General features: G+C 40.8%; 3 pseudogenes; all 3 read left to right on the forward strand.

Moving 5' to 3' along the window:
* The first annotated feature begins 15,596 nt into the window (after nt 1-15,596).
* On the forward strand, nt 15,597-17,404 carry LOC127095570 (sodium/calcium exchanger NCL-like; annotated as a pseudogene).
* A 7,328-nt stretch (nt 17,405-24,732) lies between these two features.
* LOC127095571 (sodium/calcium exchanger NCL-like) lies at nt 24,733-32,747 on the forward strand (annotated as a pseudogene).
* A 980-nt stretch (nt 32,748-33,727) lies between these two features.
* On the forward strand, nt 33,728-48,880 carry LOC127095572 (sodium/calcium exchanger NCL-like; annotated as a pseudogene).
* The last annotated feature ends 23,209 nt before the right edge of the window (nt 48,881-72,089 follow it).

The raw sequence follows: 72,089 nt of genomic DNA on the forward strand, positions 1-72,089 counted from the left end.
ATTTCCTAATTGTTTGGGAATTTCTCCCCTGTTTGGTCTTATGTTGACTTTTTGTGACACATGTTCCCATTTCATTTGTGAAATTCTCATACTTTATTAGATGGACATGAAATTTTACATGAGATAACTAGACATCCTCATCTTTGCCATGGTTTTAGTCCCATTCATTTATCATACACCATCCCTGACTTATGAATTTTTGAAGTTGATACATGTTTGGTTGACTTCTTTGAGCATGCTTAAACTTGCTTTGACTTTCTGATTTTCATTGACTGCCTTCCACTTGTCCAAATGAGATGAAATTTGACATGCTTACCATGCTGTGGGTTAGGATTGATCATGATTTATTTGGTAATTTTTGGAAATGTTTGAGTTGACTTTTGAGTTAAGTCTTGCTGTTGACTCCTATGAGCTTCTGTTTGCTATACCTTGACCTAATTTGTTCATGAAATGATGATGATGATTGATATGAATGTGAACCCAATTGGTTTTGGTTCTTGATTGTTTGAGCATGATTTTGGATACTTGCCCTTTGCTATTTTGACTTTTTCATTCTCTTTTGGACAAGTTAGGGTTAGTTTAGACTTGCTTCCTATGCAAGTTAGGTTTTGCTTGGCTTGCTTCCTGTGCAAGTTAAGTGTGTGCGTGGCTTGCTTCCTGTGCAAGTCATGACTAGGATAGGCTGGCTCCCTGTGCCAGTTAGCTAGAAACCTTAACTTAGGGATGATTTTGCATGATAACATCTAGGCTCGAGTCGTAGTCTCCCTAGTGTTGTGTCTCCCTCTGTTATCTGGTTAGGCTAGTCCCTCCGTAGGGGAACTACGTCGCCCTGATCCTCATACCAGATGAGGTACGTAGGCAGGAGATGAGCAGATCTCTCCGGGCGCCTGTGTCTTTGTTTTGTCTTGTTGTGTGCTTGGAAGTTGATGTAAGTCCATCGAGTGGCATTTGGGTTCCAGTGTGCGTGTGTTTTGGTTCGGATGCTGATGTAAGTCCAGTGATTGGCGTTCAGGCTCCATGTTTGCCTTCTTGTGTGTGTTCTGGTTCGGATGCTGATGTAAGTCCAGTGATTGGCATTCAGGCTCCACGTTTGCCTTTGCCTGTGTTTGTTTGTGTGCGTGTTAGCTGAGCTACGAATGCTCTGATTCTTCTCTCGTCTGAGAAGATACGTATGCATGGGATGCGATATCCTAGCGAGCATGTGTCGTTTCCCCAGTCCGAACTACTTCGACTTTGATGTCTATGCCTGATAGACTAAGTAGGCCCAGGATGCGACATCCTGCCGAGTCAGTTTCAGTCAGTTTCTTGTGTCTCTTTCAGCCAGTGTGTGTGTGTGAGCAGCGTTTCAGCAACCATTTTCCTTTCTATTGTGCGTGGATCCCGTAGAGTACGACGGATGCGTAGGGGTGCTAATACCTTCCCTTCGCATAACCGACTCCCGAACCCATCCTCTTTGGTCGCGAGACCATGTTCTTTCCAGGTTTACTCTGAGCGTTTCCTTTCCCTCTTTTGGGATAAATAACGCACGGTGGCGGCTCTGTTGTTCTTGTTTTCCCGCCGGTTTTTTGCGTGATGCGACAGTCCTCAGTCGTCCCTAGCATAGCCAAAAGGGTGAGGACTAGGAGAGAAAAGAAAATAGCGTCTCTAAGGTCCCCCAGAAAGAAGATTGATGTGCCAACCTCTTCCAATCCAAAGGTGGCAGTCGAGAGTTCCCTCAAGAGGAAAGTGCATGGTCCAACAAAATCTTGGAGCAAAGGGGTGCCCAAGAAAAAGAAGACCAAGTCTGTTATTGTTGAGTCTGACTCAGATGTTCCATGTGATGTCCCTGGCACTGCGTCAAAGAAGAAGCCAACCACTAGCAAGCTTGCAGCTAGTGTCCCTGAGGTACCAATTGACAACATATCGTTCCATTTTGCTTCAAGTGTAAACAGGTGGAAATATGTTTATCAGAAGAGGATGGCTTTGGAGAGGGAATTGGCTCAGAATGTCCTGGAATGTAAGGAGATTATGGACCTTATTCAAGAGGCTGGTTTAATGAAAACTGTGACTCAGTTCTCAAAGTGCTATGAGATGTTAGTGAAGGAAATTATGGTCAATGTGTCTGAAGAATGTGCTGATGGAAAGTATAAGGAATTCAGAAAAGTGTATGTGCGAGGCAAGTGTGTACATTTCTCTCCCTCAGTGATCAACATGTATTTGGGAAGGCCTGATGTAACTCAACCTGAACTTGAGGTGACTGACAACAAAATCTGTCAAGTCATCACTGCTAATCAAGTAAGGAAGTGGCCTCTCAAAGGTAAGTTGGTGGCCAGCAAACTGAGTGTTAAGTATGAAATGCTGCACAAAATTGGAGCTGCTAACTGGGTGCCCACCAATCATAAATCTACAGTTGCTGTAATGCTTGGAAAGTTCATATATGTTGTTGGAACCAAAGCCAATTTTGACTATGGATCCTATATTTTTGATCAAATTTTGAAGCATGCAGGAAGCTTCAGTGTGAAGGGGCCTATAGCCTTTCCTTCTCTCATCTGTGGTATTGTGTTGAATCAACTTCCAAACATCTTAACAGAGAATGACTCTATGGAGAGAAGAGATAGCCCTTTGTCCTTCAATCATAAACTGTTCCTAGGTACGCATGTTCCTGACATTGCCATGGCCACATGTGAGACATCAAGTGTATACAATCAACCAGGTAAAGCTGCTGTCATTGCAATGCTCAAAGAAACGTGCAAGGAGTTAGAGGCAAGGAAGCTCAATTTGGAAAAATTGATTAGCAACTTGGAGATGACTAAAGGTGATGTGCTTGGTGAAGCTGTTGCTGCTGTAGAAGGAGATGAAAGACAAGGTGAAGAGGGAGAAGCAGATGCCACTCCTGATGATGGCACAGACGATGATGCTGACTCTGAGTCAGATAACTAGATCATTGCCTATGTTTCTGAAAATTGTGTGTAATTTTATTTTGTTTTGGTCTGAAATATTAAGTGTTGCTTTGGCAACATTTTTGGCAAAATAGGGGAGTAACACCTGTTCCCCAAGACAACAGATTTGTTTGAACAGATTTGTTTGAGGTTGAAGGTCCTCTAAACCAGAGGTTATGCTGCTGTTTGAAGTGTTTAACTTCTGTGTGTGCTGAGTGTGTTGTTGTTCAACTTCTGTGTGTGCTGAGTGTGTTGCTGTTCAACTTCTATGTGTGCTGAGTGTATTAGCTAATTTAATTCTCTGCTTGAATGTGTGTTTTCCGCTGCTGAGTGTGTTTTCTGGTATAGTTCAGTATTTATCACAGGCTGCTGTTTCAGGAAACAAACAGCTGAGCTAGAATTAAAGATGTTTAGCATATGGCCTATGTTATGGACGTCAAACTGAATCTTATGACATTCATTCCTGACAGCATATGCTAAAGTGTAGGCTAGTCAGTTTTTCTGTTTCAGTATTTTTCTCAGGCTATTTTTCAAGAATCTAACAGCTGAGCTAAAATCCAGGAAACTAACAACTGAGCTATAATTAAGAGGCCTAGTATATAGCCTATTTGGTGGCACCCTAATATGTGGAAATTAGGGTAACTTGCTTAACCATAATTTTAGGAAATTCAAGTACAAGGCCCAAGTGCTGCATTATAAAAGGATGACAATCCTACTTTCAGCAACTCAGGGGTTTGAAGCGTGAAGAATTTATTGTACCATCATATTTCACTGCTGTACTTTATTTGTGTCTCGTATTAGGTTTAACTTGTGAGCCAAGCAATTATCACCTAGATGATTGCATTGGACTAGGGTGTTCATTGAGTTGTAACTGTTGTGTCACTCTAAGCTTTTAAGCGTGAGTGCTGTGTTTCTTGATTAAAGCTGTTAAGCACAATAAAGAGTTCTTTGAAGTATAACTTCGCCATTGACATTAAACAAATTAAAGGTTGTAATCACTGTGGTGATTGAGGGGGAGTGAGTAGGAACTCTGGTCTTAGTTTAGATTGAAATTGCATTGGGTAGGTATTAAGTGATAGGATTAAACAGTTGGTTTAAGGCCTGAATTAATACTACTTATAGTGGATTTCCTCCCTGACTTGGTAGCCCCCAGACGTAGGTGTGTTTGTCACCGAACTGGGTAAACAATTCTTTGTGTTATTTACTGTCCTTTACATTTACCTTCTGTATACTTTCCTGTCTACGCAGAATTGGATGTCATAACATCCAGTGTGACATCGATAGTCTGTTACTAGAATTTCACCAAGCATTCACAATCTTTTGCATCAAATGTTGGGGATCTTTACCCTCTTGATAGAAAAGACCTTCTAACAAAGTGTTATTAGGTTTTCCTCTCAAAAGGAACCCAAGTTGACGACGAGCCAAAGCAAGGTTGTCTTTAATTCCTCCTTGTGTACCAAAGAGAGGCACATTAGAGAGTTGACCACAACAATCAATAATCTCAAAACTACTTAATGAAGGATCATACCAAACTGTATCATCATTAGTGAGAGACATTAGTCTGTGAGACCACCGTAGACACTGTTTGTTCTCCACTAAAGCAGATGTATGACACAAGTGCGAAATAAACCACTTGTACAGAAGAGGAATGCAACAGACAATCGTTCCACCACCTTTATAATTCCTTAGATGCAAAGAGAACTACATATCTCCTAACAGAGTAGGCACAGGATTCCCAATCAAGAAGATTCTAATGGAATTAACATCAACAAAACTGTCAATGTTAGGGAACAAGGCTAGAACGTAGATGAGTAACTCAAATAAAGCTATAAAAGCATCCACACTATCGGCTTGAGTAAATGTAGTAGCTTCCTTGATGAGGAATTCAGAAATCAACCCAAATAATCCTTCTTTCTTCACCCAATGAGCTTCAGCAATAAGATGAGATCTAGGAATCTCTTCCAATCCACTAAAAGGCACTTTGCTAGAAACAGGCATTCCCAAGAGATGGGCATACTCCTCCAACGTAGGCACGAGCTGATAATCCGAAAAAGTGAAGCAACGGTAGAGAGGGTCATAAAACTGAACCAACACACTCAAGAGTCCTTCCACTACCTCAGGAGACAAGATAGACAAAAGTTTCCCATGGCGTTGTTTGAAGTCCAAGGGATCAAATGCAAAGGATGATAGATTCCTTAACTCTTTCTAGTCGGGACATCTAAAACTGTACTTCTTAGTGTTCCTGCATCCACAATCCATGGTCTGAAAATATTTGCAAATAACATCTCAGTTCTTTGAAATTTTCGTGTGATGAATGTTATGATGCGCATAAATGCATGAATGAAATAATCACAAATAAGGGATCACACACAAAGCAAACAAACAAAGGTCAAGGGATTAATCGAGTCATTGTCAAGATCAATCATCCATTTTGGTGGATTATGGTTTACACCTTATCAACACCCAAGCTCCATTGATATTGACAAGACTTGATTGGATCAACCAATAATCAAGGGTTTGTTGTGAGTCACGAGCATGGAGTCTGGGTAAGAACCATCCCATAGGAGTTAACTAAGGGTAAAAACATGTAGATCATGTTCTAAAAAGTTCCCAGAGTCTTAATTCCATCTATCGGATATTACAGGTTAGGATGACTGACTCATCAACCCATGAACAAGTGTTATCAAGTCTATACCTGTACAGTCTCCGCACTACATCCTAAATAGGCTAAGAGGGGTGAAATGTTCTACGGTCCTCAGCTTCTCGGACCCCAAATCAGAGATAGTAATGCCTAACCACAAATACTTGTATGACCTTCCTAACTCCAAAAGGGTCTCCACTTAGTAGATGGATCTCAAGCCAACTTCTTAAGGACTACTCCACACAAGTCAAACATGACTATACCATCCTCCTATCTTAATTGCACTGAAGTTCGGGTTAGAACTTATCTCACCACTCAGAGATCACCAAGCACAACAAGCAGATTATATCATACAAACAAATGTACATCTATCAAATATACAGTTATATACACACAAAAAAGTAGGCTAAACCCACTAGAGACCAATCCCCATTAGAGTCGCCACTTAATTTCTGTAGCGGTAAATCCATGATCATCAAGTTATGGATAAGCTAGACATCAATAAAATAAGATTCGCCACCGCGCTTTTATTATTTCCAAGGGAAAAGGGAAAAGTACGAACAAAACCCAAAAGATACGAAGTTTTCAAATCAAAACTGATAAAATGCCAGAGATTACAGGTAAGAGGGTTGGTTACACAAAGGGAAGGTGTTAGCACCCAAAGTGTCTTAGGTACTCCTAGGGAGCCCTTTTTTGTGTGTGAATGTGTTTTTTTACAAATGATATTTGCAACCAAATAGAATGGGGGGATGAGAAAAGAATTCATTAATTATATTTTTGTGTTTGACAAGACCTTCACACTTGTGCCTACGTACCAACATAAAAATGAGGGATAAAGACCTCGTAATTCGTTGTAACAATTTTAAAGTGGATGCATTGCTTTTAACAAAAATTTATGTCTGAAAGGCCCAAGGGCCTAAAAATGGTTTGAATGAGTGTTAGTTCTTTTTAGATTTTGAAAATTTAAGTCAAGTATGGTTAAGTTCATTTTCAAAGATTGATTTAATAAAATGAGTTTAAAAATGCAATGGCATAAGGCAAAAGTTTCTAATTTGCAATAATGGTCAAAGTTTAGAAAAACAAGCACAAGAAAAAAGATTTTTAAAAGGGGGGAGAGATTTTGAAATTAAAGAAATGGGGAGGATATGGAGAGGCTAATCCTAAGCATTAAATTAAAAGTTAAGAGTTGAAAAGATCTGACCAATGGGTTGCAACCCAATAGACAAGAATGTCATACAGAAACCCAAAATTCCTTTGGACTTTAGAATCACACAACAATCAATATACAAACAGAAAGTTAAATAGCAAGGCATCAAATAAAGATATCCACATCCAAGCTTGACAACTTCATGATATTCTACATGTTTTGCCCATGTAGCAGATGACTTCAAAGGAGGTTTAAAATAACAGCTTCATAAGATCATGCTGCATATGAACTCAAATGGACCTACAATTTTGTATCAGATGAAGTTTCAAACCCGAAGCATTTGTTTTTTTTTATGAAAATTGGCATTGGCCAAGTCCTTTGCCTAGGGAGTGTTTCCTAAATTCTAAGTCTAATTGTCTCAGGTCAAACCAACAGTCCACACAAGATATTTTTTAGGGTTTTTTGTTCTTATTATGTACATTAATGGTAAAAGACCACACAAACAATCACAATATACACAATCACAATATGTCACAAAATATGGTCCAAGTGGACAAAGTGAAAATGACATTAACATAAACAACTTGAATGGTATGAATAATGGCAAATGAATAAAGCTTTAAAAATTAAAGTGCATTAAAAGTAAATGACTTGAACTTAAATGTTAGTTGTTAATGAGTTAGAAGTTAGTATTGCTTTTGCTTTGCTTTTGTTTTAAGTTATTCTTTGGAGAACACCAAACCCACTTATCACAAGCATGGATCCTTGAACCAAGACATCTTCCAAAGGAAGGAAAAAAGGTCAAGTTTCCATACAATACCATGAAAGATGGGAGACTTACAATCTCTCTAACTAGAATGCTATGTCTTTTGTGTCAAAATTTAGCGCTATGTTAAGCAATCGTAATTGGACTTATGTAGAAGTCATAACTATTTAAGGTCGGGCAGTAGAATTTTGGTGTTAATGCATGTTAGAGACATAGTATAATGAACTATGCTCATGAGATATACCACACACAAAAAGAATATGCAAAGTGGGGGGGCCTAATCTCATCGATACTTATGTTGATTTTGCAATCAACTAGCCTTAGGATATAGAGATATTATAGGTCCATGACATGAAAGAGTAAAGAAGGGGAATGAGATGAAGAGGGGTTGGGAATGGATCAAGCACAAATTGGACAAAGGAAGACTTTTACCAATTTAAGATCATTAATTCATTTGGGAGATGGAATGTACATTTCATCAATCCCCTAAATCCAATGATGTTAATCTAGCAAAGTCAAATCCACCTTGACCAAGGCCCAACAACACAACTCAAACTCACAAAGTCAAACCAAATGGCTCTACACAATTAATTTTTCATTTAATCAATTAAATATAATAAAAATAATACATTAAATTAAATATGGTTGGTCAATTTCCTAAAACCTCATCAAAACACCAAAGAAATGGCCATGAGATTTATCATAGGTCAAACAAGGTCAAAGGACCTTGGAGAAAAAATTTCAGAATTTTTGGAAACCTAAAAGTATTTTTAAACAATTAGAATATTTACAAAAATCAATTAAATCATGAAAAATATTAATAATGATCCAAAAAATAATTTTAATTCAGAAAAAGAAAGAGGATTTTATTTTAAATTTTTTTGGGTGAAATCTCATATTTTTTCGATCAATATAAAATTTATTATGAACTAATGAAAATAAGAGAAATAAAAGGAAAATTCAGATAATCAAAAAAACATGGACCACTTGATCTCCTTCATTAATTGATGTGGCAGATCAAGTGGTGAGAAATGCGCGTTCCATGATACACGCTAGTCAGCGCTCCACACGGTGGGTAATCACAAGCAACATCCTTGATTAGAACATTCAGAATCAATCTAATGGCTCATAACACATCCAACACATCGTCGGAGCCAAGTGCCAGTCATCTTCTCATGACCCTTGCCGGATTGGTTCTTTCATCACCATAACATAAATGAAAAAGGAGGACATGATCTTAAAGAAAAAATTGCGTAGATCACGAATATCACCTCAAATTAACCTAACTCTAAATATATATAGAGATACATGGAGTTGAATTTTGAGGTATGTGAACTGAGTTGCTTTCGTTTGACCTCAAAGTAACTCAATCTTCTTGCCTACATTGGTAGGACTTCGGACAACCAAAGATCCAAGAGAATTGATGAGAATTGAGAGAGAATCGAAGAGAAGAAAAATCTGGAAAAATACCTTCAATGTTGTGTAGAACTGGATCTCTCTTGCTTCAATTCGGGCTTGATCTTGCTTATGGAGCTTGTTTAAGTGGATTAAGAATGGTGCAAGGCTTTGGATCCTGGAGTTTTTAAATCTCCAAACAGTGAGATTCAAACTCAAATTTCAATTGAAATTTATCAGGTTTTCCTTTGAATGGTGAGTGTTTCAATGGTTGGAGGCAAAGTTGGTGTGCAAGGTCCTTCAAACTGAAGAATTGGACCTCTATTTATAGCAAATGGTAAGTTTTATTTGCACACTTGAAATTGTTTCCAAAATTAGCAATGTGAATGGCACGCGTGAATGGGAATGTGCAGGCCCATGAAGCATCTCAATTAGATCCAAAATCAAATGAAATGAAGTATGAATGAAGATTGCAATGCAAGGCAAAGATGTTTGGATGTTTGAAGCATGATTCTTGCCAACTGATACATCCCTATTCAAGCTATGCGCAGACCCCTCATACTTTGTCCAAAATGCAAGAATTTGGATTCTTTGGAAAGGTTAGATCAAGAGGAACAACTCTCATGTTGAACACTTTTCAATTTGGAACTTGTATCATGATGAATTTTCAGGTGGAAGTTTGGAAATTTCATCATGTCAAAATATTTTCTAAGTGTCAAGCCATATGTTTAATTATTCCACCTTGGCTAACTTTTTATGTGAGCTTAAAATGATAAAAGTGTCTTCATCAAAAATATAGCTCTTTCAAAAACATTAGAAATGGTCACTAATTCAACATCATATGGATTCGAGATGAATGAGTTATGCATTTTTGAAGTTGAGGAAAATCACTTGTTCAATGGTGTTGGTCCAAAATTACCTATAATGTTTCCTCATATCACGTGCTCATAAAAGTTGAATTGTATCTCACTCTAGACATCAAATTTGAAGTAGACACCTTGAGTTTGATTTTTCAACTTGGAAATATTTCATCTCATGAAAATTGAGCAAGTTATGCCATTGGTAACTTGACTTTCAAATTAGGGTTTAGACAAAATGACCTATAATATTTCAACATAAAAAATGACTTTCCAGGCAAAATTAGCTCTAGACCTCAACATGAAAGTCGTTTGTAATCTCATTTAGATTAAAGTTTCTCTTGGAATCATTTTCATATGATGAAAGGTGTAGGAGATATGGTCTAGGGGGACCCATAATTTATCATGTGAATTCATCTGGTCAACCACCTTCGACCATCTTGATAACTTGCAATTATATTGACTTTTTAGACTTATGGGAGATCATATATGCATACGACGATGAAATTCGAAGTGTCCCTTGAGATATTTTATCAATTGGTGAAGAAGCTGGTTGAAGAAGTTTCTCAAGATACCCAGATGAACTAGGGTTTCCAAGAAAAACCAACTCCAAACTCTTGAAGAGATCTTGATCAAAATAATATGTAGAGATCATTAGGACGCATATATGATGCTTATAGCCATTGTGGATCATTCCTTGGTTCTGCTCTTAGCTATGAGGGTCTTAAACCCTAGATGTGAACTTGATAGATCAAAGGTGATCATGCCCTACCTACAAAAGAGTTAGACAAATGCAAAGACATATTTTTGGTATTTTTGGTATTCGACGTCCAATAGTCACAGATCAAACCAACCGTCCACACAAGATTTTTTTTAGAGTTTTTGTTTTTATTATGTACATTAAGGTCAAAAGACCACAAAAACAAACAACTATATACAAACACAATATGTCACAAAATATGGCCCAAGTAGGCAAAGTGTAAATGACATTAAAGTAAACAACTTGAATGGTATGAATAATGGCAAATGAATTCAAAACTTGAAATTAAAGTGCATAAAAGTAAATAGCTTGAAATTAAATGTTAGTTGTTAGTTGATTAGAAGTTAGTATTGATTTTGCTTTGTTTTGTCTAAGTCATTCTTTGGAGAACACTCAACCCACTTATCACAAGCATGCATCCTTGAACCAAGACATCTTCCAAAGGAAGGAAAAAAGGCCAAATTTCCATACAATACCATGAAAGAGGGGAGACTTACAATCTCACTAACTAGAATGCTATGCCTTTTTGTGTCAAAAGTTAGCGATATGTTAAGAAATCGTAATTGGACTTACGTAGAAGTCACAACTATTTGAGGTCGGGCAATAGAATTTTGGTGTTAATGCATATTAGAGACATAATATAATGGATTGTGCTCATGAAACATAGCACACACAAAAAGAATATGCAAAGTGGTAGACCTAATCTCATCCATACTTATGTTGATTTTGCAATCAACTAGCCTTATGATGTTGAGATATCATAGGTCCAATGACATGAGTGAATAAAGAAGGGAAATGAGATGAAGAGGAACGACGAATGGAATCAACATAAATTGGTCAAAGGAGGACTTTTACAAAATTAAGATCATTCACAAAGCAAAGTAAACTCAAGTCAACCATGACCAAGGCCAAGGCCCATGATCTTAACCTAGCAAAGTAACGTCAACCATGACCAAGGCGAAACAACACAAGTCAAACTCACAAAGTCAATTAAAATGGCTCTACACAGTTATTTGGCATTAAAACAATTAAAAAATAATAAAAATACACATTAAATTAAATTATGGTAGGTCAATTTCCTAAAAACTCATCAAAATACCAAAGAAATGACCATGAGATTTATCATAGGTCAAACAAGGTCAAAGGACGTTAGAGAAATTTTTTCATAATTTTTGGAAACTTAAAAGTATTCTTAAACAATTAAAAATATTCAAAAAATCAATTAAATAATGAAAAATATTAATAATGATTTAAAAAATAATTTTAATTCAGAAAATGAAAGAGGATTTTATTTAAATTTTTTTTGGTGAAACTCTCATATTTTTTAGATCAATATTAAATTTAATATGGATTAATAAAAATAACACAAATAAAATGAAATTCAAATATTCAGAAAAAACGTGGACCACTTGATCTCCCTCATTAATTGAGGTGGTAGATCAAGTGGATCCAAACGCGCATTCCACCATGTACACGAGTCAGCGCGCCACCCAAATGGTATTTAAAACTAACGCTCGTGATTAAAACAAAATGGAATGATCATGTGGCTCTGGACAATCCAGCTCATCACCGGATCAAAACACCGGTCATCTTCTCAGGCGACCTTGGCCGGACTGGTCCACTCATCACCATCAGAAAAATGAAAAAGATGGACATGATTTTAAAGTAAAAATGGCACTGATCACGCATCTGACCTTAATTCACCCTAACTTCAAGTATATTGAGAGATACATGGAGTTGAAATTTGAGGTACATGAACTAAGTTACTTATATTTGACCTCAAAGCCACTCAATCTTCTTCGCTACATTTATAGGACATCAGACAACCAAGGATCCAACAGAATTGACGAGAATTGAGCGAGAATCTAAGAAAAGAAAAAATCTAGAAAATACCTTCAATGTTGTGCAGAACTCGATTGATCTTGCTTTGATCCTTGCTTGATCTTACTCAGGAAGTGTGCAGAAGTGGATTAGGATTGAACAAAAACATTGGATCCCTGAAGATTTGAATCTCCAAACAGTAAGATTCAAACTCAATTTTCAAAGAAAATTCTCAGGTTTCTCCTTTCATGCGCAGACCATTAAAAGATTGTCCAAAATGGATGATATTGGACTCTTTATAAAGGCAAGATCAAGATAAACAACTCTTATGTTGAACACTTTTCCATTTGAAGCTTTTATCATGATGAATTTTGAAGTGGAAGTTTGGAAATTTTAACATGTCAAAAAAGTTTCTAAGTGTCAAGTCATATGTTCACTTATTCTACCTTGGACAACTTTTTATGTGGGCTTCAAATGCGAAACATGTCTTCATCAAAGTTGTAGTTCTTTACAAATCCTTCAAAATGGTCATAAATTTGACCTGATTTGGATTTAGGACGGATGAGTTATGCATTTTTGAAGTTTAGAAAATCATTTGTGCAATGGTATTGGTACAAAATGACCTATAATATAAACTCATATCACATGCTCATAAAAGTTGAATTAGCTTTTCCTACAAACATCAATGTTGAATAAGACACCTTGAATTTGATTTTGCAACTTGGAAATCTTTCACCTCATAAAAATTGAGCAAGTTATGGCCTTGGGAAGTTGATCTCCAAATTAGGGTTTAGACAAATGACCTATAATCTTTCACCATACAAAATGACTTTCCCAGCAAAACTATCTCTAGATTTAAACATGAAAATTGTTTGGAATGTCATTTAGAGTAACGTTTATCTTGGAATAATTTTCATATGATAAAAATTGTAGGAGATAGGATCTAGGGGACCCCAGTTTTGATGAGATGAATTCCTCTGGTCAACCACCATCAACCAACTTGCTAACTTGCAATTCTCTTGACTTTTTGGACTCATGGGAGATCATATATGCATAAGATGATGAAATTTGAAGTGCCCCTTGACGTATTTGATCAAATGTTGAACAGGCTTGTTGAAGAAGTTACACAAGATACCCAGATGAACTAGGGTATCCAAGGCAAACCAATTCCAAACACTTGAAGAATTCTTGACCAAAATGTCATGCAAAGTTCATAGGGACTCATATATGATACCTAGATCCATTATGGATCATTATTGATTAAGCTCATAGCAATGAGGGTCTTAAACCATTAGTAGAAATGCTTAAATAACAAAATTTAGAAACAAATTTTGGTCCCTAAGAGACCTCATGATTCATATGATATGAATGTTAAAATAAACTATTTGTGGGGAAATGTTGCCACAAAGGAAAAGAATTCAGAGAGACCGAAGATCCGCAGGAGCATAATGCATTCCGTAAGGAAAACTCACTAGGGAGACAGAGACTCTGGGGATAAAGGGTTATGCATAGGTCAGAATACGACTTAAAAACTGTTGGGGGAATAGAGGAATTCCACGAAAATGGAAAGACTCAGCCGGGGAAACAAACGGAACATCTGTATGGGAAAGCGACTTCACTAAGGAAAAGCGACTACACTAAGGAAATACTCACTCAGCTCAACTGGGGAAGAAAATATCTTCAGCACAGGAGGAGTAGAAATATTTTATCCACTATCTGTTACTGGGTAAGGAGATAAAAACATCTAACAGGGAGGACATTCATTACTAGTTAGAATACCACAAAGAGGATATCCGTCACCGGTTAAAGTGAACATATCAAGGATAAACTCTGCAAGGGGAGAGAAATCAGAATTTAAAACTATCGGTTACTAGGAAAAAGACCGCAAAGAGAAGGAAACCCGTCATCGGTTAGGATGAACATATGAAGGATTAATTCTCTAGGGAACAAAATAGGGATTACAACTACCTTTTTACTGGGTATAATACCAAAAAGAGAATATCCTTCACCGTTTAGGATGAACCTATCAAGGATAAACTCAAAGCATGGACAGAAAATATCCGTTATCGGTTAGGATGAACATATCAAGGATATACCTCTTGGGAAACGTGAAAACGAATCCGCTAGGGAGAAGGGGTTACTCTTGCCGAGTATTGGGCAAGAAGTAACAAACTACCAACTAAGAAGAATGCTACCAATTACTGGGAAATAGCCTCTTAGAGGACCAAAAGCATATATCTAGGTAAGATCTAGTAAAAACAGTCAATTAAGGACTCTACCTAATGTGGATATAACTAAAGGGGAGTGGTTTCATCCAAATGATCAACTGGAGAGGAAACTGAAATAATAATCATCCACGAGGAAATAACAAGGTGGGGATAGGAGAAAGGTTAAAGTTTTTCTGCTTGTGGGAGAATAAGAATGGAAGAAGTACCACCATAACAGAGAATAAGAATTACAAAATGAGTCAACAGGCGTAATGATGCAATAATGAGTGTATATGTATATGTATATGTATATATATGACGATTATGCTGACAAAATGGTCACAAAGGATACAAAAAAGTCACAAATTTGAATCATCGATACAAATCCTAGCCAATCCACTATAGAGGGAAACAAATGGCTAGAGAAAATATCAACATCTCAAAGGATCAACCCTAACTGGGAAGAAAGGAGGATACCTGCCGAGGAAACTGCTATCAACTCTATGGGGAATTTTAGGTCAACACCATATCAAATGGGAGACAACCCTATAGAGGAACAAACACAGATAACCGCTTAGAAACTAGGAGAGAACTCTGACTAATGACGACTTAAGGGGAATTAAAGTTCTGCTTGAACTGATGCGAACTGGTACAACAAAATGCCCGCACTCAGCTGGAAGACAAACACAAACTCACTTGGAGGACAATGACGAACTAACAGCTGGTGAAATCAACAAATACCGGGTGTGAAACATGCTGCCGAGGATGAAAGAGGAATCACACCTACTGCTTGGGGATAACCAATGATGCTCCGCACTTAGGGCTTACTGCTTTCAAACCATTATTAATATTCCTCTTAATGAAATCGATTGCTAAAAATTAATGCTTTTATATGTTTAAGAAAAATATGATTTTTGATTAAAAATTCAATTTCAAAAATGATCATAATAAAATTTAAATCTATAAGGCTGAATTAAATAAGAGTAGCAACAATTGGATAATAGCACAACTTTATTTAATAGAATGGTAGTCTATAATGGCAAGACTCCATAGATCTTTACAAACATTGAAAATGGTAATTTACATGAACAGGGCTACATTGAATACAGTGATCGCTAATCCTCCTACGAAATCTTGGTATCCACTTGTCATACCCCGATTTTGCTCCTGAATTTTTTATGTTTGTTTGGCATGCTTGGCCTAACCTAACTTTGGTTTTACATGAGGATTGGTTTTGATCCAAAGTTTTGGTGTTGTGATTGTGGATATTTCTATGGTCTGGGTCATCTAAACAACCAAGTTTCTTGTGTTTCTAACCACTTGCCAGTCATGTTATTGGTTCATGGATACTATAACCTTATGGTCTTATTTCATGGTTTTGTTCATACACATTATCAGTCAAGTTATTTTCTTCTCAAGAGTCAAACATTCAAGCCAATTGTGAAAACAATCTCCAATCATTTTTCAAACCATTCCAATCCCTTTCATCCATTTTAAACCATTACATGTGATTCCATATAAGAAAATACAAAATTTGGCATTTTTGGTCAACAATTGACTTTTTGGTCAACCTTGACCCAAGTCAACCCAAATTCATTAAACCCTAAAATAAACCCATGTCCATATCCAAATTACACCAAAGGTACTGTTACATGTGATAAAACAACAAAAACACAAATTTTTCTCATCCATTAGTACACACAACAACCATGTCTCTCTCTTTCACTTCCCCTCCACGTTCTCGTTCTCGCTCTCGCTCCACTTCCAACCACACACTCTTCCGCTTCCTGGAAGTGCAGAAGTTGCTCAAAGTCAAGTAGCTGTTGGAATGGGACTGCTAGCTGGATCAACGGTGCTGCTTCTTACTATAATATGGGGGACTTGTGTGATTGTAGGCAAGTGTGACATTGAGGATTCAATTGCACTAGATTCAACAGACACCAGAGGATTCAGTCAAACTGGTTCTGGTATTAGTACGGATATTTGGACAAGTTATGCTGCAAGGATTATGGTTATATCTGTCATTCCATTCGTGATTGTTCAACTACCACAAATGCTCAATTCAACTTCTGGAAGGCACTTGGCTGTTTTGATTGGTCTTGTTATTTCCGTCTGCTTATTGATATCGTATTGCCTTTACCAAATTTTCCAACCCTGGATACAAAAACGAAAATTGGAATATATCAAACATAAGCATGTTATTTTGGGGCTTCTGAGACATTTGAAGATGCGTTCATTGGGAAAGCTTCTGAAAGATAATGGCGAACCCGATACAGACGTAATTAGAAAGTTATTTGCAACAATTGATGAAAATAAAGATGGACATCTTACTCATGGTGAAATGACAGCACTGGTTGTTGGAATTCAGTTCGAGGAGATTGACCTGGACCATGACGACGCAGTAACAAGAATAATGGCGGATTTTGATACTTCTCGTAATCAACTTATTGGTGAAGCAGAGTTTGTTAATGGAGTCTCCAGATGGCTTCAAGGGGCCAAGCGTTCTAAAGATCAAGGTGGTGATGCTGGTGCACACACCGTAATTTTTTTTTAAGTGATTTTCACATAGAAACAAAGCGGGAACACGATCTTCTGGATGTTGGCAGTCAGGGTGATGAAGCCACTGAAGTTGTTGAGAATGCTACATGGATTTCCGTCAAAGCGGGACTGCTGCTGCTACTAGGCGCCCTTATCGCCGCCGCATTTGCCGACCCTCTGGTTGGTGCGGTCGATGACTTCTCTACTGCTACAAATATTCCAGCATTCTTCATTTCCTTCATTTTTCTACCTCTAGCAACCAATTCAAGTGAAGCTGTATCAGCAATAATTTTTGGTAGTCGTGATAAGAGGCAAACAACATCATTAACATTTTCCGAGATATACATGCAGTAGAACAAACCACATGTCAAACCTGCATTCAACCTGCATCAAGTGACCGACCATTAGCCTAACCAAGTCTAACTTGGCCTGTTACAATAAAAAGCTGCAGCAAACACCACAAACCATGGCCTAAATCAATGCAGCAAACAACAGAGTCATACCTGCATAAGCGATGGCAATGCTAACACGCTTAAACCACCTGGATGACCAACCTTTAGCCAAGTATCCATGCTAGCCCTGTTGCAACAATCCAGCCCAATCCTGCAGCACACTTGAGCCAAGCCTTGAGCAGCATACCATTAATTGGTCTACAATTCCAACACCACAACATGTAAATGACAAATAAAGCTGGGCACATCAATTAGCATTCAAAGGCTCACCATGGTGTGTACATACACTTGCTGCAACCTGCATTTTGCAAGGTCTGCTATAGCACACTGGATGTTCATTGTGCCAAACCAAGACAGTCCAACAATTATCCAAAAGTTCACCACAAGACGAACAAGGTCCTCAACTCAATCAGCGACCGACTGTCACTTCAACTGCCGGCCAAGGGTCTTCCTTAATTTTAAGCTATGGGAGATGGAATGTGTCATTTAGCCCACTGTCACGCCCAATGCACCTTACTGCTACCTGTGCTGCTAAACTCAGTTACAATCCCAAAACACAAGCCAACACAGTGTGAAACGGCAATAAGGCTTAGCAGCCAACACTTCCTGCTGCAACGAAACGCAGGTCCATAAGCCGCTTCCAACCTACAACAACGGAAGCCAATCAACAAAAACTGCAACTTAAAGCAGGCTTAATCCAGAACTGCAGTGCAAACAAGTATCCAAAACACAAGTCATGAGTACTGCAACACAAGAACCAACCTGCAATGCAAGAACAACTTCACACATTGAAGCATCAATCCATGCTGATCATGATGCTACCTTCCACGCCAGGGTGCATACAAGTTGAACCAAGCTAGTTGCCCTGCTGTAAAACCAAACAGAAATGAGAAAATGATAGAAAAATACTGAAAAATCGCTCACAATGGGAATTCCTCAAGCCATGGTTGCTCTCCGAGAAAGAGCATCGTTCGTGAAAGACTCTCTTCACAGAAGCCAAACCATCACCGATAACATAATTTCCAGTGGCTATTCTGCACAGAATGTTTTTTTTCCTTAATGGTAACAATAGTGGCAGGACCTTTGGCCCTGTTGCGGTTTCAAGTGGTTATGATCCTTGGTTACAAAATGGTTTGTTTCCACCTTTACCTGGCAGCCTTAAAACTCATGAGAGTGGTCAGAATGAAAGGATATATGGGAGTCCAAGTGGATCTGCTATCAGCAATGTGCTTGAGTGTCCTCCAGCTAACTGTTGGTCCAAAAATGAACGGCATGCTCATGGTTCTGAGGAAAGCATAGGGAAATCATCTGCGGCAAGGGCCCATATTAGTAGCCTACAACATTCCACACTGGTGCAGATTATCTAACATCATTCAATCTCCATGGCCAACTCAAGAGGTTTATGACAGCCTGGTTAGGGGACACAATGCAGTCCACCATCACCAGTTATTTGCAGTAGTTTGCAGCACAAGGTGCATCAACTATGGTATCATGGACAATGGCAGTAGGAGCAGGTCAGCAACACAATGTAGAACTAGACCACACATCTTGGTTCAGGTCCTAACCACTCTCAATCTAGCCTAGCTTAAACCTGCAACAAACCACAAAGTTAACAGCAGGCATAATATTCACAAATTGACTCCAATTTAAAACCAATAGCATGGAAAGCTAACCTTCAGTTCCAACCTTGACAGCATCAGCAACATCAAGTCAATAATGCATAATCACATGTCAAGGTCATGATGCAAGCATATACCCATCACATAACCATGACAACCACCTACCACTGACCTGCCATCATTCAAGGAACCTGCACCAAAACAACATCTTATTCCAAACCTACAACAAAACCATCTGCCACAATTTCATTCATCATTCTTCAACCACTAACTTTAGCCATAACAATTCAAAGAAAACCAAAGCACAAGCACACTTGCCTTTAACAATTACCATTTCAGCAGATTACTTTTGATCTAATAACCTCATCTCCTAATTCCAGTTTATCATGTCACCTACTGCAGCCAGTCTATGCATTAAAACCATTAACAATCACTCTTCAAAATATCCATTATCCCAAGTCAAACCAAGCTCACCATTTTTTACTGCGGTAAAAAGGGACACATTAATCAGTCAATTTGCAAAACCTAAAGTGCAAAACCATTAACCAACAGTCAGAGGGCAAAGTCCAAAAACATCCCAAATTGGTATGAGGTCAAAGCAGAGAAGAAAGTTTGTGAAGGATACCTTTTCTTGAATCTAACATGGATAGGGTAATTCTGTGTCTGAGCATCCAAAGTGCTTTGCAGAAACACTCCTTTTGAACAGCAAAGACCCCATTGGAAACCCTAATTCAGAGAATATAAAAGGAGAATGAATCAGTAAACAACAGAGACCTAGAGGCGGAAAAGAGACCAAAAGAAAACCCTAATCCAAGAAGAGAGAACAACAGAGAGCTAGAGGCGGAAAAACCCTAAAATCCCAAAATCAATTACCTGGAGGCCAGCTTCTTCGCGTCCTTCACCACCACCGCCGTGACGCTTTGTAAGTACTTCTCTTTCTTTCTTTTTATCTTTCTCATGTGCTTGCTGTTGAAAATATTGTGAGAGCTGAGAGTGATTGAGAGGGGTTCGTTGAGAGCGAGAGAGGGATTCGTGTGAGAGAGGAATGATGCGAGTGAGGTGCTGAGGTACGAGCGATTGTGAGATTGAGAGAAATGTGAGGTTTGGTGTAAGGGAGATTGTGAGAGTTGATGAGCGTTTTCGAGAGCGGAGAGAGATTTCATTGAGGTTCTTTGTGTGAAGCAGATGGGAAGGACGAGGACGATGAAGCTGCTTCTGTGTTCTCCGTTTCCATTTTCTTGTTTTTTCTTTTCTTTTTTTTATTTATTTAATTTATTTCATTTTTAACACAAAAATCAGAAAAATGTATATGTTCTTATTTTCTTTTATTATTATTATTTATTTTTTATTTAGCCTAATTTGTTTTTAACAGAGATAATATAAAACCATAAAAATGTTTGTTTTGTTTTTTTTATTTTAAATCTTTAGCCCGGTTCATATACTTAGCGTAGTATCTCAGTAGCAGCTGATGTTGAATGGTCTGGTGGAGAAGGGCAGTGTGTATATTCTTGAGTGGGGTGGGTTCAATACTCATGTGTGGCTTTTTTTGGCATTTTATTTGTTTTAGCTATATTATTTTTTCTTTTAGCATTTTAGTTTCTTTTTAGGTCTATGCCTTTATTACACTCATATGTTCATTTTGTTAATAATGTAAAGTTGTTGTATTGTAATTCAAAACCATTTTTAAACTATAAAAATCATGTTTTTTCTCGATTTAATATCGAGCCCATTTTTTACACCCTTGTAAGTCGATTGCTTTTTAAGCATCGCCATCGACCTCACATAGCTTACTCTTGGGCTTTCTTACAATGAGCCGGTTCCCTTACACTTACACTCATACATTGTTTATTGTTTCATTATTTCATTCTTTGATTATTTGATTCGATTATATACTTGTTTATATCTTACTTGTTTGATTAACTGTTGCCTACTTGTATGGTGTATGAGGCATATATTTATATTGCTTGATTACCATGTCAACCCCCATTCATAACAAATGTATCCCTCTCCCATGAAATGTATAATATTTATTCTTTCATTCTTTATTCATCTGTTAATACAAGAAATAAAATGAACATTCGATAACCATTTCAAAACAAGATCAAAACCTCGATCCAACGTCGAGTAATCATTTTTTTCAAAACCTAACAGAACCAGCACGTATTCATCCACCCTTTTGTAAGTCGATTGCTTTATGCATCGCCATCAACCTTGTAAGTCGATTGCTTCATGCATCGCCATCAACCTTGTAAGTCGATTGCTTCATGCATCGCCATCTACCCTTATCCCTAACCCTTCTCCTTGCTCCTTGCTCCATTCGTCAACTCTTGTTCCGATTAAGTAGCACCCATTAGATAGAACCCTTTGTATGATAACATAGGTAGGATTCCCATATTCTTTGCATGCCAACATTAGGTAGATATTCCCATTTGTAAATCCTAAACACTTAAGTACACATTGCATGACAACTCTAGGGCAGAGCTTCCCCATTTCTTCTAGACCTTTCCGAGCGTCTCCGATCTTGTGGCATGTAGTCCGTTCTATTGCAAAGAGGTAACTGCCTAAGACTCGATTCAGCGAGCTGCGACACCTACTGCTAGGACGTGAACACATTGCCCACTCTCCTTTGACACAACTGGTGTCTTCCTTTGTAAGTCCATGTTCAGATGGCAACCCCTATGAAGGGGAACTACGTCGCCCTGATTCTCATACCAGATAAGGTACGTAGGCAGGAGATCGTGCGAGATCTCTCCGGGCACCCTTTTCTTTCTTTTTGTGTGTGTGCTTGACAGTTATAGGCTCGAGTTCCCGACTCCCTGTTAACTTGTTTGGTTGTTGTGTGCTTGGAAGCTGATGTAAGTCCATCGAGTGGCATTCGGGTTCCAGTGTGCGTGTGTTTTGGTTCGGATGCCGATGTAAGTCCAGTGATTGGCGTTCGGGCTCCACGTTTGCCTTTTTGTGTGTGTTTTGGTTCGGATGCTGATGTAAGTCCAGTGATTGGCACTCAGGCTCCATGTTTGCCTGCTTGTGTGTTTGTTTGTTTGGCGTGTGTGTAGCCGAACTACGGCAACTCTGATTCTCATGTTCAGATGAGATACGTAGGCACAAGATGCGATGTCTTGCCGAGTTTGACTAACGACTAACAATTAATCCTTGTTTTCTTTCGCCCTCGTTGCGATCCTTTCTCTCGCCCTCGTTGCGATCGAGACTTTCCTTTTCTCTTGCCCTAGTTGCAATCGAGACCCTTATTTCCCGTAGTTAGTTTGAACTACGTTTTGCTCTGATTCTCATTCCCGTTGAGATACGTAGGCATAAGACGCGATGTCTTAGCGAGCACACTTATCCTTAACCCATAGGTAGCCGAGCTACGAAGACTCTGATTCTCATATTCAGATGAGATACGTATGCAGTGGATGCGACATCCGTGCGAGTCATTTCTTTGACCCCTTTTCTTTTAGTAAATAGTACATTAGATAAACACACACCCTTTAGACAAGAAACAACAAGAGTGGATCCCGTAGAGTACTACGGATGCGTAGGGGTGCTAATACCTTCCCTTCGCATAATCGACGCCCGAACCCAAGATTTGGTTGCGAGACCTTGTCTTTTCCTTTCCTTTTCTCCAGGTTTACTTCGAGCGTTTCCTTTCCCTCCTTTGGGATAAATAACGCACGGTGGCGACTCTTCTGTCATTTCTTTCTCGCCGGTTGTTTTTTCGCACCACTGTATTTTTCAGGCTGCGACAGCTGCGACTCTGCTGGGGACGTGGTTTCCCTAAGCGAGTCCCTCCTAGCTTTTGTAGGTTTCTTGTTTATTGGGTGTTTATTCTTTTGTACAGTTATTTATTTTCAGCATTTACCTGCTTTACCTTATTGCATTCATGTACATATGTTTGCTGTATCTGCTGCCGTTTATCTGTTTGTTGGGGTGGGGTGTTCTATGAGAGGTAAGCCCATTACCCAGGCTTGAGTGTACACACAGATTTTAGAGTGGATGTTCATGAGGCTTGCGTGGCATGTTGCTACGTTAAGTCGTTCGTGAAGAACCACACCCAGACGAGGTTTCTCTTGGATATATTATGTTCTACGGATGTTCCGAAACGACATGATGTTCCTCTAGAAATTGTCGACTCTGGTGACCATTTTCCGAGAACTCAGTCGAGGCCTCTCCTCCGAGACGTGATTATGTTAGCTCTGGTGGGCGCATTCTCGCTGATCAATCCGAGGACCCCGAGACTGGGAACTTGCTTTAGGATGTCCTGTTGAGGGGAGTCAGTAGAGGTTTTTTATCCCGTAATAATGCCAAACCTTCAGTGGTAAACGTATTATTCTCGACTGAAGGGCTGAAGCTGACAAACTTCTGTTCTTAGAACCTACCAGTGAGGGGAGGGTTTGATCTCTACAGATACGGTTTCTGCCAGTGGTGCTGTGATGGTGACTTTGGTTCAGCCAAATTTATGGACATTTATTTCTGGGACGCCGGAGTTCTGTCCGTGGTTTATCAATGGGTTCCGTTTATTTCGGATCCCCGGGTTGAATTTGTAAGTACCTGTTCAGAGGATCTGACTGTCATCCGTTCAGTGGATGTTCCCGTGATGATAGTGATGTAATCTCCAGTTCCATTTATTTCGGAACTCCCCAAGTCGGATTTATGTTGACTTAGTCCCGATGACTGTGACTAGTTCAGAGAATGGGTCTTCAGATGGCTTGACGGCACAGTGACCTGCATCCATGCATTTGCATCGCATTCATCTGCATTCAACTCGCGTCTATCCGTACTCAGGGTCCACTTTTTGATTAAGATTCTGGTTGAGAGATATCCAGATGTCAGAATGTTATTGATGAAAAATTATCTGTCTCTGTGAAACCAAAATCAAAGGAATATTCCTGGTACGGATAGACATTGCATGCGTGAGTCATACTAACCCATTTGCTGTTTTGTAGGTGTCAACCGGTGCGCATAGCTCTTCCATTCAGACATACAGTCAGACTCATCCAAGCTGATGGATCTTCCCAACGCCGATATCCTTGAGCTAAAAGAGATGATGAGGGGATTGTTCAGTATTGTGCAAGGGCTTGCCTTGGGGCAGAAAGCCATGTCTGAGAGATTGGAAAGGATTGAGAGCTGGATGATCAAGGAGAAAGTTCAGGGAAAGGCTCCATCATCCGATGTAACAAATCCCTCTAGCTCGGTAGCAAAGAAACTCTCTGACAGTGGTCCGCTCAAAAAGGAGGTTGAGTCAAGTGGTGTGCCAACAAAGAAAGAACGCAGTAAGGATCGTTATCATCCTTATGCTGTTGCTGTAACCACTCTTGTTGGTAACTCACCTGTACCCCCGCAACAACCCCCACCTCAACAGAAGGCACCGAGAGCTAGGAGCCAGGTGAAGAGAAAGAAGGAGGATCGTCAGTTTGAGGAGCCACCTGTGACCTACACCCTTCTGTTCAGGAGATTGAGGGATTTGGGGTTAGTCCAGCCAAGGATTTTGATTCCCATAGCACAACAGAAGAGGCCTGCACACTATGATGAGAATGCCAGTTGTGAATTCCATTCTGAGGCACCTGGGCACAGTGTTGAGGGTTGTAGAGCTTTCAAGCATGTCGTCCAAGACATGGTGGACTCCAAGACCATCAGCTTGGCCCAGATAATGAATGGGGATGTCAACCCGGTACCTAGGCAGGGTCCTGTAAAAGTGAAGATGGTGAAAAAGGTCAAGAAAGGAATGGAGATGACTGAGGAGGATCAGCTAAAGGTTCCCTTGGTTGTGGTTCCAAAACCTCTGGTGCAGGATGGAGTCTTCCCTGTTATTGATATTTGTTGTGCGGCCGTTGCCACTGAGGGGTGTGTATTGATGGGAGACACGACCCAGAAGATGAAAGAAGTAGAAATGGACATTGGAAAACTTGAAATACCCAGTCAAGCAATCGAAATCGTCCAGGTGGAGAGCGCTCTTGTTGTCGAGAAAGAGAAGAAGCTGTCCATTTCTTCTTATAAACAAGCTCTAGAGGTTGTGAAGAACCAAGAGGCCCGAGGTTGGGGCAGGATCATCGACATAGTGGTAAAGGCAGACATGTTCGGGATTGGTTATCCAGATCAAGAGTCGTCTAGACCAAACAGAGGACGTCGTCCACCGTACATCTTTGTCAGTGCAGGAATGCTGGATTCTGATCATGCTTGTTCAGTGAGTGAAGAGATCGACCGCGACCGCGAGCTCGAGCTGTGGATAAAGTCGTGCGTACCAGGCAACTGGAAGGCCTCCAAAAGCATCATTGTCACTCATCCGGAAGTGTAGTATTTCTGTGTTTCAATTGTTGTTTGCATGAAAGCCATACGTTTTGCCCGAAACGTACTGGTCCATTGTAAGGGCCATCTCATGTGTTTCATTTTGCAACGTTTTGCATCAGTAATAAATGGATGTTTTTGTGATTAAAAGCGGTGTTCCCTGTTTTTCATTTTTTACAGTTTAAAAAAAAAAATATAAAAAATGGCAATGTTTTTCGTTTTTCTTTTGAACTTGTCTCGTTCCAATCTCAAAAGTGATTACCCTCTTGATCTCATCGATAACAATTTGGTTACACCTTTGTATGACTTCGACAATTCGATCTATCATGCCGAAGGAGAAGGCGAAGAAGATTGTGATTTGTTGGAATTAGTCGGGTCGTTGAAACCAGAGGAGAAGGTGATTCAACCGCATGAGGAGTGCTCAGAATTGTTGCTCCAAGCACCGCCGAGGTCAGAAAGCGAATATTGAGGCCGCTTCAGAGGCAAGTCAAGAATAGGATGGTATATAGGTGCCTGGTTGTATCTAGATACACCAAGGTAGGATATCAATGTTGTGGAGGCACGAGTTACCATGGAGAGAAGACTGTCCTCCAGGGAAGCGGAAACCGGTGCTGAAAGATGAGAATGTGTGTGGACTGTCGAGATGTGAGCTGAGCTAAGCTGAAAGATGAATTCCCGGTACGTCACAACGAGGTATTGGTTGATTAATGCTCAGTTTATCTTCATGGATGGCTTCTTGGCCGAGACCAGATTGAACTGTTGCCAGATGATATGACGTAAACCATGTCCATCACACAAGGGGCACCTTCTGGTTATAAGGTGATGTTGTTCAGTTTCGAGAAGGCCGGTGCCAAGTATCAGAAGTCTAGGGTGACTTTGTTTCATGATATGATTCATCGTGAAAGCAAATGCCATGTTGATGACATGATGGCAAAGTCCCGAACAGAAGAGGGGCATCCGATGGATCAAGTTGTTTGACAGGTAGAGATAACTCATACTGTTGAGTTCGAATTAGCGCACTTATGGAGTGCTGTCCAGCAAGCTGCCGAGGCATGTTGCGAACGAAAGAGGAATCAAGGTTGATCCTGCAAAAAAAAAAAAAAAAAAAAAAAGGAAGGAACAGTACTAGGAACGCCTGAACCAAAAAAAAAAAAAAAAGAAAAGAAATCAAATGGTCAGGTGGAATGGTGACTGCCAAGGGGCATGTAAAGGAAAAGAGTAGTAGGAACCTCTGATTCTGATACCTACCGGGGAAGAAAGACTGCTAATCTGGTACTTGACAGCCCTTAAGGGGTCTATGAGGTGCGTATTGAGTCAGTATGACTAGTCTTGTCGAAAAGAGCACGCAATTTACCTAAGCAAAAAGTTTATCGACTGTGAAACAATACACTCACTGCTCGAGAAAACTTGATGTACTTTGGCATAGGCTGCTCGCCGATTGAGATAGTGTATGCAGGTTCATACCACCTTGTGGATGTCCAAAATGGATCTGATCAAGTATGTGCTTGAGGAGCTAGCATCGAACGGACGGGTTGCGAGAGGGCAAGTGATGTCGACTGAATACGATATTCAGTATACCTCCCAGAAAGCAACCAAGAGGAGGGTATTGTATGGTTATCTCGCCCAACAGTCCACTGATGATTGTCAACCAAGGAAGTCTGAAGTCCCTGATGAGGACATCTCGAGGTACTCGAATCGAAAGATTGAGAGTGACCGATCCCAGAGGAGGGGCCTGACCCCGAATCCGAGCGGGTTTTGATGTCTGATGAGGAGAGTTTAAAGAGAGTGAGCTAGTGCTTCCCCGATAACATGCGAACGCACCAATGATAGTGGCTGAGTACGAAGTTGGTATCCTGAGTGTCGTACTTTGGTACGTGCATCTACTAGGGCAACGCCTTCCTCATGCGGTATGGGATGGAAGTGATCTTCCCTGCTGGAGGCTAGATTTCATTGTAAAGAGTCCGGATGGATGAGAAGTTAGAAAAGGGCGAGTGGATGAGGCCTCGGTATAACGCATTGAGCCTGATTGAGAAAAGAGGCTGACAGTTACTTGTCATGGGGCAGTTGTACCCAGTAAATGAAGCGTGTTGTTAACTGAGAAGTGCGACCTCGTGGGTAGCAGGGAAGAGATATGGTGTTGAAAAGGATCCTTCCTCCTCAAGACGATCGTGGGGCAAGTGAATACAGTTATGAATATCCATTCGTGGTCAAAAAAGGTCTCTTCTGACAGAGCCTTGTTGTTGACGACCATGGATGACGAGGATTTTCCATCCCCTATGAATGCGGACGCAGTTAAAAGATACTTCGTGAAAAAAAGAGAGAGACCCGCTGGACAAAAAGAATAAAAGAGTCCAGGCAAAAAAAGGGCATCCCGGCGAACCAAGAAAAAAGAGAAAAGGTTCGGGCAAAAGTTAGGGATAATAAAAAGAAAAAACTGTACACCCGACAAGTCGAAAACCCCACAAGGGCGACTTGGGCAAAAAAGGGTATCCCGGTGGACTGAAGCCTGAAAGGGCGGTCCAGGCAAAGAGGGAATGGAACGAACAACTGCGTCTAGCATGATCGTTTGTGCTCATGATGACTTGGGTAATCTCCGACAGAGACCGATCGGAAGCATCTTGTTCAGAAGACAGAAAGTGCGGAAAGTCTTGAGGACATATGAGGTGTAACTGAGTTGGAACACGATGAGATCACAGTTTCACGTTGCCATTAGGATAGATTTTTTCCTTTTATGTGCAAGCACCTCTTTCCAGGGTTTTCTTCCTGTGTGTTGCTCGTTTGTGAGCCATCTTTTATTCCAGTCAATAAAGTGCGTGTTCAGTCAAATAATTTGTTTTTTTGTTTTCATTACCGTTTTGATTACGAAAACATCCATTCGTTTTGATAAGAATAGTTGCATTTTGAAACATAGAGGTCCCTTCCGATGCATGCTTATGAGGTTGAAATCTGGAAATCTTATTCGGAAGTTTGAGTGACTTAGGCGTTGAAATATCGGAACACCTGGGGCATACCTGGGGCACGCTTTTATCTAACGATCTCTCCTGCAGAGCCTGATCAGGGGCAAGAGATAGTTGAACGGTGAAAAGCCCGTGACAGAGTTGTGACGGCGATCCTGGAGGATTAATCATCTTCAAAGTCTAAGGACTGGAAAGTTTGTATGAATCCCAGGAATTCGATCTTCGTGAGATGAATCAGAAGAGTCTAGGCGAGTCTGGGTGTTCTCAAAAGAGGAAAGCCGACACGGTGGGTGGACGATGGATGCCGCTGTTCGGCGACTCGACAGGTGTTCCGTGTCCAATAAGTTGTATTTCCCCAGTGGGTGTGAGAGGGTTACCTCCCTAACAGATTTGAGATCAGTGTCTCCTCAGCGAGCCTGAAGGTTACTGCCTTCGCAGTAGGGTTTGTGTTGATGGTTTTCCCTCAACGAGGTCCCCAAGCGGATCGGGTTCGGAGAAAATCATCCCCAGTAGAGATAAGAATGGGTTGCCTCCCCTAGCAGGGTAATCTCCAAGCAGTTCGGGTTCGATGGAGTGCATCCTCAGCAAGGTTTGTCTTTCCCCAGCAGGGTGGAAGTTGACGTGATTATAAGATCCTCAGCACAGTTCCTGGAGTTCCCCGGTGTTGTCTCTGGAGGAGACGTGTGTTTATGCATTCATCATTTAGATAAGCATAGCATATTGCATCATTAGTGCATAGCATTTCCATGATCATGGGGATTGTGTAAAACAAAAAACTCATGCATCAACATTGCAAACATACCCATTAGCCCTAGGCCATGGTGACCAGCCGAGTTTGGGTTGTTGGAAAGAGTTTAGCATCGCGCCATTGGATCGGTTTCAGAATTGGGTTCATCAGCATGGTTGAGAGGTTGGTGCTTTCCCAACAAGTGACTCCTTAGTTGAGTGGGTATCCCCAGCAGTGTTACTCCCTGATGTTGGCAGCATCTTGCAAGCTTGGGTCCATTCCCTTAGCAGCAGTGGGTGTGTCTGATCTCTCCATGTAGAGTCTACCCCTTAAGCAGAAAGCGTCTACCATTTCCTTCTGCGCCCCCACTGAGTTATATCCTCGTGGATGACGGTTGTTTCTGTTCCCTCCCTAACGGGATGGGTTTTCCCTATTGAGTTCTTTCCTCATTAGGATGAGTCCTGTTTCAGTCTGCCTTTTTGGATCGATCCTAAATTGGCTTCCTGTTGGCTGTCTCCCGTGCTTCCCTGGGGCATAAATGAGTAATCGCTCACTAACCGGCACTCATTCATCTCATCCTCAGCGGAATTTGTGGCTTCTACCTACAAACCGGTAGTTGTAAGTCCTATCTTTGTGGTTTTCTACCTACTAGCTGGTAGTTGTAAAATCCCACTTTCATCCCCTTGTTGGAGTTAACCCTTTGTGCTCATCCTATCGATGACTGGTTACCTTTCTGTGGTTTTCTGCCTACAAATCGGTAGATGTAATCCCCTCTTTGCAGTTATCAGTATCCAGCTTGCGGTATTGATACTCTTTTCCCCTCTGGATACTTGCCTTGATCAAGCAGTATTGTCCCCAGTGGGTCTTCCCCTTTCTTTTGGGTATTTGCTCCAAGTTAGCAACTTTATCCTCTTTTGATTGGTCATCTTTTGCATACCTAGTCTGGTACCCCGTTGCTTTTCTTGTCGGTCGTTTATCCATTTAACAACCTACAACCCGGTTATGGATAATCTTCCATGCGAGTGTATTATCTACGTTTTGACGGCTATAGATAATATATCTCATGCACTCTTTGGTCAATCTTTCGATTGTTATCCCCAGCATGGGTCTTTGGCATGCGTGTCGGCTCACGTATCACTGTTTTGTTATCTTCGCCGATGCTGATAGACATGAAGAATTTTCCGGTGTTCAGACCGAGACGGTATTCAGACCGAAGTGGCGTTCAGGCCAATTTCCGATTTTCAGATCGAAGAAGTTTCCGACGATCTGGTCGAAGTACTTGTGGCATTCAGGCCAGTAGTCCCGGTATCCAGACCGAAGTGGCGTTCAGGCCAGAGTTCCCGGTATCCAGACCGAAGTGGCATTCAGGCCAGAGTTCCCAGTATCAAGACCGAAGTGGCGTTCAGGCCAGAGTTCCCGGTATCCAGACCGAAGTGGCATTCAGGCCAGTTTTCCCGGTATCCAGACCGAAGTGGCATTCAGGCCAGTTCCCGGTATCCAGACCGAAGTGGCATTCAGGCCAGTTTTCCCGGTATCCAGACCGAAGTGGCATTCAGGCCAGTTGCCGATTTCCAGATCGAAGTGGTGTTCAGACCAGATTTCCGGTGATCAGACCAACATTGATACTCTCATATTCCGATGCTTAGTGCGGCGTTCAGGCCATGGGTATTCCTGTGTTACCATTTATTTTGGTATTCAGGTCAACTTCCTGTTTCGGTACTCAGACCGATTTTCACCGTACCAGATGGATTCTTCTTTTGAGATTGCTTCTTTGACGATGCTGACAGGCATTGTTTCATAGGGATTCATGATCAAAATCCGGGTCTTCTTAGTATTTAACCATCTCCCACTACGATCATGTGAAGAACATCCTGCTTCATATTCTCTAGTTGAAGACGCTTAAATAGGGGCAACTGTCATACCCCGATTTTGCTCCTGAGTTTTTTATGTTTGTTTGGCATGCTTGGCCTAACCTAACTTTGGTTTTACATGAGGATTGGTTTTGATCCAAAGTTTTGGTGTTGTGATTGTGGATATTTCTATGGTCTGGGTCATCTAAACAATCAAGTTTCTTGTGTTTCTAACCACTTGCCAGTCATGTTATTGGTTCATGGATTCTATAACCTTATGGTCTTATTTCATGGTTTTGTTCATACACATTATCAGTCAAGTTATTTTCTTCTCAAGAGTCAAACATTCAAGCCAATTGTGAAAACAATCTCCAATCATTTTTCAAACCATTCCAATCCCTTTCATCCATTTTAAACCATTACATGTGATTCCATATAAGAAAATACAAAATTTGGCATTTTTGGTCAACAGTTAACTTTTTGGTCAACCTTGACCAAAGTCAACCCAAATTCATTAAACCCTAAAATAAACCCATGTCCATATCCAAATTACACCAAAGGTACTGTTACATGTGATAAAACAACAAAAACACAAATTTTTCTCATCCATTAGTACACACAACAACCATGTCTCTCTCTTTCACTTCCCCTCCACGTTCTCGTTCTCGCTCTCGCTCCACTTCCAACCACACACTCTTCCGCTTCCTGGAAGTGCAGAAGTTGCTCAAAGTCAAGTAGCTGTTGGAATGGGACTGCTAGCTGGATCAACGGTGCTGCTTCTTACTATAATATGGGGGACTTGTGTGATTATAGGCAAGTGTGACATTGAGGATTCAATTGCACTAGATTCAACAGACACCAGAGGATTCATTCAAACTGGTTCTGGTATTAGTACGGATATTTGGACAAGTTATGCTGCAAGGATTATGGTTATATCTGTCATTCCATTCGTGATTGTTCAACTACCACAAATGCTCAATTCAACTTCTGGAAGGCACTTGGCTGTTTTGATTGGTCTTGTTATTTCCGTCTGCTTATTGATATCGTATTGCCTTTACCAAATTTTCCAACCCTGGATACAAAAACGAAAATTGGAATATATCAAACATAAGCATGTTATTTTGGGGCTTCTGAGACATTTGAAGATGCGTTCATTGGGAAAGCTTCTGAAAGATAATGGCGAACCCGATACAGACGTAATTAGAAAGTTATTTGCAACAATTGATGAAAATAAAGATGGACATCTTACTCATGGTGAAATGACAGCACTGGTTGTTGGAATTCAGTTCGAGGAGATTGACCTGGACCATGACGACGCAGTAACAAGAATAATGGCGGATTTTGATACTTCTCGTAATCAACTTATTGGTGAAGCAGAGTTTGTTAATGGAGTCTCCAGATGGCTTCAAGGGGCCAAGCGTTCTAAAGATCAAGGTGGTGATGCTGGTGCACACACCGTAATTTTTTTTTAAGTGATTTTCACACAGAAACAAAGCGGGAACACGATCTTCTGGATGTTGGCAGTCAGGGTGATGAAGCCACTGAAGTTGTTGAGAATGCTACATGGATTTCCGTCAAAGCGGGACTGCTGCTGCTACTAGGCGCCCTTATCGCCGCCGCATTTGCCGACCCTCTGGTTGGTGCGGTCGATGACTTCTCTACTGCAACAAATATTCCAGCATTCTTCATTTCCTTCATTTTTCTACCTCTAGCAACCAATTCAAGTGAAGCTGTATCAGCAATAATTTTTGCTAGTCGTGATAAGAGGCAAACAACATCATTAACATTTTCCGAGATATACATGCAGTAGAACAAACCACATGTCAAACCTGCATTCAACCTGCATCAAGTGACCGACCATTAGCCTAACCAAGTCTAACTTGGCCTGTTACAATAAAAAGCTGCAGCAAACACCACAAACCTTGGCCTAAATCAATGCAGCAAACAACAGAGTCATACCTGCATAAGCGATGGCAATGCTAACACGCTTAAACCACCTGGATGACCAACCTTTAGCCAAGTATCCATGCTAGCCCTGTTGCAACAATCCAGCCCAATCCTGCAGCACACTTGAGCCAAGCCTTGAGCAGCATACCATTAATTGGTCTACAAATCCAACACCACAACATGTAAATGACAAATAAAGCTGGGCACATCAATTAGCATTCAAAGGCTCACCATGGTGTGTACATACACTTGCTGCAACCTGCATTTTGCAAGGTCTGCTATAGCACACTGGATGTTCATTGTGCCAAACCAAGACAGTCCAACAATTATCCAAAAGTTCACCACAAGACGAACAAGGTCCTCAACTCAATCAGCGACCGACTGTCACTTCAACTGCCGGCCAAGGGTCTTCCTTAATTTTAAGCTATGGGAGATGGAATGTGTCATTTAGCCCACTGTCACGCCCAATGCACCTTACTGCTACCTGTGCTGCTAAACTCAGTTACAATCCCAAAACACAAGCCAACACAGTGTGAAACGGCTATAAGGCTTAGCAGCCAACACTTCCTGCTGCAACGAAACGCAGGTCCAGAAGCCGCTTCCAACCTACAACAACGGAAGCCAATCAACAAAAACTGCAACTTAAAGCAGGCTTAATCCAGAACTGCAGTGCAAACAAGTATCCAAAACACAAGTCATGAGTACTTCAACACAAGAACCAACCTGCAATGCAAGAACAACTTCACACATTGAAGCATCAATCCATGCTAATCATGATGCTACCTACTGTAAAACCAAATAGAAACGAGAAAATGATAGAAAAATACTAAAAAATCGCTCACAATGGGAATTCCTCAAGCCATGGTTGCTCTCCGAGAAAGAGCATCGTTCCTGAAAGACTCTCTTCACAGAAGCCAAACCATCACCGATAACATAATTTCCAGTGGCTATTCTGCATAGAATGTTTTTTTTCCTTAATGGTAACAATAGTGGCAAGAGCTTTGGCCCTGTTGCGGTTTCAAGTGGTTATGATCCTTGGTTCCAAAATGGTTTGTTTCCACCTTTACCTGGCAGCCTTAAAACTCATGAGAGTGGTCAGAATGAAAGGATATATGGGAGTCCAAGTGGATTTGCTATCAACAATGTGCTTGAGTGTTCTCCAGCTAACTGTTGGTCCAAAAATGAACGGCATGCTCATGGTTCTGAGGAAAGCATAGGGAAATCATCTGCTGCAAGGGCCCATATTAGTAGCCTACAACATTCCACACTGGTGCAGATTATCTAACATCATTCAATCTCCATGGCCAACTCAAGAGGTTTATGACAGCCTGGTTAGGGGACACAATACAGTCCACCATCACCAGTTATTTGCAGTAGTTTGCAGCATAAGGTGCATCAACTATGGTATCATGGACAATGGCAGTAGGAGCAGGTCAGCAACACAATGTAGAACTAGACCACACATCTTGGTTCAGGTCCTAACCAGTCTCAATCTAGCCTAACTTAAACCTGCAACAAACCACAAAGTTAACAGCAGGCATAATATTCACAAATTGACTCCAATTTAAAACCAATAGCATGGAAAGCTAACCTTCAGTTCCAACCTTGACAGCATCAGCAACATCAAGTCAATAATGCATAATCACATGTCAAGGTCATGATGCAAGCATATACCCATCACATAACCATGACAACCACCTACCACTGACCTGCCATCATTCAAGGAACCTGCACCAAAACAACATCTTATTCCAAACCTACAACAAAACCATCTGCCACAATTTCATTCATCATTCTTCAACCACTAACTTTAGCCATAACAATTCAAAGAAAACCAAAGCACAAGCACACTTGCCTTTAACAATTACCATTTCAGCAGATTACTTTTGATCTGATAACCTCATCTCCTAATTCCAGTTTATCATGTCACCTACTGCAGCCAGTCTATGCATTAAAACCATTAACAATCACTCTTCAAAATATCCATTATCCCAAGTCAAACCAAGCTCACCATTTTTTACTGCGGTAAAAAGGGACACATTAATCAGTCAATTTGCAAAACCTAAAGTGCAAAACCATTAACCAACAGTCAGAGGGCAAAGTCCAAAAACATTCCAAATTGGTATGAGGTCAAAGCAGAGAAGAAAGTTTGTGAAGGATACCTTTTCTTGAATCTAACATGGATAGGGTAATTCTGTGTCTGAGCATCCAAAGTGCTTTGCAGAAACACTCCTTTTGAACAACAAAGACCCCATTGGAAACCCTAATTCAGAGAATATAAAAGGAGAATGAATCAGTCAACAACAGAGACCTAGAGGCGGAAAAGAGACCAAAAGAAAACCCTAATCCAAGAAGAGAGAACAACAGAGAGCTAGAGGCGGAAAAACCCTAAAATCCCAAAATCAATTACCTGGAGGCCAGCTTCTTCGCGTCCTTCACCACCACCGCCGTGACGCTTTGTAAGTACTTCTCTTTCTTTCTTTTTATCTTTCTCATGTGCTTGCTGTTGAAAATATTGTGAGAGCTGAGAGTGATTGAGAGGGGTTCGTTGAGAGCGAGAGAGGGATTCGTGTGAGAGACGGAAAGATGCGAGTGAGGTGCTGAGGTACGAGCGATTGTGAGATTGAGAGAAATGTGAGGTTTGGTGTAAGGGAGATTGTGAGAGTTGATGAGCGTTTTCGAGAGCGGAGAGAGATTTCATTGAGGTTCTTTGTGTGAAGCAGATGGGGAGGACGAGGATGATGAAGCTGCTTCTGTGTTCTCCGTTTCCATTTTCTTGTTTTTTCTTTTCTTTTTTTTATTTATTTCATTTATTTCATTTTTAACACAAAAATCAGCAAAATGTATATGTTCTTATTTTCTTTTATTATTATTATTTATTTTTTATTTATCTTAATTTGTTTTTAACAGAGATAATATAAAACCATAAAAATGTTTGTTTTGTTTTTTTTATTTTAAATCTTTAGCCCGGTTCATATACTTAGCGTAGTATCTCAGTAGCAGCTGATGTTGAATGGTCTGGTGGAGAAGGGCAGTGTGTATATTCTTGAGTGGGGTGGGTTCAATACTCATGTGTGGCTTTTTTTGGCATTTTATTTCTTTTAGCTATATTATTTTTTCTTTTAGCATTTTAGTTTCTTTTTAGGTCTATGCCTTTATTACACTCATATGTTCATTTTGTGAATAATGTAAAGTTGTTGTATTTTAATTCAAAACCATTTTTAAACTATAAAAATCATGTTTTTTCTCGATTTAATATCGAGCCCAGTTTTTACACCCTTGTAAGTCGATTGCTTTTTAAGCATCGCCATCGACCTCACATAGCTTACTCTTGGGCTTTCTTACAATGAGCCGGTTCCCTTACACTTACACTCATACATTGTTTATTGTTTCATTATTTCATTCTTTGATTATTTGATTCGATTATATACTTGTTTATATCTTACTTGTTTGATTAACTGTTGCCTACTTGTATGGTGTATGAGGCATATATTTATATTGCTTGATTACCATGTCAACCCCCATTCATAACAAATGTATCCCTCTCCCATGAAATGTATAATATTTATTCTTTCATTCTTTATTCATCTGTTAATACAAGAAATAAAATGAACATTCGATAACCATTTCAAAACAAGATCAAAACCTCGATCCAACGTCGAGTAATCATTTTTTTCAAAACCTAACAGAACCAGCATGTATTCATCCACCCTTTTGTAAGTCGATTGCTTTATGCATCGCCATCAACCTTGTAAGTCGATTGCTTCATGCATCGCCATCAACCTTGTAAGTCGATTGCTTCATGCATCGCCATCTACCCTTATCCCTAACCCTTCTCCTTGCTCCTTTCTCCATTCGTCAACTCTTGTTCCGATTAAGTAGCACCCATTAGATAGAACCCTTTGTATGATAACATATGTAGGATTCCCATATTCTTTGCATGCTAACATTAGGTAGATATTCCCATTTGTAAATCCTAAACACTTAAGTACACATTGCATGACAACTCTAGGGCAGAGCTTCCCCATTTCTTCTAGACCTTTCCGAGCGTCTCCGATCTTGTGGCATGTAGTCCGTTCTATTACAAAGAGGTAACTGCCTATGACTCGATTCAGCGAGCTGCGACACCTACTGCTAGGACGTGAACATATTGCCCACTCTCCTTTGACACAACTGGTGTCTTCCTTTGTAAGTCCATGTTCAGATGGCAACCCCTATGAAGGGGAACTACGTCGCCCTGATTCTCATACCAGATGAGGTACGTAGGCAGGAGATCGTGCGAGATCTCTCTGGGCACCCTTTTCTTTCTTTTTGTGTGTGTGCTTGACAGTTATAGGCTCGAGTTCCCGACTCCCTGTTAACTTGTTTGGTTGTTGTGTGCTTGGAAGCTGATGTAAGTCCATCGAGTGGCATTCGGGTTCCAGTGTGCGTGTGTTTTGGTTCGGATGCCGATGTAAGTCCAGTGATTGGCGTTCGGGCTCCACGTTTGCCTTTTTGTGTGTGTTTTGGTTCGGATGCTGATGTAAGTCCAGTGATTGGCACTCAGGCTCCATGTTTGCCTGCTTGTGTGTTTGTTTGTTTGGCGTGTGTGTAGTCGAACTACGGCAACTCTGATTCTCATGTTCAGATGAGATACGTAGGCACAAGATGCGATGTCTTGCCGAGTTTGACTAACGACTAACAATTAATCCTTGTTTTCTTTCGCCCTCGTTGCGATCCTTTCTCTCGCCCTCGTTGCGATCGAGACTTTCCTTTTCTCTTGCCCTAGTTGCAATCGAGACCCTTATTCCCGTAGTTAGTTTGAACTACGTTTTGCTCTGATTCTCATTCCCGTTGAGATACGTAGGCATAAGACGCGATGTCTTAGCGAGCACACTTATCCTTAACCCATAGGTAGCCGAGCTACGAAGACTCTGATTCTCATATTCAGATGAGATACGTATGCAGTGGATGCGACATCCGTGCGAGTCATTTCTTTGACCCCTTTTCTTTTAGTAAATAGTACATTAGATAAACACACACCCTTTAGACAAGAAACAACAAGAGTGGATCCCGTAGAGTACTACGGATGCGTAGGGGTGCTAATACCTTCCCTTCGCATAATCGACTCCCGAACCCCAAATTTGGTTGCGAGACCTTGTCTTTTCCTTTCCTTTTCTCCAGGTTTACTTCGAGCATTTCCTTTCCCTCCTTTGGGATAAATAACGCACGGTGGCGACTCTTCTGTCATTTCTTTCTCGCCGGTTGTTTTTTCGCACCACTGTATTTTTCAGGCTGCGACAGCTGGCGACTCTGCTGGGGACGTGGTTTCCCTAAGCGAGTCCCTCCTAGCTTTTGTAGGTTTCTTGTTTATTGGGTGTTTATTCTTTTGTACAGTTATTTATTTTCAGCATTTACCTGCTTTACCTTATTGCATTCATGTACATATGTTTGCTGTATCTGCTGCCGTTTATCTGTTTGTTGGGGTGGGGTGTTCTATGAGAGGTAAGCCCATTACCCAGGCTTGAGTGTACACACAGATTTTAGAGTGGATGTTCATGAGGCTTGCGTGGCATGTTGCTACGTTAAGTCGTTCGTGAAGAACCACACCCAGACGAGGTTTCTCTTGGATATATTATGTCTTACGGATGTTCCGAAACGACATGATGTTCCTCTAGAAATTGTCGACTCTGGTGACCATTTTCCGAGAACTCAGTCGAGGCCTCTCCTCCGAGACGTGATTATGTTAGCTCTGGTGGGCGCATTCTCGCTGGTCAATCCGAGGACCCCGAGACTGGGAACTTGCTTTAGGATGTCCTGTTGAGGGGAGTCAGTAGAGGTTTTTTATCCCGTAATAATGCCAAACCTTCAGTGGTAAACGTATTATTCTCGACTGAAGGGCTGAAGCTGACAAACTTCTGTTCTTAGAACCTACCAGTGAGGGGAGGGTTTGATCTCTACAGATACGGTTTCTGCCAGTGGTGCTGTGATGGTGACTTTGGTTCAGCCAAATTTATGGACATTTATTTCTGGGACGCCGGAGTTATGTCCGTGGTTTATCAATGGGTTCCGTTTATTTCGGATCCCCGGGTTGAATTTGTAAGTACTTGTTCAGAGGATCTGACTGTCATCCGTTCAGTGGATGTTCCCGTGATGATAGTGATGTAATCTCCAGTTCCGTTTATTTCGGAACTCCCCAAGTCGGATTTATGGTGACTTAGTCCCGATGACTGTGACTAGTTCAGAGAATGGGTCTTCAGATGGCTTGACGGCACAGTGACCTGCATCCATGCATTTGCATCGCATTCATCTGCATTCAACTCGCGTCTATCCGTACTCAGGGTCCACTTTTTGATTAAGATTCTGGTTGAGAGATATCCAGATGTCAGAATGTTATTGATGGAAAATTATCTGTCTCTGTGAAACCAAAATCAAAGGAATATTCCTGGTACGGATAGACATTGCATGCGTGAGTCATACTAACCCATTTGCTGTTTTGTAGGTGTCAACCGGTGCGCATAGCTCTTCCATTCAGACATACAGTCAGACTCATCCAAGCTGATGGATCTTCCCAACGCCGATATCCTTGAGCTAAAAGAGATGATGAGGGGATTGTTCAGTATTGTGCAAGGGCTTGCCTTGGGGCAGAAAGCCATGTCTGAGAGATTGGAAAGGATTGAGACCTGGATGATCAAGGAGAAAGTTCAGGGAAAGGCTCCATCATCCGATGTAACAAATCCCTCTGGCTCGGTAGCAAAGAAACTCTCTGACAGTGGTCCGCTCAAAAAGGAGGTTGAGTCAAGTGGTGTGCCAACAAAGAAAGAACGCAGTAAGGATCGTTATCATCCTTATGCTGTTGCTGTAACCACTCTTGTTAGTAACTCACCTGTACCCCCGCAACAACCCCCACCTCAACAGAAGGCACCGAGAGCTAGGAGCCAGGTGAAGAGAAAGAAGGAGGATCGTTAGTTTGAGGAGCCACCTGTGACCTACACCCTTCTGTTCAGGAGATTGAGGGATTTGGGGTTAGTCCGGCCAAGGATTTTGATTCCCATAGCACAACAGAAGAGGCCTGCACACTATGATGAGAATGCCAGTTGTGAATTCCATTCTGAGGCACCTGGGCACAGTGTTGAGGGTTGTAGAGCTTTCAAGCATGTCGTCCAAGACATGGTGGACTCCAAGACCATCAGCTTGGCCCAGATAATGAATGGGGATGTCAACCCGGTACCTAGGCAGGGTCCTGTAAAAGTGAAGATGGTGAAAAATGTCAAGAAAGGAATGGAGATGACTGAGGAGGATCAGCTAAAGGTTCCCTTGGTTGTGGTTCCAAAACCTCTGGTGCAGGATGGAGTCTTCCCTGTTATTGATATTTGTTGTGCGGCCGTTGCCACAGAGGGGTGTGTATTGATGGGAGACACGACCCAGAAGATGAAAGAAGTAGAAATGGACATTGGAAAACTTGAAATACCCAGTCAAGCAATCGAAACCGTCCAGGTGGAGAGCGCTCTTGTTGTCGAGAAAGAGAAGAAGCTGTCCATTTCTTCTTATAAATAAGCTCTAGAGGTGGTGAAGAACCAAGAGGCCCGAGGTTGGGGCAGGATCATCGACATAGTGGTAAAGGCAGACATGTTCGGGATTGGTTATCCAGATCAAGAGTCGTCTAGCCCAAACAGAGGACGTCGTCCACCGTACATCTTTGTCAGTGCAGGAATGCTGGATTCTGATCATGCTTGTTCAGTGAGTGAAGAGATCGACCGCGACCGCGAGCTCGAGCTGTGGATAAAGTCGTGCGTACCAGGCAACTGGAAGGCCTCCAAAAGCATCATTGTCACTCATCCGGAAGTGTAGTATTTCTGTGTTTCAATTGTTGTTTGCATGAAAGCCATACGTTTTGCCCGAAACGTACTGGTCCATTGTAAGGGCCATCTCATGTGTTTCATTTTGCAACGTTTTGCATCAGTAATAAATGGATGTTTTTGTGATTAAAAGCGGTGTTCCCTGTTTTTCATTTTTTACAGTTTAAAAAAAAAATATAAAAAATGGCAATGTTTTTCGTTTTTCTTTTGAACTTGTCTCGTTCCAATCTCAAAAGTGATTACCCTCTTGATCTCATCGATAACAATTTGGTTACACCTTTGTATGACTTCGACAATTCGATCTATCATGCCGAAGGAGAAGGCGAAGAAGATTGTGATTTGTTGGAATTAGTCGGGTCGTTGAAACCAGAGGAGAAGGTGATTCAACCGCATGAGGAGTGCTCAGAATTGTTGCTCCAAGCACCGCCGAGGTCAGAAAGCGAATATTGAGGCCGCTTCAGAGGCAAGTCAAGAATAGGATGGTATATAGGTGCCTGGTTGTATCTAGATACACCAAGGTAGGATATCAATGTTGTGGAGGCACGAGTTACCATGGAGAGAAGACTGTCCTCCAGGGAAGCGGAAACCGGTGCTGAAAGATGAGAATGTGTGTGGACTGTCGAGATGTGAGCTGAGCTAAGCTGAAAGATGAATTCCCGGTACGTCACAACGAGGTATTGGTTGATTAATGCTCAGTTTATCTTCATGGATGGCTTCTTGGCCGAGACCAGATTGAACTGTTGCCAGATGATATGACGTAAACCATGTCCATCACACAAGGGGCACCTTCTGGTTATAAGGTGATGTTGTTCAGTATCGAGAAGGCCGGTGCCAAGTATCAGAAGTCTAGGGTGACTTTGTTTCATGATATGATTCATCGTGAAAGCAAATGCCATGTTGATGACATGATGGCAAAGTCCCGAACAGAAGAGGGGCATCCGATGGATCAAGTTGTTTGACAGGTAGAGATAACTCATACTGTTGAGTTCGAATTAGCGCACTTATGGAGTGCTGTCCAGCAAGCTGCCGAGGCATGTTGCGTACGAAAGAGGAATCAAGGTTGATCCTGCAAAAAAAAAAAAAAAAAAAAGGAAGGAACAGTACTAGGAACGCCTGAACCAAAAAAAAAAAAAGAAAGAAAAGAAATCAAATGGTCAGGTGGAATGGTGACTGCCAAGGGGCATGTAAAGGAAAAGAGTAGTAGGAACCTCTGATTCTGATACCTACCGGGGAAGAAAGACTGCTAATCTGGTACTTGACAGCCCTTAAGGGGTCTATGAGGTGCGTATTGAGTCAGTATGACTAGTCTTGTCGAAAAGAGCACGCAATTTACCTAAGCAAAAAGTTTATCGACTGTGAAACAATACACTCACTGCTCGAGAAAACTTGATGTACTTTGGCATAGGCTGCTCGCCGATTGAGATAGTGTATGCTGGTTCATACCACCTTGTGGATGTCCAAAATGGATCTGATCAAGTATGTGCTTGAGGAGCTAGCATCGAACGGACGGGTTGCGAGAGGGCAAGTGATGTCGACTGAATACGATATTCAGTATACCTCCCAGAAAGCAACCAAGAGGAGGGTATTGTATGGTTATCTCGCCCAACAGTCCACTGATGATTGTCAACCAAGGAAGTCTGAAGTCCCTGATGAGGACATCTCGAGGTACTCGAATCGAAAGATTGAGAGTGACCGATCCCAGAGGAGGGGCCTGACCCCGAATCCGAACGGGTTTTGATGTCTGATAAGGAGAGTTTAAAGAGAGTGAGCTAGTGCTTCCCCGATAACATGCGAACACACCAATGATAGTGGCTGAGTACGAAGTTGGTATCCTGAGTGTCATACTTTGGTACGTGCATCTACTAGGGCAACGCCTTCCTCATGCGGTATGGGATGGAAGTGATCTTGCCTGCTGGAGGCTAGATTTCATTGTAAAGAGTCCGGATGGATGAGAAGATAGAAAAGGGCGAGTGGATGAGGCCTCCGTATAACGCATTGAGCCTGATTGAGAAAAGAGGCTGACAGTTACTTGTTATGGGGCAGTTGTACCCAGTAAATGAAGCGTGTTGTTAACCAAGAAGTGCGACCTCGTGGGTAGCAGGGAAGAGATATGGTGTTGAAAAGGATCCTTCCTCCTCAAGACGATCGTGGGGCAAGTGAATACAGTTATGAATATCCATTCGTGGTCAAAAAAGGTCTCCTCTGACAGAGCGTTGTTGTTGACGACCATGGATGACGAGGATTTTCCATCCCCTGTGAATGCGGACGCAGTTAAAAGATACTTCGTGAAAAAAAGAGAGAGACCCGCTGGACAAAAAGAATAAAAGAGTCCAGGCAAAAAAAGGGCATCCCGGCGAACCAAGAAGAAAGAGAAAAGGTTCGGGCAAAAGTTAGGGATAATAAAAAGAAAAAACTGTACACCCGGCAAGTCGAAAACCCCACAAGGGCGACTTGGGCAAAAAAGGGTATCCCGGTGGACTGAAGCCCGAAAGGGCGGTCCAGGCAAAGAGGGAATGGAACGAACAACTGCGTCTAGCATGATCGTTTGTGCTCATGATGACTTGGGTAATCTCCGACAGAGACCGATCGGAAGCATCTTGTTCAGAAGACAGAAAGTGCGGAAAGTCTTGAGGACATATGAGGTGTAACTGAGTTGGAACCCGATGAGATCACAGTTTCACGTTGCCATTAGGATAAATTTTTTCCTTTTATGTGCAAGCACCTCTTTCCAGGGTTTGCTTCCTGTGTGTTGCTCGTTTGTGAGCCATCTTTTATTCCAGTCAATAAAGTGCGTGTTCAGTCAAATAATTTTGTTTTTGTTTTCATTACCGTTTTGATTACGAAAACATCCATTCGTTTTGATAAGAATAGTTGCATTTTGAAACATAGAGGTCCCTTCCGATGCATGCTTATGAGGTTGAAATCTGGAAATCTTATTCGGAAGTTTGAGTGACTTAGGCGTTGAAATATCGGAACACCTGGGGCATACCTGGGGCACGCTTTTATCTAACGATCTCTCCTGCAGAGCCTGATCAGGGGCAAGAGATAGTTGAACGGTGAAAAGCCCGTGACAGAGTTGTGACGGCGACCCTGGAGGATTAATCATCTTCAAAGTCTAAGGACTGGAAAGTTTGTATGAATCCCAGGAATTCGATCTTCGTGAGATGAATCAGAAGAGTCTAGGCGAGTCTGGGTGTTCTCAAAAGAGGAAAGCCGACACGGTGGGTGGACGATGGATGCCGCTGTTCGGCGACTCGACAGGTGTTCCGTGTCCAATAAGTTGTATTTCCCCAGTGGGTGTGAGAGGGTTACCTCCCTAACAGATTTGAGATCAGTGTCTCCTCAGCGAGCCTGAAGGTTACTGCCTTCCCAGTAGGGTTTGTGTTGATGGTTTTCCCTCAACGAGGTCCCCAAGCGGATCGGGTTCGGAGAAAATCATCCCCAGTAGAGATAAGAATGGGTTGCCTCCCCTAGCAGGGTAATCTCCAAGCAGTTCGGGTTCGATGGAGTGCATCCTCAGCAAGGTTTGTCTTTCCCCAGCAGGGTGGAAGTTGACGTGATTATAAGATCCTCAGCACAGTTCCTGGAGTTCCCCGGTGTTGTCTCTGGAGGAGACGTGTGTTTATGCATTCATCATTTAGATAAGCATAGCATATTGCATCATTAGTGCATAGCATTTCCATGATCATGGGGCATTGTGTAAAACAAAAAACTCAGCAAAATGATTACTCGACGTTGGATCGAGGTTTTGATCTTGTTTTGAAATGGTTATCGAATGTTCATTTTATTTCTTGTATTAACAGATGAATAAAGAATGAAAGAATAAATATTATACATTTCATGGGAGAGGGATACATTTGTTATGAATGGGGGTTGACATGGTAATCAAGCAATATAAATATATGCCTCATACACCATACAAGTAGGCAACAGTTAATCAAACAAGTAAGATATAAACAAGTATATAATCGAATCAAATAATCAAAGAATGAAATAATGAAACAATAAACAATGTATGAGTGTAAGTGTAAGGGAACCGGCTCATTGTAAGAAAGCCCAAGAGTAAGCTATGTGAGGTCGATGGCGATGCTTAAAAAGCAATCGACTTACAAGGGTGTAAAAACTGGGCTCGATATTAAATCGAGAAAAAACATGATTTTTATAGTTTAAAAATGGTTTTGAATTAAAATACAACAACTTTACATTATTCACAAATGAACATATGAGTGTAATAAAGGCATAGACCTAAAAAGAAACTAAAATGCTAAAAGAAAAAATAATATAGCTAAAAGAAATAAAATGCCAAAAAAAGCCACACATGAGTATTGAACCCACCCCACTCAAGAATATACACACTGCCCTTCTCCACCAGACCATTCAACATCAGCTGCTACTGAGATACTACGCTAAGTATATGAACCGGGCTAAAGATTTAAAATAAAAAAAACAAAACAAACATTTTTATGGTTTGATATTATCTCTGTTAAAAACAAATTAGGATAAATAAAAAATAAATAATAATAATAAAAGAAAATAAGAACATATACATCATGCATCAACATTGCAAACATACCCATTAGCCCTAGGCCATGGTGACCAGCCGAGTTTGGGTTGTTGGAAAGAGTTTAGCATCGCGCCATTGGATCGGTTTCAGAATTGGGTTCATCAGCATGGTTGAGAGGTTGGTGCTTTCCCAACAAGTGACTCCTTAGTTGAGTGGGTATCCCCAGCAGTGTTACTCCCTGATGTTGGCAGCATCTTGCAAGCTTGGGTCCATTCCCTTAGCAGCAGTGGGTGTGTCTGATCTCTCCATGTAGAGTCTACCCCTTAAGCAGAAAGCGTCTACCATTTCCTTCTGCGCCCCCACTGAGTTATATCCTCGTGGATGACGGTTGTTTCTGTTCCCTCCCTAACGGGATGGGTTTTCCCTATTGAGTTCTTTCCTCATTAGGATGAGTCCTGTTTCAGTCTGCCTTTTTGGATCGATCCTAAATTGGCTTCCTGTTGGCTGTCTCCCGTGCTTCCCTGGGGCATAAATGAGTAATCGCTCACTAACCGGCACTCATTCATCTCATCCTCAGCGGAATTTGTGGCTTCTACCTACAAACTGGTAGTTGTAAGTCCTATCTTTGTGGTTTTCTACCTACTAGCTGGTAGTTGTAAAATCCCACTTTCATCCCCTTGTTGGAGTTAACCCTTTGTGCTCATCCTATCGATGACTGGTTACCTTTCTGTGGTTTTCTACCTATAAACCGGTAGATGTAATCCCCTCTTTGCAGTTATCTATATCCAGCTTGCGGTATTGATACTCTTTTCCCCTCTGGATACTTGCCTTGATCAAGCAGTATTGTCCCCAGTGGGTCTTCCCCTTTCTTTTGGGTATTTGCTCCAAGTTAGCAACTTTATCCTCTTTTGATTGGTCATCTTTTGCATACCTAGTCTGGTACCCTGTTGCTTTTCTTTTCGGTCGTTTATCCATTTAACAACCTACAACGCGGTTATGGATAATCTTCCATGCGAGTGTATTATCTACGTTTTGACGGCTATAGATAATATATCTCATGCACTCTTTGGTCAATCTTTCGATTGTTATCCCCAGCATGGGTCTTTGGCATGCGTGTCGGCTCACGTATCACTGTTTTGTTATCTTCGCCGATGCTGATAGACATGAAGAATTTTCCGGTGTTCAGACCGAGACGGTATTCAGACCGAAGTGGCGTTCAGGCCAATTTCCGATTTTCAGATCGAAGAAGTTTCCGACGATCAGGTCGAAGTACTTGTGGCATTCAGGCCAGTAGTCCCGGTATCCAGACCGAAGTGGCGTTCAGGCCAGAGTTCCCGGTATCCAGACCGAAGTGGCATTCAGGCCAGAGTTCCCAGTATCCAGACCGAAGTGGCGTTCAGGCCAGAGTTCCCGGTATCCAGACCGAAGTGGCATTCAGGCCAGTTTTCCCGGTATCCAGACCGAAGTGGCATTCAGGCCAGTTCCCGGTATCCAGACCGAAGTGGCATTCAGGCCAGTTTTCCCGGTATCCAGACCGAAGTGGCATTCAGGCCAGTTGCCGATTTCCAGATCGAAGTGGTGTTCAGACCAGATTTCCGGTGATCAGACCAACATTGATACTCTCATATTCCGATGCTTAGTGCGGCGTTCAGGCCATGGGTATTCCTGTGTTACCATTTATTTTGGTATTCAGGTCAACTTCCTGTTTCGGTACTCAGACCGATTTTCACCGTACCAGATGGATTCTTCTTTTGAGATTGCTTCTTTGACGATGCTGACAGGCATTGTTTCATAGGGATTCATGATCAAAATCCGGGTCTTCTTAGTATTTAACCATCTCCCACTACGATCATGTGAAGAACATCCTGCTTCATATTCTCTAGTTGAAGACGCTTAAATAGGGGCAACTGTCATACCCCGATTTTGCTCCTGAATTTTTTATGATTGTTTGGCATGCTTGGCCTAACCTAACTTTGGTTTTACATGAGGATTGGTTTTGATCCAAAGTTTTGGTGTTGTGATTGTGGATATTTCTATGGTCTGGGTCATCTAAACAACCAAGTTTCTTGTGTTTCTAACCACTTGCCAGTCATGTTATTGGTTCATGGATACTATAACCTTATGGTCTTATTTCATGGTTTTGTTCATACACATTATCAGTCAAGTTATTTTCTTCTCAAGAGTCAAACATTCAAGCCAGTTGTGAAAACAATCTCCAATCATTTTTCAAACCATTCCAATCCCTTTCATCCATTTTAAACCATTACATGTGATTCCATATAAGAAAATACAAAATTTGGCATTTTTGGTCAACAGTTAACTTTTTGGTCAACCTTGACCAAAGTCAACCCAAATTCATTAAACCCTAAAATAAACCCATGTCCATATCCAAATTACACCAAAGGTACTGTTACATGTGATAAAACAACAAAAACACAAATTTTTCTCATCCATTAGTACACACAACAACCATGTCTCTCTCTTTCACTTCCCCTCCACGTTCTCGTTCTCGCTCTCGCTCCACTTCCAACCACACACTCTTCCGCTTCCTGGAAGTGCAGAAGTTGCTCAAAGTCAAGTAGCTGTTGGAATGGGACTGCTAGCTGGATCAACGGTGCTGCTTCTTACAATAATATGGGGGACTTGTGTGATTGTAGGAAAGTGTGACATTGAGGATTCAATTGCACTAGATTCAACAGACACTAGAGGATTCAGTCAAACTGGTTCTGGTATTAGTACGGATATTTGGACAAGTTATGCTGCAAGGATTATGGTTATATCTGTCATTCCATTCGTGATTGTTCAACTACCACAAATGCTCAATTCAACTTCTGGAAGGCACTTGGCTGTTTTGATTGGTCTTGTTATTTCCGTCTGCTTATTGATATCGTATTGCCTTTACCAAATTTTCCAACCCTGGATACAAAAACGAAAATTGGAATATATCAAACATAAGCATGTTATTTTGGGGCTTCTGAGACATTTGAAGATGCGTTCATTGGGAAAGCTTCTGAAAGATAATGGCGAACCCGATACAGACGTAATTAGAAAGTTATTTGCAACAATTAATGAAAATAAAGATGGACATCTTACTCATGGTGAAATGACAGCACTGGTTGTTGGAATTCAGTTCGAGGAGATTGACCTGGACCATGACGACGCAGTAACAAGAATAATGGCGGATTTTGATACTTCTCGTAATCAACTTATTGGTGAAGCAGAGTTTGTTAATGGAGTCTCCAGATGGCTTCAAGGGGCCAAGCGTTCTAAAGATCAAGGTGGTGATGCTGGTGCACACACCGTAATTTTTTTTTAAGTGATTTTCACACAGAAACAAAGCGGGAACACGATCTTCTGGATGTTGGCAGTCAGGGTGATGAAGCCACTGAAGTTGTTGAGAATGCTACATGGATTTTCGTCAAAGCGGGATTGCTGCTGCTACTTGGAGCCCTTATCGCCGCCGCATTTGCCGACCCTCTGGTTGGTGCGGTCGATGACTTCTCTACTGCTACAAATATTCCAGCATTCTTCATTTCCTTCATTTTTCTACCTCTAGCAACCAATTCAAGTGAAGCTGTATCAGCAATACTTTTTGCTAGTCGTGATAAGAGGCAAACAACATCATTAACATTTTCCGAGATATACATGCAGTAGAACAAACCACATGTCAAACCTGCATTCAACCTGCATCAAGTGACCGACCATTAGCCTAACCAAGTCTAACTTGGCCTGTTACAATAAAAAGCTGCAGCAAACACCACAAACCTTGGCCTATATCAATGCAGCAAACAACAGAGTCATACCTGCATAAGCGATGGCAATGCTAACACGCTTAAACCACCTGGATGACCAACCTTTAGCCAAGTATCCATGCTAGCCCTGTTGCAACAATCCAGCCCAATCCTGCAGCACACTTGAGCCAAGCCTTGAGCAACATACCATTAATTGGTCTACAAATCCAACACCACAACATGTAAATGACAAATAAAGCTGGGCACATCAATTAGCATTCAAAGGCTCACCATGGTGTGTACATACACTTGCTGCAACCTGCATTTTGCAAGGTCTGCTATAGCACACTGGATGTTCATTGTGCCAAACCAAGACAGTCCAACAATTATCCAAAAGTTCACCACAAGACGAACAAGGTCCTCAACTCAATCAGCGACCGACTGTCACTTCAACTGCCGGCCAAGGGTCTTCCTTAATTTTAAGCTATGGGAGATGGAATGTGTCATTTAGCCCACTGTCACGCCCAATGCACCTTACTGCTACCTGTGCTGCTAAACTCAGTTACAATCCCAAAACAAAAGCCAACACAGTGTGAAACGGCAATAAGGCTTAGCAGCCAACACTTCCTGCTGCAACGAAACGCAGGTCCATAAGCCGCTTCCAACCTACAACAACGGAAGCCAATCAACAAAAACTGCAACTTAAAGTAGGCTTAATCCAGAACTGCAGTGCAAACAAGTATCCAAAACGCAAGTGATGAGTACTGCAACACAAGAACCAACCTGCAATGCAAGAACAACTTCACACATTGAAGCATCAATCCATGCTGATCATGATGCTACCTTCCACGCCAGGGTGCATACAAGTTGAACCAAGCTAGTTGCCCTGCTGTAAAACCAAACAGAAACGAGAAAATGATAGAAAAATACTGAAAAATCACTCACAATGGGAATTCCTCAAGCCATGGTTGCTCTCCGAGAAAGAGCATCGTTCATGAAAGACTCTCTTCACAGAAGCCAAACCATCACCGATAACATAATTTCCAGTGGCTATTCTGCACAGAATGTTTTTTTTCCTTAATGGTAACAATAGTGGCAGGACCTTTGGCCCTGTTGCGGTTTCAAGTGGTTATGATCCTTGGTTACAAAATGGTTTGTTTCCACCTTTACCTGGCAGCCTTAAAACTCATGAGAGTGGTCAGAATGAAAGGATATATGGGAGTCCAAGTGGATCTGCTATCAGCAATGTGCTTGAGTGTTCTCCAGCTAACTGTTGGTCCAAAAATGAACGGCATGCTCATGGTTCTGAGGAAAGCATAGGGAAATCATCTGCTGCAAGGGCCCATATTAGTAGCCTACAACATTCCACACTGGTGCAGATTATCTAACATCATTCAATCTCCATGGCCAACTCAAGAGGTTTATGACAGCCTGGTTAGGGGACACAATGCAGTCCACCATCACCAGTTATTTGCAGTAGTTTGCAGCACAAGGTGCATCAACTATGGTATCATGGACAATGGCAGTAGGAGCAGGTCAGCAACACAATGTAGAACTAGACCACACATCTTGGTTCAGGTCCTTACCAGTCTCAATCTAGCCTAACTTAAACCTGCAACAAACCACAAAGTTAACAGCAGGCATAATATTCACAAATTGACTCCAATTTAAAACCAATAGCATGGAAAGCTAACCTTCAGTTCCAACCTTGACAGCATCAGCAACATCAAGTCAATAATGCATAATCACATGTCAAGGTTATGATGCAAGCATATACCCATCACATAACCATGACAACCACCTACCACTGACCTGCCATCATTCAAGGAACCTGCACCAAAACAACATCTTATTCCAAACCTACAACAAAACCATCTGCCACAATTTCATTCATCATTCTTCAACCACTAACTTTAGCCATAACAATTCAAAGAAAACCAAAGCACAAGCACACTTGCCTTTAACAATTACCATTTCAGCAGATTACTTTTGATCTGATAACCTCATCTCCTAATTCCAGTTTATCATGTCACCTACTGCAGCCAGTCTATGCATTAAAACCATTAACAATCACTCTTCAAAATATCCATTATCCCAAGTCAAACCAAGCTCACCATTTTTTACTGCGGTAAAAAGGGACACATTAATCAGTCAATTTGCAAAACCTAAAGTGCAAAACCATTAACCAACAGTCAGAGGGCAAAGTCCAAAAACATCCCAAATTGGTATGAGGTCAAAGCAGAGAAGAAAGTTTGTGAAGGATACCTTTTCTTGAATCTAACATGGATAGGGTAATTCTGTGTCTGAGCATCCAAAGTGCTTTGCAGAAACACTCCTTTTGAACAGCAAAGACCCCATTGGAAACCCTAATTCAGAGAATATAAAAGGAGAATGAATCAGTAAACAACAGAGACCTAGAGGCGGAAAAGAGACCAAAAGAAAACCCTAATCCAAGAAGAGAGAACAACAGAGAGCTAGAGGCGGAAAAACCCTAAAATCCCAAAATCAATTTCCTGGAGGCCAGCTTCTTCGCGTCCTTCACCACCACCGCCGTGACGCTTTGTAAGTACTTCTCTTTCTTTCTTTTTATCTTTCTCATGTGCTTGCTGTTGAAAATATTGTGAGAGCTGAGAGTGATTGAGAGGGGTTCGTTGAGAGCGAGAGAGGGATTCGTGTGAGAGACGGAAAGATGCGAGTGAGGTGCTGAGGTACGAGCGATTGTGAGATTGAGAGAAATGTGAGGTTTGGTGTAAGGGAGATTGTGAGAGTTGATGAGCGTTTTCGAGAGCGGAGAGAGATTTCATTGAGGTTCTTTGTGTGAAGCAGATGGGGAGGACGAGGACGATGAAGCTGCTTCTGTGTTCTCCGTTTCCATTTTCTGGTTTTTTCTTTTCTTTTTTTTTTTATTTCATTTATTTCATTTTTAACACAAAAATCAGAAAAATGTATATGTTCTTATTTTCTTTTATTATTATTATTTATTTTTTATTTAGCCTAATTTGTTTTTAACAGAGATAATATAAAACCATAAAAATATTTTTTTTGTTTTTTTTATTTTAAATCTTTAGCCCGGTTCATATACTTAGCGTAGTATCTCAGTAGCAGCTGATGTTGAATGGTCTGGTGGAGAAGGGCAGTGTGTATATTCTTGAGTGGGGTGGGTTCAATACTCATGTGTGGCTTTTTTTGGAATTTTATTTCTTTTAGCTATATTATTTTTTCTTTTAGCATTTTAGTTTCTTTTTAGGTCTATGCCTTTATTACACTCATATGTTCATTTTGTTAATAATGTAAAGTTGTTGTATTTTAATTCAAAACCATTTTTAAACTATAAAAATCATGTTTTTTCTCGATTTAATATCGAGCCAATTTTTTACACCCTTGTAAGTCGATTGCTTTTTAAGCATCGCCATCGACCTCACATAGCTTACTCTTGGGCTTTCTTACAATGAGTCGGTTCCCTTACACTTACACTCATACATTGTTTATTGTTTCATTATTTCATTCTTTGATTATTTGATTCGATTATATACTTGTTTATATCTTACTTGTTTGATTAACTGTTGCCTACTTGTATGGTGTATGAGGCATATATTTATATTGCTTGATTACCATGTCAACCCCCATCCATAACAAATGTATCCCTCTCCCATGAAATGTATAATATTTATTCTTTCATTCTTTATTCATCTGTTAATACAAGAAATAAAATGAACATTCGATAACCATTTCAAAATAAGATCAAAACCTCGATCCAACGTCGAGTAATCATTTTTTTCAAAACCTAACAGAACCAACACGTATTCATCCACCCTTTTGTAAGTCGATTGCTTTATGCATCGCCATCAACCTTGTAAGTCGATTGCTTCATGCATCGCCATCAACCTTGTAAGTCGATTGCTTCATGCATCGCCATCTACCCTTATCCCTAACCCTTCTCCTTGCTCCTTGCTCCATTCGTCAACTCTTGTTCCGATTAAGTAGCACCCATTAGATAGAACCCTTTGTATGATAACATAGGTAGGATTCCCATATTCTTTGCATGCCAACATTAGGTAGATATTCCCATTTGTAAATCCTAAACACTTAAGTACACATTGCATGACAACTCTAGGGAAGAGCTTCCCCATTTCTTCTAGACCTTTCCGAGCGTCTCTGATCTTGTGGCATGTAGTCCGTTCTATTGCAAAGAGGTAACTGCCTAAGACTCGATTCAGCGAGCTGCGACACCTACTACTAGGACGTGAACACATTGCCCACTCTCCTTTGACACAACTGGTGTCTTCCTTTGTAAGTCCATGTTCAGATGGCAACCCCTATGAAGGGGAACTACGTCGCCCTGATTCTCATACCAGATGAGGTACGTAGGCAGGAGATCGTGCGAGATCTCTCCGGGCACCCTTTTCTTTCTTTTTGTGTGTGTGCTTGACAGTTATAGGCTCGAGTTCCCGACTCCCTGTTAACTTGTTTGGTTGTTGTGTGCTTGGAAGCTGATGTAAGTCCATCGAGTGGCATTCGGGTTCCAGTGTGCGTGTGTTTTGGTTCGGATGCCGATGTAAGTCCAGTGATTGGCGTTCGGGCTCCACGTTTGCCTTTTTGTGTGTGTTTTGGTTCGGATGCTGATGTAAGTCCAGTGATTGGCACTCAGGCTCCTTGTTTGCCTGCTTGTGTGTTTGTTTGTTTGGCGTGTGTGTAGCCGAACTACGGCAACTCTGATTCTCATGTTCAGATGAGATACGTAGGCACAAGATGCGATGTCTTGCCGAGTTTGACTAACGACTAACAATTAATCCTTGTTTTCTTTCGCCCTCGTTGCGATCCTTTCTCTCGCCCTCGTTGCGATCGAGACTTTCCTTTTCTCTTGCCCTAGTTGCAATCGAGACCCTTATTTCCCGTAGTTAGTTTGAACTACGTTTTGCTCTGATTCTCATGTTCAGATGAGATACGTAGGCATAAGATGCGATGTCTTGCCGAGTTTGACTAACGACTAACAATTAATCCTTGTTTTCTTTCGCCCTCGTTGCGATCCTTTCTCTCGCCCTCGTTGCGATCGAGACTTTCCTTTTCTCTTGCCCTAGTTGCAATCGAGACCCTTATTTCCCGTAGTTAGTTTGAACTACGTTTTGCTCTGATTCTCATTCCCGTTGAGATACGTAGGCATAAGACGCGATGTCTTAGCGAGCACACTTATCCTTAACCCATAGGTAGCCGAGCTACGAAGACTCTGATTCTCATATTCAGATGAGATACGTATGCAGTGGATGCGACATCCGTGCGAGTCATTTCTTTGACCCCTTTTCTTTTAGTAAATAGTACATTAGATAAACACACACCCTTTAGACAAGAAACAACAAGAGTGGATCCCGTAGAGTACTACGGATGCGTAGGGGTGCTAATACCTTCCCTTCGCATAATCGACTCCCGAACCCAAGATTTGGTTGCGAGACCTTGTCTTTTCCTTTCCTTTTCTCCAGGTTTACTTTGAGCGTTTCCTTTCCCTCCTTTGGGATAAATAACGCACGGTGGCGACTCTTCTGTCATTTCTTTCTCGCCGGTTGTTTTTTCGCACCACTGTATTTTTCAGGCTACGACACCACTGTGCTCTTGACTGCTTTGGGGATCAGAATACGACGATGTGCTCAAGGAAGTTTTCAAAATTGAAGATCAGCAGGATGCAGTTACTTGTCATAATCCCTAATTTTTGCATAAATTGCCCAAAGGTGGGGGTACTTAATTTATCAGGATGATCCTTTTTCTGTTTTATGTCTCTAACTTTTGCGTGGATCGCCCTTCGGGTTTTGAATCCACCGAGACGCTCATTTTTGCCTAAGCCGCCCTTTCGAGTTTTCAACTTAGCGAGCCGTTCTTTTCTTTTTAGGCGAAGTATTTCTTGATTGCATATGCATTCAGAGGACGAGTGAACCATTCACCATCCACAGTTGTAAGAATCAAAGCTCCGACTTAAATGGCTCTCTTAACAACATATGGGCCTTCATAATTATGAGTCCATTTACCCCTAGAATCCGGTTTGAAAGATAGAATCTTATTGAGCAAAAGGTCACCTTCTCTGAACATGTGAGGTCTGACCTTCTTAACAAAAGATTTCTTCATTGTCTACTGATATAACCGACTATGACACATGGTAGTCAAACTCTTCTCTTCAATCAAATTTAGCTGATCATACCTGGTCTGACACCATTCAGCCTCAGTCAACTTGTCTTCCATCAGCACATGAAATGATGGGATCTCAACCTCTACGTGGAGCATAGTTTCCATTTCATATACAAGAGAGAAAGGGGCTGCCTATGTTGAAATGCGGATGGATGTCTGATACCCGTGCAAAGCAAATGGGAGCATCTCATGACAATCCTTATACGTTACCACCATTTTTTGGATAATCTTCTTGATGTTCTTGTTTGTAGCTTCAACAGCCCCATTCATGTTATGTCAGTAGAGAGAAGAATTATGATGTGCAATCTTGAAGTCTTTGCAAAGAGCTTCCACCATATTATTATTCAAGTTCGATCCATTATCAGTAATAATCTTACTTGGCACACCATAACGACATATACTCTGATTCTTAAAAATTCTTATAACAACTTGTTTGGTTATATTCGCATACGATGCCGCTTCAACCCATTTTGTGAAGTAGTCAATAGCCACCAAAATGAAACGATGTATGTTCGAAGCCTTGGGCTCAATCATGTCAATCATGTCAATTCCCCACAAGGATAAGGGACATGGAGAGGAAATGACATTCAACAGTGTCGGATGAACATGAATCTTATCTGCATAAATTTGACACTAATGGCATTTCGTCACAAACTTGCAACAGTCAGATTCAATTGTCACCCAATAGTAACCTGCTCGCAACATCTTCTTTTCCATTGCATGTCCATTGGAATGAGTACCAAAGGAACCTTCATGGACTTCAGTCATCAATAAGTTTGCTCCGTGTCTATCCACGCATCTGAGCAAAATGATGTTGAAGTTTCTCTTGTACAACACTACACCATTCAGGTAGAAATTGTCGGCTAATCTTCTCAAAGTCTTTTTATCTTTCAAAGATTCCCCAGACAGGTAAATCCGACTTTGGGGGAAATACATGATATCATAATACCATGACTTTACATATTTAATCTCTTCAATAGCAAACACATGAGCTGGCCTATCAAAACGCATCACAGTCAAACTGGAAACTTCATTCCAAAACTTCACCATAATCATTGAAGCCAACATTGCATGAGCATTTGCCATCCGATTTTTATCTCGAGGAATATGATGAAACTCAACTTTTGTAAAGAAAGTTGAAATCCTCCTGGCATAATCTTTATATGGTATTAAACCGGGTTGATTCGTCTCCTACTCACCTTTGATTTGATTTACAAGCAAAGCTAAACCGCCATAGACATCTAAGTATTTGATACTGAGATCAATAGCCTCTTCAAGACCCATAATGCAAGCTTCATACTCAGCCATATTATATGTACACTTGAAAGTCAATCTAGCTGTAAATAGAAAATGTGTGCCTTGAGGAGTAATAATCACTACCGCATTGCCGTTACCATACTGATTAACAACTCCATCAAATACCATGCCCCAATGAGAACCAGGTTCTGGCCCTTCTTCAAGTAATGGTACATCATAATCTTTCATTTTCAAGTACAACATCTCTTCGTCAGGAAAATCATACTGCACTGACTGGTAATCTTCATTTGGTTTGTGAGCCAAATGGTCAGCCAAGACACTACCTCTGATAGCTTTCTGAGATCGGTATTCAATATCTTACTCTGATAACAACATTTGCCAACGGTAAATCCTCGCAGTTAAAGTAGGCTTCTCAAAAATATACTTGATTGAGTTCATTTTGGATATCAACCAAGTGGTATGATTCAATATATATTGACGCAGACGCTTAGCATCACAAGCATAGAATACTGAGTCTGACAGTTGATGAACTTCTTACTGAGGTAGTAAATAGCATATTCTTTCTTTCCATTTTCATCTTGCTGACCTAGAATACAACCAATATTTTCATCAAGCACAGTCAAATACATGATCAACGGTCTTCCTTCAACAGGTGGAACAAAATCGGAGGCTCAAGCAGATACTCTTTGATACTGTCAAAAGCTTTCTGGTAGTCTACGGTCCAATCACAAGGCTGATCTTTCTGAAGAAGCTTGAATATAGGCGCACATGTGGGAGTCATGTGTGAAATGAATGTTGAAATCTAATTCAAGCGGCCGAGAAAACCTCTGACTTGCTTCTCAGTTTTGGGTGTCAGCATCTCTTGTAATGCTTTGACCTTAGCAAAATCAACTTCAATACCCTTCTCGCTGAGAATAAATCCCAACAACTTACTGGAACGAACACAAAATGTACACTTATTGGGATTCAAGCGGAGTTTATGCTTCCTCAAATGCTAGAATAGCTTCAACAAATGCTCAACATGTTCCTCTTCATCAATTGATTTGACATTCATGTCGTCAACATAGGCTTCAATATCTTTATGCATCATATCATGAAAAAGAGTGGTCATTGCTCTTTGGTAAGTTGCACCAGCATTCTTCAACCCGAAAGGCATCACTTTATAACAGAATGTTCCCCAAGGTGTAAGGAATATGGTCTTCTCCATATCTTCGGGTGCCAACTTGATCTGATTATATCCAGAAAATTCGTCCATAAAGGAAAAGACTTTGAACTTAGCTGTATTATATACCAACATATCAATGTGTGGTAGAGGCAAATCATCTTTAGGACTGACATTATTCAAATCTCTATATTTAACACACATACAAAATTTTCCATCTTTCTTCGAAACAGGCACAATACTGTTGGTGTAAGCCCTAGAGGCCAATACTTTTGGTACTTGTATTGAATTATTTATTAATAATAAAATGTTTTTTCTTTATTATGTTTGTTTAATAAAGTCCCTAGAATGGCTAGTCCATTTAATGTAGCAAGTATGACTTAATCGTGAGATCACATTAGACATAAGGACACTATTCTTAAAGTATCCGTAGTCAAGCTTTATTGTGAAGTGGGGTAACATTAAAGGATGAAGACTATTATGTTTATAGACTGATGATCACATCTCATGGATCTTGGATAAAGAGTTATCAAGTCTTAAACATAGGTATGAATATTAAGAGTAATATTTATACTGGATTGACCCGCTATGAGAATACTATATAGAATGTTATGCAAAGTGTCATAAGTTATTCTCATGGTGATAATGGTTAAACCACCCTTCAACCTGAAACCACTATGGACCTTAGATGTAGAGTCGAGTGCCTTATTGCTGATTAAACGTTGTCCGTCATTGGATGACCATAAAGACAATTGATAGGTACTCCACGAAGCATGCTAAGGGACATGAGTGACCTAGATGGAATTTGCCCATCCTGCGTAACAGGATAAATGTCTATGGGCCCAATAGTGAACTGGACGAGGTTGTCACGGTCTATGCGTTGTGTTCAATATAGACATAAGGGCAAAAGGGTAATTATACACATAATTATTATCACAGAAGCATTTGTCAGATCACATGACATTTTCGTGTCTTGGGTAGCAGTGATGTGTTGCTAGATACCGCTCATTGTTTATTATGTTAAATACAAGTTTTAATATAATTGCCAATGCCGCGAAAACCTATAGGGTCACACACAAAGGACGGATTGATGAGATATGGAGTAATTAAGGAATACCGTAATGTATGGTGCCCTTAAGTGAATTATAGAACATCGTAAGGTACGGTGTATCTAAGTAGAACACGAAATATGATAAGGTACCACGCGCTTAAGTGATTTTGGCATATTATAAGATATGGGCCATATAAACTTGAGTGGGCTTTTTTTAGCTTGTAGCCAACACAAGTGGTTCTATAAATAGAACCCTTGTGTAAAAGCATTGTCACACTTGCATTTTTGTTTCTCTCTCTCTCTCTCTCTCACTCAAAGCCTTCATTCGTAGCAGCTAGCACTGAGATTGAAGGAATTCGTTCGTGTTGACTGAGTTGAGGCGTTGTCATCGTTCAACGTTCGTGTGGACAAGTTTGGTTTTTCATTTATAATAAATAACAATTGTTTCTCAATTTATTTGAATGATATATTCTATGCTACTGCACAAATGAACAATGGACTATATGTCCTTGATCTTGAAATGCCTATTTATAACATTAATACTAAAAGGATTAAACCTAATGAGTTAAATCCAACTTACCTTTGGCATTGTCGATTAGGCCACATAAATGAGAAACACATTTCCAAACTCCATAAAGATGGACTCTTGGACTCTTTTGATTATGAATCATATGAGACATGCAGATCTTGTTTAATTGGAAAGATGACAAAGTCTCCATTCATAGGAAAAGGTGAAAGAGCTAATGATCTTTTGGCCCTCATACATACTGATGTATGTGGACCACTGAACATACCAGCCAGAGGAGGTTTTCAGTACTTCATCACATTTACTGATGATTTCAGTAGATATGGTTATGTGTATTTAATGAAACACAAATCAGAGTCCTTTGAAAAGTTCAAGGAATTCAAGAATGAAGTACAAAACCAACTAGGTAAGAATATTAAAACTCTTCGATCAGATCGAGGTGGTGAGTATTTAAGCATAGAGTTTGATGACCATCTGAAAGAGTGTGGGATCCTATCCCAACTTACTCCTCCTGGAACACCCCAATGGAATGGTGTGTCTGAGAGAAGAAATCGAACCCTGTTAGACATGGTCCGATCCATGATGAGTCACGTCGGTCTTCCAAACTCCTTTTGGGGACATGTACTATTGACAACAGCTTACACGCTTAACCGTGTTCCATCCAAAAAGGTTGAGAAGACACCATATGAGATATGGAGTGGTAAGAAACCACATATGTCTTACATGAAGATTTGGGGTTGCGAAGTTTATGTGAAATGACGAATTTCAACTAAGCTTGAGCCCAAATCTGACAAATGCTTATTTGTGGGGTATCCTAAAGAAACAAGAGGGTATTACTTCTACAATCCTTCTGAGGGCAAAGTGTTTGTCGCTCGAACTGGAGTTTTCCTAGAAAAGGATTTTATTTCCAAAGGAATCAGTGGGAGGAAAGTAGAGCTTGAAGAAAGAATTACAAAGCATCGATACACCTATGGAGGAATTAGAGCAGGAAACACAAGTAGTTGTGGAAGAGCAACCTGCTCAAGTAGAACAAGACCAGCGTAGGTCAAGCAGGATACGTCACATACATGAGAGATATGGATATCTCATAACTGTCAAGGTGATGTTTTACTCATGGATCAAGATGAGCCTGTGACCTACCAAGAGGCCATAACTGGTCCCGAGTCTGAGAAGTGGCTAGAAGCCATGGAATCTGAAATGGATTCCATGTACACAAACCAAGTTTGGACCTTGGTAGAGCCTCCTGTAGGAGTTAACCCTATAGGATGCAAGCGGGTCTTCAAAAAGAAGACTGACATGGATGGTAAGGTATATACCTATAAGGCAAGAGGATATAAACAAATTCATGGGGTTGACTATGATGAAACCTTTTCACCAGTTGCAATGCTTAAATCTGTTCGAATTTTACTTGCTATCGCTGCATATCATGATTATGAAATATGGCAGATGGATGTCAAAACTGCTTTCCTTAATGGGAATCTTCTTGAGGATGTGTACATGACACCGCCTGAAGGATTTGACATACCAGAAGAAGCCCAAAAGATATGTAAGTTACAAAGATCAATCTATGGATTGAAGCAAGCTTCCAGAAGCTGGAATCTTCGTTTTGATGAAACGGTAACACAATATGGATTCATCAAGAACGAAGATGAGCCTTGTGTCTACAAGAAGGTTAGTGGGAGCATGGTCGTTTTCCTGGTATTATATGTAGATGACATATTACTCATTGGAAACGATGTCCCTACCCTGTAACAAGTAAAGTCTTGGTTGGGGAAATGCTTTTCTATGAAGGACCTAGGTGAAGCAGCCTATATATTTGGAATCAGAATCTATAGAGATAGATCACAAAAACTGCTTGGCCTAAGTCAGAGTACGTACATAGATAAAGTGTTGAGACGCTTTAATATGCATGATTCCATGAAAGGATTCATACCTATGCAACATGGCCTGTGTCTATCAAAAACATAATCCCCTTTAACTAAGGAAGAAAGGGATCGCATGAATAAGATTCCATATGCATCTGCAATAGGATCTATCATGTATGCCATGTTATGTACTCGACCAGATGTCTCGTATGCCTTAAGTGCAATGTGTAGGTACCAATTTGATCTTGGTGATGCCCATTGGGTAGTTGTCAAGAATATCCTTAAGTATTTGAGAAGGACTAAGGACTCATTCTTGATATATGGAGGTCAGGAAGAGTTGGCTGTAATTGGATACACCGATGCTAGCTTCCAGACAGATAAGGATGACTTTAGATCGCAATCTGGTTATGTGTTTTGCTTAAACGGTGGCGCTGTGAGCTGGAAAAGTTCAAAGCAAGATACAATTGTTGATTCTACAACCGAGGCCGAGTATATTGTTGCCTCAAGTGCAGCAAAGTAAGCTGTTTGGATCAAAAAGTTCATTAGTGAACTTGACATAGTTCCTAGCATTGTGGATCCCATTGGTCTCTATTGTGATAACAATGGTGCTATCGCACAAGCTAAGGAGCCTAGATCTCACCAACGACCCAAACACATACTTAGGCGTTATCACCTCATTCGAGAGATAATAGATAGAGGAGATGTGAAAATATGCAGATTACCTACACTTGACAATATTGTTGACCCACTGACAAAGCCTCTTGCGCAGTAGAAGCATGATGGCCATACTAGATCTATGGGCATTAGGGGTATGCTTGATTGGCACTAGTGCTAGTGGGAGATTGTTGGTGTAAGCCATAGAGGCCAATACTTTTAGTACTTCTATCGAATTATTTATTAATAATAAAAGGCTTTTTCTTTATTATGTTTGTTTAATAAAGTCCCTAGAATAGCTAGTCCGTTTAATGTATCAAGTATGACTTAATCATGAGATCATATTAGACATAACGCCACTATTCTTAAAGTATCCGTAGTCAAGCTTTATTGTGAAGTAGGATAACATTAAAGCATGAAGACTATTATGTTTATAGACTGATGATCACATCTCTTGTAAAATGGATATAGAGTTATCAAGTCTTAAACATAGGTATGAATATTAAGAGTAATATTTATACTGGATTGACCCGCTATGAGAATACTATATAGAATGCTATGCAAAGTGTCATAAGTTATTCTCCTTATGATAATGGTGTATACAACCCTTCGACCTGGAACCACTATGGACCCTATATGTAGAGTCGAGTGCCTTATTGCTGATCAAACGTTGTTCGTAATTGGATGACCATAAATACAGTTGATGGGTACTCCACGAGGCATGCTAAGGGACATGAGTGACCTAGATGGAATTTGCCCATCCTGCGTAACAGGATAAATGTCTATGGGCCCAATATTGAATTGGACAAGGATGACACGGTCTATGCCTTGTGTTCAATATAGATGTAGCGGGGTATTCGTTACCATTAGAGATATTGACTAAATCTAAGGTAAATCATACAAGTCGAGTCGCCACCACACTTCTATTTATCCAAAGGAATGGTTAGAAAGCGAACAAAAACCTAAAAGTTTTATCGAATCAAAAACTAGTAAAAATATCATAGATCGGGGTAATGAGGTTGGTTATGCAATGGGAAGGTTTTAAGCACCCAAAACATCCTAGGTACTCCTAGGGAGCCCTTTTCACATTTGTTGTAAGGTTGTTATTTTTGTGAAAATTTATTTGTGCAAACATGATTGAAGAGATGAGAAGAGAATACACAAGTTATTTACAATTTTTGTGTTTGGATGGATAAACCCATTGCCTACGTACCATCTTAAAAAAGATTAGGATCAAAACCTCGTAGTTCGAGGGAAAAATCTCAAAATGAGTTGGTGAATTGATTGGTCCAAAAGCCTTAAGGTCTTTTGTTATCCAAGGGATAAATCTCAACCTAAAACCACAAATCCACCATGTGAGGATATCTTCAACATGCTAGTGAGGGGTTAACCCAATAATAAGCATGGAAGACTCATTGTCCATCACTAAGGATATAGGTGAGTGTTACATCTACCTCAAGGATAACTCAAACCTAATAACTAAAGGTTATGAAAAGTTTTGATTAAGAAAGTGGGCATTGAAACCACAAAAAGCATTTGAATGGGTTATATTTACCAATGAAAAGTATGTACAAAATATGGTCAAAGTCGATTGAAAGATTCAATTCAAAATAAGGGTGATGAAAAGAAAGTTTGAAAATCAAAAGCATAAGGCTTAGGTTTCTAATGTTTGAAAACAAGTGTTAAATGTTTGCACAAAAGTTTTGGCTTGGGTTAGAGTGGAGGGAAGAAGAAGAATGGCTAAAGTCCTTATCATACAAGAGATAAGGGATAAGAAACAAGACCACAAATAGAGTTCCTCTCTTGAGATCATATTGATGATCCAAGTAGCTCTCATCCTTTGGAATATGCAAGCAAAATAAGTGTAAGCTCAAGTAATTAACATAATCAAGCAAGCTCCTTAGAAGATCCCCAATGTCTCTTGTATCTTTCATTTTGGATGAACATGACAATGGTTCTTCAATTTGAGCTCACATAGGATTCCTTAGCATAAAAGCACACACACATCAAAGAGTCTTATGAAGCAAATCAAGAATGGACAAGAGTGAGTTTAGAGGTTTGGTCCTTCTAATCCATCTTCAACATTAAGGGTCATTTTACTCCAATTTGCATAGGGAAAGTCCTAGAAACTAAGTCCATTTGTCCACTTCTTTGCATTTGGTCCACAACAATCAAAACAAAACACAAGCACAATAATATATACACAATTATGTGCTCAAGTGAGCAAAAGGCAAATTGCATTAACATAAACATGTGCTCAAGTGAGGAAAGGGGGAAAAGCAAATGAATAATATGTACAAGAATAGTAAATTGCATAAATGTAAAGAGCAAGAAGTAAATGTTAATAGTCAATGGTTAGTGTTAGTAGTTAGTGTGCCATAAGGCAAATTTAGCGCTATGTTAAGCAATCGTGATTGGACTTATGTAGAAATCACAACTATCTGAGGCCGGTCAATAATATTGTAGGCAACAACACAAGTTAGAGGTCTTGATTAGTGAATCAAACTCCAACAACTTGCCATTCCAAAAAGAAGATAGGAAATGATCTTGTATTGATTTCGGTCCTTTCCATGATTTTAGGAAGCAATCTATCCTTAATGCAAAGCCATTCACTTGATCCATGATCAAGATGAATTAGATTTGAATCAAGGAAGATTAAACCTCCATGTATCAATGCTAACCACCGATCTTTAACTCATTGATCAAAAGAAAAAGATGAAGAAGAAGAAGAAGAAAGAGATAAAGAATTAAAGTGCATTAATGGAAATTGTATGTATCAATTGACAAGCATTGCCCAAAGATAGAGAAGATCAAGGTTAAATAAATGGAAAATAGAGGCAAAATGAGAATTATAAGTCAAGAAACAAATAAAAATAATTTTGGCATTTTTAATATTTAAAGTAAACTTGAATAAAAATAATAAAGAAAGGTCAAACTTCAAATTCACTTCAAATCAACTTTGAAAAGTCCAAGTGAATTATCCCAAAAATCGCAAAAAGCCAATCTATGAATAAACTAGTGAGGCAAGATGAAACAAGACTCATCCCTATGAGGATATAACTTAGGGGGAACTCCATCCCAATATATGTGTTGGGAGGAAACAGAAACAACCATCATCCATGAGGACATAACTCAGTGGGGAATATGGAAGGAAGGATAAACACTTTCTGCTTATGGGGCTGACTCTACATGGGGAGATCAGACACCAACATCTGCTTGGGGATATATATTACCAACTAGCAGAAGATATCAAACAAAGATATATGGCAAACAATGCAACATGAACATCTGAATGTTAAAATTTTATGCATATATGCGTGGTTTATGTATGATGAATGCTGACAAAACAGACATATCTAACACAAGCAGGTTCAACAATCGATAAACAAACATCCGGTACTGCATCTCGAGAGAGAAATCCAGGCCCACTGGAGAACATCCAATCTGATGGGGGCAAGAGATTCCAGGAAACAAAGATCTCTGCAGGGGAATGAACATCTGTCATTCTAGCTGGGGACAGGATCATCCTACAGATAAACTCCGCCACGGAAGCAACCCTACTGGGGAAATTATCAGAGGGGAGGATGGATCACTGTGGGGAACAACCACCAATTAGAAGCTTCCAAGGTCACCACCATACTGGACTACCAAAGAGATCACATCTACTGAGAAGGAAAGATTACTACTCTGCTGAAGGAAAGAGAGATGAATATCTTTACCCACCAGCCTGCTCTGGAGGAAAACCACATAAGGCTCCGAAGGAAGAGGATATAATCGTGCTAGGAATGTGAACAATCGTCTTACCCTGTTGAGAATCGTACCATCTTTGGGAGAGCACTGAAGACCTCCTAAGTATCCTTTTGTCATCATGAATGTTCACTTTGTTTAAAAACAAGTTATGAAAAATTTATCTGTTTAAAACAATGATATTTCTCAATTAAAACATGCAAACATTTATTGAATAGAAACAAATAAGAGTGCAAATAATTGGATAAAGGCTCAAATTTATTTGATGGAATGGTAGTCTGCAAATGGCGAGACACCATAAATATTTACAAATTTTGAAATTGGTGATATATATTGGAAAAGGGCTACATTGAACACAATGAGCGCTTCTCCACCAACTCTTAATCCGATGTATTTGAAGCTTCAGTTGATGATGACTGAGCGATAATCTCTAACAAATGATAGCTTGTAGAACAAAGTCTTGTCAAGATGCAGTTACTTGCGAAATCCCTAATTTTTGCCTAGATTGCCCCAAGGTGAGGTACTCAATCTCGCGGGATATATATTCATTTTTTCATGTCTCTAACTTTTGCCTGGGTCGCCCTTTCGGGTTTTCAATCCACCGAGACACTCATTTTTGCCTAAGCCGCCCTTTCGGGTTTTCAACTTAGCGAGCTATTCTGTTTTTAGTTTTAGGAGAAGTATTTCTTGACTGCATCTGAATTCACAAGACGAGTGAAATCCTCCCCATCCATATTTGTAAGTATCAAAGCACCGTCTGAAAAGGCTCTCTTAAAAACATATGAACCTTCATTGTTTGGAGTCCACTTGCCCCTAGAATCGGGCGCGAAAGACAAAACTTTCTTGAGCACAAGGTCACCCTCTCGGAACACACGAGGTTTGACCGTCTTATCAAAGGCTTTCTTCATCCTTTGCTGATATAACTGACCGTGGCACATGGCAGTCAACCTTTTCTCTTCTATCAAATTCAGTTCGTCATAACGACTCTGAACCCATTCAGCATCAGTCAACTTGGCTTCCATTAAGACTCTTATTGATGGAATCTCCACCTCTACTGGGAGCACAGCCTCCATGCCATATACAAGAGAGAAAGGGGTTGCCCCTGTTGAAGTGCGGACAGATGTACAATACCCATGTAAGGCAAATGGCAGCATCTCATGTCAATCCTTGTACGTAACAACCATCTTCTGGGTAATCTTCTTGATATTCTTATTAGCATCTTCAACAGCCCCATTCATCTTGGGTTTATAAGGAGAAGAATTATGGTGCGCAATCTTGAACTCGCTACACAGCTCTTTCATCATCTTGTTGTTCAAGTTAGATCCATTGTCAATAATGATCTTATCCGGCACACCATAACGACATATGAGTTGTTTCTTGATAAACTTCACGACCACCTGCCTGGTCACATTTGCATATGACGCCGCTTCAACCCACTTGGTGAAGTAATCAATTGCTAGGAGAATAAATCTGCGACCATTGGACGCTTTTGGCTCTATCATGCCAATCATGTCAATTCCCCACATGGAGAAGGGCCATGGTGATGAAATCACATACAGAAATGTCGGAGGAATATGAATCTTATCTGCATAAATCTGACACTTATGGCATTTCTTCACGTATTTGCAGCAATCAGATTCCATTGTCAGCCAATAGTAGCCTGCTCTCAACATCTTTCTAGCCATGGCATGTCCATAGGAATGAATACCAAATGAACACTTCATGGACCTTAGTCATTAACAGGCCTGCTTCGTGTCTATCCACGCATCTGAGCAGAACCATGTCAAAGTTTCTCTTATAAAGTACATCGCCATTGAGGTAGAAACTGCCAGATAATATCCTCAAAGTCTTTCTTTCTTTCACAGATGCTCCAGGCGGGTAAATCTGACTCTGAAGAAAGCACTTGATATCATAATACCACGGCTTATCATCTTGCACCTCTTCTACTGCAAATACATGAGCTGGTCTGTCCAAGCGCATCACAATGATATTGGGAACTTCATTCCAAAGTCTAACCACAACCATCGAAGCAAGTGTAGCGAGAGCATCTGCCATCTGATTCTCATCTCGAGGAATATGATGGAAGTCAACCTCAGTAAAGAAAGTTGAAATCCTCCTTGCATAGTCTCTATATGGGATGATGCTAGGCTGATTCGTTTCCCATTCACCCTTAATCTGATTAACAACAAGGGCCGAATCACAGTAAACATCAAGATGTTTGATCCTAAGATCAATACATTCTTCCAATCCCATAATACAGGCCTCATTCTCAGCCATATTATTCGTGCATTTGAAAGTTAACCTTGCTGTAAAAGGAAAATGTGTGCCCTGAGGAGTAATAATTATTGCCCCAATATCATTTCCATATTGATTTACAGCGCCATCAAACACCATGCTCCATCGGGAACCAGACTCTGGCCCTTCATTGAGCGTAGGCTCATCACAGTCTTTCATTTTCAAATACAGAAACTCCTCATCTGGGAAGTCATACTAAACTGATTGATAATCCTCAATTGGTTGATGTGCCAAGTGGTCAACCAAGATACTACCTTTAATAGTCTTCTGAGGTCGATACTCGATATCATACTCAGACAACAACATCTGCCAACGGGCAATCCTCTCAGTTAAAGCAGGCTTCTCAAAGATATACTTAATTGGATCCATTTTAGATATCAACCATATACTGGCGTAAGCGCTTAGCAGCCCAAGCGAAAGCACAACATGTTTTCTCAAGCATCGAGTATCGAGACTCACAATCAGTGAACTTCTTACTCAGGTAGTAGATAGCATACTCTTTCTTTCCCGATTCATCTTGCTGACCAAGGACACAACCCATTGAGTCTTCAAGAACTGTCAAATACATAATCAACGGTCTACCTTCCACAGGCGGAGACAAAATCGGAGGCTCAGACAAATACTCTTTAATACTGTCAAAGGCCTTTTAGCAATCATCGGTCCAATCATGAGACTGATCTTTCCGGAGGAGCTTGAATATCGGGGCACATGTGGCAGTCATGTGGGATATGAATCTGGAAATATAATTCAAGCGGCCAAGAAAACCTCGGACTTGCTTCTCAGTTTTGGGCCCAGGCATCTCTTGTATTTCTTTTACCTTTGCAGAATCAACCTCAATACCTCTTTCGCTGACAATAAAGCCCAATAACTTGCTGGGACGAACTCCAAATGTACACTTGTTAGGATTCAGACGAAGCTTATACTTCCTCAAACATTGAAAAAGCTTCAACAAGTGCTCAACATGTTCAACTTCCATTCTGGATTTTACAATCATATCATCAACATATACCTCGATCTCCTTGTGCATTATATCATGAAACAAGGTAGTCATAGCTCGTTGGTACGTGGATCCGGTGTTCTTCAAACCGAAGGGCATCACTCGATAACAAAATGTTCCCAAGGGTGTGATGAATGTTGTCTTCTCCATATCCTTGGGTGCCGTCTTGATCTGATTATATCCGGAAAATCCGTCCATAAACGAGAAGACATTGAATTTAGCTGTATTATATACCAACATATCAATATGTGGTAGAAGGAAATCATCTTTCGGACTAGCTTTATTCAAGTCTCTATAGTCCACACACATTCGGACTTTTCCGTCTTTCTTAGGCACGGGCACAATATTGGTCACCCATCGAGGATATGTGGAAGTCACCAGAAACCCCGCATCAACTTGCTTCTGAACTTCCTCTTTGATCTTCACTGCCATATCAGGATGAGTTCTCCTGAGCTTCTGATTCACGGGCACGCACTCAGGCTTCAAAGGCAAGAAATGTTGCACGATATCTGTATCTAGATTAGGCATGTCTTCATACGACTAGGCAAAGTCGTCGACGTATTCTCGTAGCAACTCAATCAACCCCTTCTTAACAGATTCTTCCAGGAGTGCCCCAATCTTTACTTCTCTAACACAATCTTCAGACCCCAAGTTGACTATTTCCAAATTCTCAAGATACGGCTGAATGATCTTCTCTTCATGCTCAAGTAGACGGGTAATCTCGTCAGGGATCTCTTCAACATCATCTTCTTCCACCTCAAATACAGGGAATTCAAAGTTGGGAGATGGTGTTGGATCATTATGTTCAATGGGTTTGATCAACCTGCATAATGATTTTGGACACAAAAGTTTTTAGAATTCAAACAAAGCAAATCGTTATACAGATGAGAAGATTGATTTTATTTTTGTTTTTTAAGGTTTTACGTGATCACCAATTTTATGCAAAAGCAAAAAGGGAAAATAATTGGAAAAACGAACATTTAACATGAATTTGTTGAATGAAAATATCATTGTATTTATGAGCCAACAATGTCATCACTTCTCCTTTTGGCATGGGAGAAGGGTTTTCAAAAACAATGAACATTACTTTGACTTATGGATAACTGTTGGAATATCAACAACAACCCAATTATTGCAGACCCCTCCAGGGATGACAAAATTGCCAGAATCCTCTACATCCTCTTCCAAAATGGCAGCAACCTCTTCATCTTCACCGGTGTGGATGAATCCACCAGTGTTGAACAACCCTTGCTTGTTGAAGACACCGGAAGAATACCCTATGCCAGCCCGGGGTTTGTTGTCTTCCATGCTCAATGGCCAACTTAGCATCTTTATAGGACGCAAATGAAGAAGTTCCCTTCTTAATAGGTTCAACAATAGATAAAGCTTGGAATGGCGTTCCAACTTCATCCTCAACATCTATATAAGAGAAGGAAGAAAAATGGATAACAAGGAGAGCCTTTTCTCCCCCTACCACCACCAGCTTCTTGTTTTTCACAAACTTCAGTTTCTGGTGTAGGGTGGATGTCACGGCGCCTGCCTCGTGAATCCATGGTCTGCCCAAGAGACAGCTATACGATGGGTGAATATCCATGACCTAGAAGGTAATCAGGAAATCACTTGGTCAAATTTTGAATGGGAGATCAACCTCTCCAATCACAGTTTTATGGGACCCATCGAAAGCTTTCACCACCACTCCACTCTGCCTCATGGGAGGCCCTTGATATGACAATTTCGCAAGAGTGGTCTTTGGCAACACATTTAATTATGACCCAGTGTCCACCAGCACATTGGACATGGCATCATCTTTGCAGCTCATGGAGATGTGTAGTGCCAGGTTGTGGTCTCTTCCCTCCTCGGGGAGATCAGTATCACAAAAACTTAAATTGTTACAAGCGGTAATGTTTACAACAATACTGTCGAATTGTTCTATCGTGACGTCATGATCCACACACGCCACATCCAACACCTTCTGCAGAGCTTCTCGGTGTGGTTCTAAATTCATCAGTAAGGATAGTACAAAGATTTTAGATGGCGTTTGTAGAAGCTGATCTACCACGTTGTACTCACTTCTCTTGATGATCCTTAGCATCTCATCACAGTCTTCTTTTGCATTTCCACTTTGGCCAACAGAGACAAGAGTTCTCACAACCGAGGTAGGTTTAGCAATAAGTGCCGGATTCGGAGCATTCACAGCATTCCCAATTGGGCGTTCAGCATAATCAGTAGTATCAGTCCTTCGAACATCAACTTGAGATTTCGGCGGAGCCGAGAAGACACGACCGCTACGGGTCAAGCCGCTGACGTCGACAATATTAACAACAGATGAAGAGGGTAGGGGCACCTCTTTCCCATTCTCTAACGCTACAACATTATAGCGATAAGGAACCGCCTTCTCAGAAGAGTATGGCACAGGGCCAGCTGGTTTGATGATCAAAGCAGGAGAAGCATTTTTCTTGCTACCATCATACTTGATAATAACAGGCTCAGGGATCCGAAATACCGGAGAAATTACGTTGACTTCATCAGCATCTTCGTCAACGTTTCTGTTTTGAAGTATCTTAATGTTTCCTTCATCCAACATTTCTTGAACATCTTTGCACACTTGGCGACATCCTCTTTGATTGACAGAACAAACTCGACATCTATCGTGGTCGTGCTCGTAATGACTGTACTCACACAACAATCTATGCATCTCGACCAGAGATTGTCGAATATGCCTGACATATTTGACTTTGTATTTACCAGGGCAGCCCTGGACCATGTTGACAGATTTCCCATGCTCGGGCAATGGGTTCTTCTTTACATTAGGACCTACATCCTCGAAACATAGATTACCATATCTCACAAGGTCTTGAACCTTAGTCTTCAGTGGGTAGCAATTTTCCACGTCATGTCCGAGAGCACCAGAATGATAAACACAATGTAATTCGGGCTTATACCACCACTGAGGGTTGGTAGGTATAGCTGGTGGGTCTCGGGGAGTAATCAATTTCCTCTATATCAAAGAGGGATACAATTCTGCATATGTCATAGGAATAGGATTGAAGGTGACCCTCTTCCTCTCGTAACTTATACTGGATTGATTACTGTTTCGAGGCTGGTATGCCTGTTGTTGAGGATGGTGATGTTGTTGTTGATATTGCGGATGTGGTTGTTGCTGATTATTGTTGTGATGCTGATACTATTAATTGTCTCTGAAAACAGGTGCTATGTGAGCCACCTGATGCTGATTACTAGCAGGACGCACGGTCTTCCTCCTCACTGAGGGTCTTCTTGGTTTAACATGGGAGGTCACATCATGTGCCTCACCATCTTTCTTCTTTCCAAACATCCCATACCGTTTAGCAGAAGAGCCTTCTTCTCTGGTCAGGCGCCCTTCCCTAACTCTTTCTTCCAGACGCATC

Source organism: Lathyrus oleraceus, chromosome 6 (genome assembly GCF_024323335.1).
Source record: "Lathyrus oleraceus cultivar Zhongwan6 chromosome 6, CAAS_Psat_ZW6_1.0, whole genome shotgun sequence".
NCBI classification, from domain to species: domain Eukaryota; kingdom Viridiplantae; phylum Streptophyta; class Magnoliopsida; order Fabales; family Fabaceae; genus Lathyrus; species Lathyrus oleraceus.